Source organism: Euleptes europaea, chromosome 17 (genome assembly GCF_029931775.1).
Source record: "Euleptes europaea isolate rEulEur1 chromosome 17, rEulEur1.hap1, whole genome shotgun sequence".
In the NCBI taxonomy this organism is placed as follows: domain Eukaryota; kingdom Metazoa; phylum Chordata; class Lepidosauria; order Squamata; family Sphaerodactylidae; genus Euleptes; species Euleptes europaea.
In genome coordinates, this window is record NC_079328.1 from 50848992 (window position 1) to 50900577 (window position 51586).

The window sequence follows — 51586 nt, forward strand, 5'->3', positions numbered from 1 at the left end:
CCCTTCTCGGGCCGGGGGGGGGGGCGGGCGGGCGGCCGGTCTGCCGAAGGACTGCTGCCTGACGCCCCCCCCCCCCGGTCCTTTCTCCGCCTCAGGTGGCTGCGGCGAGCGGGGTCTCGCCGCTCCCGTGTGGCGCCGGCTTCGCCGAGGGCTGCTGTACCTTCGAGGTGTCGCGCGACGCCCTGCCTCGAGGCCACGTCTTGGGCCAAGGTAAGCGGCGCCGGGGCCGGGGGGGGTCGTGGCGATCCGAAGCGCGCCCCTCGCCACGAGGGGGCTCTGCCCTTTCTCCGTGGGGGCCCTCGCAACGCGAAGGGTCCGTCTGCGGCTTCTGCCCGGCGCCCCCCGGCTTCGGCCTCGGAGGGAGGGAGGGAGGGGGCGCTCGGCTTCCCTTCGGCCCGCCTTCCCCGGGGGCCCCTCCCCCGACGGGGGCTTCGGCAGGCCTGCTTGCCGCTGGGCCTGGAGTACAGCGGGGGGGGGGGCTGGGGCTGGCCGCAGCGCAGGGCCCGGGCGGCTCCGGCATTCCTGCGGCCCCCCCCCCCGTCCGAATGGCCCTTTCTTGCCCGGGGAAAGGGGAGGAGGGGCTGCCCCGGCACCTGCCTGGTGAGCTCCCTGGCCCCTGAGCTGAGGGGGCTGTGTGGTGGGCTGTGCTGGGGGGGGGGGGGGCTGGCCTGGCATCCCCTTTGCCCTTTGCAAACAGTGGCATTGTGCACAGAAGGGAGGGGGCTCTGTCTCCCTTCTGGGGCACCCCTGCCAGGAGCTGGAATCCCCTGAACTCTGTGTGCCAGATATAAAACTCACCCACCCAACACAGGAGACCCCAGACTGCCCCCTTTGATAGGAATGCCCCACTCTCATTCTCCCCCCCCCCCCCGCAATTCTCTCCACCTGCCCCAGGCTGCAGCTGGAGTATCCCACTGTGCCAGGGCAGGGCCTCTGCTGTTGTTTGGCCAGGCTGCCTGCGTCCGAAAGTGCCCTGCTCACCCAGCCGTGGCCCAGGCCTGCCCGCGCCCGGCTCCTCTTCTGTGGCGAGGGGCCAAGGCCCATTAAAATCCTGGCGTCCTTAGTCAGAATCTGGACTTCCTGTCCCATGAGGGGGGGGAGGTGAGTGGCGGCCTGGCAGGCATCTTCTGGCACTCCCACTTCCCAGGTGTGTCAGCAGTGGAGCGGCCCCCAGGGGCAATTACTGGATGACAGGATCCTTCTCCGTCTGCTCAGCACCCTGCAAGATCAAAGGGAGAGAGGGCTGGTTTGGGCCCGGAGGGGGGTGGGCAGGGCCCCGGCTCTTTGCCCCGTGATCTCCTGCCGTGAAGGGATTTCTGGAGTTTTGACTCCTCTTCTCAGGACTGGCTGGGGGGGTGTGCACAAAATCACACAAGGTTGGAAGAGACCACGAGGGCCATCCAGTCCAACCCCCTGCCATGCAGGATCCCACAATCAAAGCGCTCCCGACAGATGGCCATCCAGCCTCTGCATGCTGCAGACCAGGCAATGTTGCGGTTCTGGACTAGCCACTGGGAATACTTAGGCATCCTTTTGGGGTGGGGCAGTCCCCATGTTCAGTTGGCCTATGGTTGCATGGCAAGCGGCTGGTGCCAGCTGGCTGCCCACGGTGGGAGGGAGGCTGGAGGGGGGGCTCCTGCAGCCACAGTTTCTCTGGTGTCTGCTGTGCTGCTTGAAGGTAGCTGCAGGCTCCTGCTCTCCTCCTCACCTCGTGCCCTGCTGGACTCTGGAGTGGAGGGGCCTCTGAGATAAGAGCCCCCCAGCCCACAGAGGAGCTGCTGAATTTCAGACAGGCAGGAGAAAGGGGGGGCAGGCTTCTCCACTGGGCCAGAAACGGCTTGGTCCCCCTTTGGGGCAGGAGTGGGGAGTAGAGGAGATGGCACCCCAGAGGGGTGTCCTTTTGCTCTGTGAGCAGGCCCCGGCCAGGAGATGGAGGATCTGCCCTTCTAGCAACCCCTCTGGCATTCATTAGGGCTGGAGTGCCACTCTGGGGCCCAGTTGCAGTGGGGAGTTACTGGCTGGTCTTCTGGTTGAGGAAGAATGGCTGCAGTGGCTGTGTGCTCACACCTGGACAAAAGCGGAGTCCTTGTCCAGGGGCAAAGGGCCCCTGTTGAGACACGATGGAGCGGCTGGGGGGGTGCGCTCTTCAGAAGTTGCTGGCACCAACTCACCCCACGCAGTGCCAGGAGGGGTTACCTTGGCCCCACCCCCGCTCTGGGATGGGAGGAAGCTTTTTCCAGTAATGGCTGCCGCACAGAGCTCTGCTAATGGCCGTGGCACTTAGGAGATCCCATTAAGTGATGAGCAATTGGAGTCGGCTTTGACCTCAGAACCTTTCTTGCTCGATGTGGGGGCAGTTGGAGGCTTCTGCTCTTGTTGGAAGGAAGCCTGGGTGATGGGGGTGGGAACTGGGCAGGTACAGGGCTTTCCAGCTGGGGGAGGGGGCAGATGAAGCTGCTTTTTGTGTTTGGGAGGTGTGCCTGGATCCCGCAGCAGAACTCCTGAACCCTCAACAGGGAAGTTCTCTTCTGGTATCTCAACTGCTGTCTGGTCCTATAAAAGTCTTGCTTGAAGCTCCCCCTTTCTCTTTGAGCCCCTCTTCTGCTTATGACTTATCATGGTTATGCTGGGCTCTTTCTTTTCTGCTCTCCCTGCAGGGCTGTTTCCAAGAGTCAAATTCTGTGCCTTTACTGATGGAATACCATGGGGTATTTGTATGTCAGTCATTCTAGTGGATAGCTGCATTAGTCATTGTGCTGAAATCAGCAGAGGGGTTTTGGGGTGGTTGTTTCAGATTTGTCCAGTCAAATTGTACCTCGCTTGCACACCTGTGACCTTGTGGCTAGGTCCTATGGATGGTGGCGCAAAGGCCGAGCATTCCCGTCTGGTGCAGAGGGGGAGGCGTATATGGCCCAGGTCAGGGCCTGAAAGGAGCCCCCTTGCAGCTGTCCCACATTGGTGGCCTCGGTTGAGACTGAAGCGGCTACATGCCAAGGGTTTCCTGTGCACAGTGGAACCAGGAAACCGGCTCCTTCTCTGGCATAGCAAAGCTTGCCAGAGAACTGGCCCTTCTTCTGGGGACAGGCCCGCCTCTTCAGCCGGCTGCCTGGCATGCTGCTGACCTGTGAAGCATTCCTCTCCCCACCCCCACCCCTTTTGGATGCAAGCCTCTGCTGTGTGAGAAGTGGAGCGTGCCTGATGCTCCGAAGGGACTTTCCTGCCACTGGCTGGGATGCTTCTAGAACTCGGAAGCAACGGCCCCGAGGACAGGGAGTGGAAGCTGCCACGCCACTTTTCCGGAACCCTGCAGGAAAGGCAGTTTCTGAGCAGGGATCGTGTAAAGGCCTTGTGGGGAGGGGGTGTGTGCAACCCTTTCTGGGGGCTCCCGGGCCAACTGGGAGGAGCACCACCTCTTGTCTTGACTTTGGGTAGTTGGGAAGAAATAAGCCACACTGGATCCTTGTAATGCCCTCTCCATGCGGTTGCCTCTACAAAGCCGCCGGAAACGATTTAGCAGGTTGCCCAATTGGCTGTCTTTGACCAAGTCCTGCAGTTGGGTCCCCGGCCCAGTTCCAGATGCTGGTTGCAACCTCTAAAGCATTGCAGGGGCTGGGCCCAGGATTCCTGAAAGGCCCCCTTCTGTCTGCCCCTTAGCTTTGGGGCATCTGGAATGGCTTTGCGCAGAGATGGCTGCCCAGGGTGGGATAAAGCTGTGTGTGTGGGGGGGGGGTGGCAGCATGAAATCCACACCCCCAGCCTCTCTTGCTACATTCCTTTCTAATTGGAGGTTGGTGAAAACAAGTCTTGAGGAGGGGGTTTAGATGAAATGGAGAAAAGGAGCGGAGCTTCAGGCTCGGGCTGCTCTTTCCACCGATCATCGACTGGCCTTTTAGTTGCGTTGATTTGGCTTGAGTGAGGACGTTGCTGGTTTTTCAGTGACCTTTCTTTCGGTCGTGGGCTGCTGTGTGGGCTGTATGTGGTCCCAGAAGCAGGTTGTGTGTGTGTGTTAAGTGCCGTCAAGTCGCTTCCGACTCATGGTGACCCTATGAATGAAAGTCCTCCAAAATGTCCTATCTTTGACAGCCTTGCTCAGATCTTGCAAACTGAAGGCTGTGGCTTCCTTTATTGAGTCAGTCCATCTCTTGTTGGGTCTTCCTCTTTTCCTGCCGCCCTCAACTTTTCCTAGCATGATTGTCTTTTCCAGTGACTCTTGTCGTCTCATGATGTGACCAAAATACGATAGCCTCAGTTTAGTCATTTTAGCTTCTAGGGTCAGTTCAGGCTTGATTTGATCTATAACCCACTGGTTGTTTTTTGGGGGGCCATCCACGGAATCCGTAACACTCTCCTCCAACACCACATTTCAAAGGAATCTATTTTCTTCCTATCAGCTTTCTTCACTGTCCAGCTTTCACACCCATACATAGTAATAGGGAATACGATGGCATGAATTAACCTAGTCTTGGCGGCCAGTGACACATCCTTACACTTCAAAAGAGCAGGCTACCAAAGGGCTAAACAGAGCTAGAGGGGTTTGCCTTTGTAGGCTGCAGGTTGAAGCCCCCAAGATTGAACGCTCTCAATGTGTGCGTGTTTGGGGCATTTATACCTGTTTTCGTGTAGTTCTGGGAGAGCTTCTGCAGAGCGTTCAGACAGACACTGCCAGACACTTCCTCTTTTTATTTCCAGCCGTGGTTTCCGTGGCCCGGGTCTTCGTTTGCCAGGCAGCTGCCATCCTCAGCCTGCTCTTGGCTGAAACATGTTTGCTTCATTTATTCCCTGCCTTTCTCCCCAACATGGGCCCAAAGCCACTTACATTCTCCTGTCTTCTATTTTAGCCTCACAACAGCCCTGTGAGGGACGCTGGGCTGAGATGGTGGGGTAGCCCCAAGGTCACTCAGCAAGCTTCCTCGGCAGGGAGGGGATTTGAACCTGGGTCTCCCAGATCTTAGTCTGATGTTCTCCCTGCTCCATGATGCTTGGTCTCAGCTGCCTGCCTGTATTCCTCCACCTGGGGCAAGGCAGCCTCTGTGCTACAGGCAGCAACATCCCGAAGAAGGTCGAGGGAGGGGCTGCAGTTTGTTTCTGGCTTTGGGGAAGTAGAGGCTCCAATAGAGGCAGCAGGGACCCCAACATAGCTGGGGGGGTCTAAGGGGGGAGGAAATGCCCAGAGTGTTGTTTAAGTGATGCTGGGCTTAGAGGGCCGGGCTGGGCCCCTCCAGAGGGCTGGGGTGCCCTCGCGGAAGGAACAGAGATGCCTGAGCCAGGATTTCTTCCTGCTCCTCTCCCCCCACCCCATGTAAGCAGTTCAAGGGCTCACTTACTGAGTGCCCGCTGAGCCCCCCTCCCCATTAAAAACAAACAAAACCCCTCCCCTTGCAAGATGCTATCAGCAATTGCAAGTCAAGGGCTAAGGTTTCCTGGGGGATTCCTTATCAGAGGTGCATTCCAATCTCCCTTCTCCAAACCCCGGGCCCTCAATTAGGGAACTTGTTCACACACGAGCGGAGACAGGTCGGAGGATGGCTTGTCCAGATAATAATTGCTTAGGCTCAGGAGGGCTTAAATAAAATGGACTTTGAGCTACAGACGGCTCCCAGCAAAACTAAGCGCTGTCTAGTTAAGGGGCAAGGAGGACTCCTCTCCCTCCTTCGGGATAAGACGTAAGTGGTTGTTTGGAGCCGTTCCCTGGCAGGCTGAGCTCCAGGCCTGGCGTTAATAACCATGCTGCCTCTTCCCCCTCCCCCAGTTCAGTTTGAAGACTGCATGGGATGGAAGCTGGCACAGTACAGCGCCGAGGATGCCAACTTCAGGGTGCTGGCGGATGGCACGGTCCTGGTGAGGCACCACACAAAGCTGCGTGGGGGAGAGAGGACTTTCCTGGTGCATGCCTGGGATTCCACAGGAACCAAATCCTCGGCCTGGGTGACCGTGAGGAACAAAGGCCCTCATTCTCCACAGGTAATGTGCAGAGAGCACCTGCCAGGCCTCCAGGGAGCGCGGGTGCCATGGCAACCTTTGTGCCTCGGTAGGCTGTTGTGGTGGAAACCATGCTAATGGGGCGGGCTGTTCCTCCGCAGGTAGGAAACACCTCTCTGCGGAGGGGCTCCCTCTGCCCAAAGCCAGGCGGAGAGTTCTTCCTGTGGCAGAAATAGCTCTGGCTTCCCCAGCCTTTGGAGAGCAGGCCGGTGCACAGCGGCTGGGACTTCCTTCAGGGATACCCAGCGAGGGACTGGCAGCACAGCACAGGGTTTCCAGTCCCAGGGCAGCAGCCTGGCTCCTGAGCCAGTGTCAGGCGTCCCCCAGAGAATCTTTGTTGTGCAGATTTCCCCTTTAGTTCCAGCCTTGTGTGAGTTGGCCTTGCATTTGACTGCCCTTGCCAACTGCTAGAGGCCTCTGGGCCGTCAACTTAGAATGCATTACAATGCCAGTTTTAGGGGGTGAATAGAGAAAAGAAGTCACTCCAGAGTCTTCCTGAATATCACTTCTCACACAGCCGAGAATCCATCACTGTAACAGCTGCCTTTTGGGGGGGCGGTTCAAGACGTACTTGAAGTTTTTCATCCCAAATCTCCCAGTGGGCTCTGCTTCCTCACCATGAGTGGATTTTCAATTTCTGCCTTTGCCCCTCTGTGACGCCGGGGCCTGTCTTCGTCCCTAAATACAGCCTCTGTCTAATGTTGGAAGCCCCCTCTCGGCGTTCCTGGTATCCAGATATGCTTGCCTTGTGCAAACCTGCCAATTTCTGCAGCTTGGGGATGGCTTGAAGGGAAAGGTGGGTGTGAGGCAGTGGGAATTCGGGCCCTGGGGAAGCTTTCCTGGGTCTGGAAGCTTCAAACAAACCTCTTCTAATCTAAGTCTGTAGCAGGGGGTAATTCCTGGGCTGTGGAGTAACCAGCTCTCTCTGCAGGCTGGCTTAGCAACGTTTTGGCTAAAGTTGCTGCATCTGCTGCTTGTGGCTTTATCATGAGAACCGGGAATTCCAGACCCCTTTGTTATGGGGTCAGCAGCAGTTTGGCTGAGAACTGTTTGTGCCCGGGGCAGGAGGGGCCTGTTGCCAAAACTGGCTCTTGATGTTTTGTAGCGAATTGGCTTTTGGGGGGGGGGGGGGGCTGGATATGGAATGTCTCGACAGGCAGCCGCTAAGGAGAGGGACCCCTGTGCGGGATGCTAGGGCCCACCCATAACGACCTGTGCGCCCTGGGGGTCCCTCCAGTGGTGCTTTAGGGTTTCATGCTGTCCTCTTTCCCTGTTTCAAGCAGCTGTGCACAGCGGGACTCGGGTGCCGGCACAGAAATGGGAGCAGCGCCATTAGGTTCTTGTCTCCATGGAAAACTCTGGCCTTTTGCAGGGGGGGCTTGATCCTGCCAACCAGATGGAGGTGCGAAGGTTCCCAGTGGCCGGGTCTGCCCTGAAGCGGCAGAAGAGGGACTGGGTCATCCCACCCATCAGAGTCCCTGAGAACGAGAGGGGGCCCTTCCCCAAGAAACTGGTCCAGGTACAGTAGTGTCTTTAGAGCCCAATCTGTGGGGGGGGGGGAAAGGAACAGGAGGGGGTGCTGCTTCCATGCTACCTGCAGATCTTCATGGGTGTGTGTGTGTGCAAAGAGCAGCCCCTCTTTCTCTGCTGAAGGAGCGGCCAAAGGGGTGGGTCTGGCAGAGGCGGCTTCTTGGCATTCTGCAACCGGCCCACCCTTTTGCCAAGGGCAGGGCTGTCGTGGCTTAGTGGTGGAGCCCCTGCGTGGCTTGCCGACTAGTCCTGGTTGAGCTTGTCCCATTGGCAGGGAGGTGGGGTAGCAGGTGCCAGGAAAGGCCTCTTCCTACCAGAGCCCCTGGGGAGAGGAGAGAGGGGTACGTGGGCCGCGTGTGCTGGGAGAGAAGGCAGCTTCATGAGCCCAAAGGGGACCTCTGCCTGGTTTGCAGCAGCTCCTGTTTTTGTTTCCCGGCTTCAGATCAAATCCAACAGGGACAAAGACACCAAGATCTTCTACAGCATCACTGGGCAGGGGGCGGACATGCCTCCCGAGGGGGTCTTCATCATTGAGAAAGAGTCGGGTTGGATGAAAGTGACCCAGCCGTTGGACAGAGAAGCGATTGACAAATACCATGTAAGTGTCAGGTTCAGGTGTCTGTCCCTAGCATCCCCGAATCAAACTCATCCAGGCAGATGGCTCTGAAGTAGTTAAGACTTTATTAGGAGCAAATAGACAGATCAAAGGGACTGACTGCTAAAAGCAGAAGAAGGCTAGTAATGGCGATACATGGTTCAGGTACAGTATAAAAGCATGGCAGGCTTGAGAAAGTAAACATGACTAGCAATTCCAAGATAACGCTTCCCCGGCAAGGGAGACATAACAGGAGGACAGCTGTGGAAACGAAACTGTACACATGAAAATCTGGGAACCAAGGTCTTGAAGCAGAGCCAGCCCGGGGCCTTCCTAGGGTAAGAGCTTGCACTTGGGTTAGGGACTGACAACAACTAGGTTACCTTAGCAGGCCTGACAGTAGCAAAGACGTGACAGTAAGCGGCTGCTCCCCATTTGGGCTCCCTTGGGGCGATCTCTGCCGCTTTTGCTTGGGGCCCAGTGGGGGAGGAGCTCTTTTCTGAGCCGGGGTGGTGGAGGAAGAAGGTCTTCCGGGCTGCACGAGCTCTTTCTACGTTGACCGTTCTCCCCTGCAGCTTCTCTCGCACGCTGTGTCTGAAAACGGAAAGCCGGTGGAGGAACCGATGGATATAATAGTCACAGTTACGGACCAAAATGACAACAGGCCCCAGTTCACCCAGGAGGTCTTCAGAGGGTCTGTCTTGGAAGGAGCAACACCTGGTAAGGGGATTAGAGTTGGGTATGGGGACACTAGAAAGACCCCCCCCTCCATTCTGTGTCTCTGCAAAGTATTAGGATTTAATTCCTGATGTGCTGTGGAGGATGTTACTGAAAAGTGCGCCATACTGAGAGTGGGGTTGCTAAGAGGTGGGTTTTTCTACCCTTTCAATCCATGCTTCCAGGTAAGTGAAGATGCTCCTCCATCTCAGTGAGGTGGCAGTGTGTGCACATTGGCAGGCGGTCTGTCCCTAGGGATGGCCCATGGCGAGAGGCCTTCTAGCTCCTGTTTCCCTTACGGTAGCTGAGGAGCTTTCCTCAAGTCTTTCTTCAGAGTCCCACAGCAAAGGAATTGCTGAAGGTTTCTTCAGCCACGCACTGGCAGGTCAGGCCCAACCCCCCTGAAAGCACACGGTCTCTGCCTGGGCTGCTAAGCATGGGGGCGGGGGGGGGGGCGGCGGCCCAGAGAAGGCTGAAGAAATTCCCTGTGCCTCTTGGTCAGGGACGTAATCCCACAGCAATGTGAGGGGCTGTGGCTCGGGGGTAGAGCCTCTGCTTGGTATGCAGAAGGTCCCAGGTTCAATCCCCGGCATCTCCAGTTAAAGGGACCAGGCAAGTAGGTGATGTGAAAGACCCCTGCCTGAGACCCTGGAGAGCCGCTGCTGGTCTGAATAGACAATACGGACTTTGATGGACCAAGGGCCTGATTCAGTTGAAGGCAGCTTCATGTGTTCAATCCAGCGCTTGAAGCGGGAGCCGAAGAGGTTAAAGAGACCAGCAAGAACATTGTTTCTACTTCTCTGTGCTTGGGAGATGTTGTCTCTCTGGGCAGAGCGCACATTTTGCTTGCTGAATATCCCTGGTTCAGTCCCTGGCATTGCCAGCAGGGCTGGGGCCACCTGCAGTTTCTGGCAAGAGCCACTGCCGGTCACTTTTAACATTCTCTAAAAGTTAAGGCACTTTCCATCTGTTTGCTTTGCTAGACTAAAGTTATATTTATCTTGTCTTAGTTCCTCTTAATGATTACCTCTCTATCAACATTTCAGCTGTTCTGCTTTCTCTAAACTTATATTTAGGAGTTTTTTCTCAATTCTTTAATTTAACCCATTAATTTCCTCTTCAGTGGGCTGGGTGGACCAGGGGTCAGCCTGGGCCTGCTTCACACATTGCCTTTGCCTCTCCACCCCCAGGGACCTCTGTGATGCAAGTCACGGCCACGGATGCTGACGACGCCGTGGAGACCTTCAACGGGGTTGTTGCCTACTCCATCCTGAGCCAAGTGCCAGGCGAACCCGAGAAGCAGATGTTTGCCATCAACCGGGAGACGGGCGCCATCAGTGTGATTGCCAGCGGCCTGGACAGAGAGGTGAGATGCCCGGGGAAAGGAGGCTCTCTTCTGTGTGGATGGACACTGGCGCACAGCCTGCTCCTAGGTGGCCCTCTCCCGATAGGCACCCGCTTGCCAACTTGGATCAGCTGGCGAATGCTTCCCGTGCCCAAAGTACCACTGACTTCTCCTGGGGCAGCTGCCTCCTGAGCAGTCTGCTGCCCTCTCCTGGTTGCCTTTGCCAGGAGGCTCACTGAAGGGTTGTTGGGCTCAAAAAGGGCGTGAGTCTGTTGAGAGATGTCTTGTGCCAAAGGGCCATGAATCTTGTCGTGTGCGTGTGTAAAAACTGCTGATTTATCACACGCTGCTCCAAACCACAGGGAGAGGCAGGATATAGGTGTTTAAACAGCTGACCCAGTTGTAGCTGGGAAGCGTCCAGGCGGTGCTACTTGGCTCCCGAATCCTGGGTATTGCTTCTCTGTGGTGGCTTCAGAGCCGCAAGGGCAGGGCTGTGGCTCCGTCCTAGAGCCTCTGCTTGGCATGCAGAAGGTCCTGAGTTCAATTCCCAGCATCTCTAATTAAAAGGATTATGCAACAGATGGTGGGAAGGACCTCCACCAGGGCTCCTGGAGAGCCACTGCCCATGAGAGGAGGCAAGACCGAGAGTTGATAGAAAGCTCCCTCGGGTGTATGAACACATGAAGCTGCTTATTGGTTCTTGTGGGTTATCCGGGCTGTGTGACCGTGGTCTTGGTATTTTCTTTCCTGACGTTTCGCCAGCAGCTGTGGCAGGCATCTGAAGATGCCTGCCACAGAAAAGAAGAAAAGAAGAGAGTTTAAGAATGAATAAGGCTTGGCTTCCTGTCCTGAAAACCTCCAGACCAACAAAGACTACAGTCAACAATAGCCATGCAGATTAGCTTTGGATTGCACACATTATCAGATCACTTCAGGATACAATGGTTCCATATTAACATACCACACCCTCATTAGCACATTATCTTGATACTTACAGGACAATGATTAGCACATTACCTTGGATACTTTTTGCAGGACAGTGATTCAGCTCAACCCATCCCCTTTCTGACTATATATTACTCTTCCTACACACTTGACACGGAGAGACACTGTCCTTCAGTGTTACTCCTCTGAAGATGCCTGCCACAGCTGCTGGCGAAACGTCAGGAGAGAAAATACCAAGACCACGGTTACACAGCCCGGATAACCCACAAGAACCAATGAACTCTGACCGTGAAAGCCTTCGACAATATAACATGAAGCTGCCTTCTACTGAATCAGACCCTCGGTCCATCAGTCAGTATTGTCTACTCAGAATGGCAGCGTCTCTCCAGGGTCTTAGGCAGAGGTCTTTCACATCACCTACTTGCCTGGTTCCTTTAACTGGAGATGCCAGGGATTGAACCTGGGACCTTCTGCATGCCAAGCAGAGGCTCTACCACTGAGCCACAGCCCCTGCGTTCAGGCAACCAAGCCATTTTCTGAGCCCCATCTGTGTTCGTGTCTTCACATTAAATAGGCCGGCTAGTCTGCTTTGGGTTGGAGGGCAGAGGGGAGGTCTCTTGTGCTGACGAGAGCCCTGGGATCGGTGGATACCGTGGGAAAACCTAGTTCTTGTCTTCACTGGATCCTCTGCCTGCCCATCAGAAGCGCTAACTGGCATCTCTCCCTCTTCCAGAGAGTCAGGGAATATACGCTCGTCTTGCAAGCTGCCGACTTGGATGGCGAAGGGCTGACCACCACGGCCTCTGCGGTGATCGAGATCGGTGATGCCAATGACAACGCCCCCCAGTTCAGCCCCTCAGTGGTAATGGGTCCTTTGGTGTGCCCAAGTGCATCTGCTTCTAAAGATGACGTCCCAGGGCTGCCTTGACAAAACTGGTGGGGGGATCAGTAACTTTGGGTGTGGATGTTTCTTTAGTGTAGAAAGTTGAAGTCCGACGGTTGACTTCCTCCTTCTGGCTTCCTCCCCGTGTTCTCCTCTGCCATTTCCAGCCCGGGTAGGCTGAGGCTCTTGGCGGCCTGGGGCTGGATAGCCAAGACATTACACAGGGCTGTGCTTGCCAAGCCGAGGGGGGGGTTGGGTGTGTGCAAGGGCCCCTCCAAGGGGCATGGGTAGATCAGGAGCAGGAAAGTAAGAGGTGATTCTCCCCAAAAGGGATGATAGCACAGGGTATGGTATATAAATATTAAAACAAATGTGCTCTTTGCAGTACACGGCAGAGGTGGCGGAGAACGAAGCTGACCTGGAGGTCGTACGGCTGTCTGTGACCGACATGGATGAAGCCGGCTCAGCTGCTTGGCTCGCCGTGTACAAAATTGTCCGTGGCGATGAAGGGGGCTTCTTCCGAGTGTCCACCGATCCAGAGAGCAACGAAGGTGTCTTGGAAACAGCCAAAGTAAGCACTGCACTTGCCTTTGCTGTGGTGGGAGGGCCGAGTGAGGCGCTGGCGTTGAACTGGCAAACTCTGCAACTAGGAAACATTTCTCCCACGTACAAGCTGCAAGACGGCAGTCCAGGGGAGCTTTTGCTGGAGGCACCAGATGGTAAATGCCAAAATAACTCACAGTGAGGGACTGGTGAGGAGATGCCACGCTTCCTTTTCAGCTTAGCATTTCTTGCTCATGAATAGCATCCTATCTGGCACTTGAGAGCTTACACCTCAAATATCTTCTTGGTCTCGAAGGTGCTACTGGACTCAGATCTGGTTCTTCTACTGCAGACCGATACGGCTACCCTCCTGAAACGGTCTTATACTTAAGTTGCAAATATAGGGGTGGCAGGACATTGAGGTTATTCTTCCTATAGAAGCAGTTCTTGCTGCACACCCGCTTCTTAAAATCACAGCATGCTCCGCTGAACCAGAATTTGAGCTAGAATACCAGTTGGGTTAGTGTTCCATTAACTTCGTGGGCCGGTGGTGGTTTTCTAGCCTAGTGTAATGGAGCGGCTCCACTTTTGGCAAAGGTTCCCGGCTATTCAGCCAATGACCTCGCTGCCCTCGTTGGGGGAAAACAAACCCAATTACTGAAAGAGCAGCTCTCAGATTTTAGTGTCATAATTGAGGCTGGATCCTGGACTTTGAGCGTATTCTATTAGCCAGAGAGGTACAAATAATATATGTTTTAATGACTGCATTACTGAAAGAGGTCTGCCTGCGGTAACTAGAAAAGGATGGTCTGTGTTGAGAAGGGGACGGGTGGGGCTGCTACAAGCACATTGCGGCAACAAAGCCATTTCCTGAGCCCCATCTCAGGCAGTTCCCTGAGAGGCTGAGAGATCTTTTCCTCTGACCCACAAAGGATGCTGCCACAGCCCTGGCATGGCTTTTCCCGTTAATGCTTCGGAGTGCAGCAGCAACCAAGTCAGACCTTGGGTCTGACGTTTGCATCTTCCCTTCCTCCCCAGGGCTTGGACTTTGAAGCAAAGAGGCAGTTTGTGCTGCAGGTCGCAGTCACCAACCAAGTCCCCTTTGTAGTGAAGCTCCCAACGTCCACGGCAACGGTGACCATCAACGTGAGGGACGTGAATGAGGCTCCCGTCTTTGATCCTCCGGTCAAGACGGCAGAAGTCTCGGAGGACGTCCCTCCAGGACACAAAGTCACGGTGTACACAGCACGGGACCCAGACAGAATGCAGTCCCAGAAAATCAGGTAAGTCAGTCTGCTACTGTTAGGCAGGCTAATGCAACAGGACTGAGACAGGGCCTAGGGATGCTCTGCGGTTTCCTTCTGGGCATGAGCCCATTTTGGTGCCTCCATGGAGAGACACCATTGGTCTGCCACAGCAGGAGTAAACTGTCTGGTGGCACCCTTAAGACTAACAGGGCTTTATTCCAGCATGGACTAGAACTCACTTCCTTAGATGCCTCTCATGGGCAGCCATATGTGTGAAGCTGTGAAGAGAAATTATGAACAGCAGGGTCAAAGGGGCAGGAAATGCAGGGTGGAACATAATTATATGAAGTTCACATACAATCTCCCAGTTTTGCTTAGTTAGTTAACGCTTGAGGCGACTGGAGAAATCCTGGGTCCTCGTTAATTAAGGCTTCAGGAGATGTTATCAGACATCTTGATGGGTTCTAATTAGCTGGCTTCAGGATGGAGCTTCCTTGGGAAGTTCTCTTGTAAGATGGAGAATGGTGGTTTGTAGGTCAGCAGCGGAGTGTCCTGAGAGATTTACACTGTGCATTCTTGGGATTAAAATAGCCAAGCGGCAGACCAGACAGCCGAGTTCAAAGTGGTTCTGAGAAATGGCCAAGTACCAGCCATGCCCAGAGGACCAGAATGGCAGCTCCCAGCTCAGACTGCTCCAACCCATCATGGGTGATCTAGTGCATGTCCCGTGAACTGATTTTTCTCTTTTGGGGGTGGGGGCGGCTCAGAGGTAGCGCGTCCGCTTCATGCACAGAAGGCCCCCCAGGTCAGTCTTGTAGTGGGTGCTGTGAAAGACCCTTTTCTGCCTGAGCCCCTGGCCAACTGCTGCCAATCTGGGTAGACAAGACTGACCTTGAGAGGCCAAGGGTCTGAGTCAGTATAAGGCAGTGTCATGTGCTTTGGGTGGGTGGGCCTTTCTCAGCTTACAGACAGTCTCCCCCCCAGCACAAAATGTCTGTAATAATGGGCTGCCTGACAGACGGGACCAGAGCAGATGCTAACTCCCTTCCTGAAACCATTTGGCCCTCGCTCTTTCGGAGTCTAATTTTGGCCGCTCCTCATGGGCTCCTCCTCCCTCCATCTTGACATCTAATGAGATGCAGTCCACCTATCAACAGCTGGAGGAGGGGCATCGTTCACCTGGGGCAGGTGCGTCAGTCTCTGCACAAAAGGATCAACCCAAATCTGACCAAAGACAAAATTCCGAAACAGCTGGGAGGATTTCTCTGCCTCCTAGTCTAGGGGTCCCTAACCTTGTTTCTGAAATGTGAGGACTCTTGAGTGGGGCCCACCACAAGATGGCTGCCATGGGGTGCTGGGGCCAGTCACAAGACCGTGGGAGGTTTCAAGCCCTGTTGGAGGGAGCTGTTGCTAAACAGATGCTCTTCACAGACACCTGGGCGATGCCTCCTCAGCTCTTCTGAGGCACCTCTCCAGTGTGTGTGGGGGGGAGGCTCCCTGCTTCAGGGGGACACAAGGTGGGCACCATGGGGCCTGGGAACACCACCACACTGGGCATCCCCCCCCCACATCCATGGAAGTTTACGCTAACTATTTTAACAGGATGCCTGTTCAGCTTACAGCTAAACGGCTGAGTGGCTGTTCAGGCTGACCAAGTCTTTCAAGTGCAGCCCCGGGGCTCAGCTGTGGTTTCGCTCAACGTCCGCCTTCTGGGGCGCCCTTCATCACTGGGGGTGCTCATGGACGGGGGCCTGGACACTGTCAAGGCAGGGCTGCAAAGGTGCTGAGGGGGTGGGAAAACAATCACTCAACGGCCTGGCTTAGAAAATGCGAAGGCAGCAGGACTGAAGAGCATCGCGGGGTTGAGTGTCATGGCAGGCGGCACCCCCTTCCCCCCGCAGCGGGTCCAGGAGCGGGTTAAATACAAGTGGCGTCTCGGCCACTTCTGATTCTCCCCCCACCTCCCCACCACCTTCTGGTCGCTTCAGCAAGCGGCTCCTCCAGCAGCGAAAGGAATGTGGTCCTGGCCTTCAGGGGAGATAAAGGGAAGGCTGCGCCGTGCCCTCAAAGGCTGAAGATGGTGATAATTTATTTTATTCTGTTGGATTTCTAGGCCGCTCTTCCAGACTAGGTCTGGCTCAGAGCAGCTTACAACCATTTAGGACAATTAAGACAGCCATAATACCAAATTTCAACATTGATAAACACTTCACACCTTCCGTTTTAGCAGCAAGGTAACCTACTACCAAATGGTAGAATAATAACAAGACAATAGAAGAAAGTACAGCAGAGGCAGGGAGGAGGAGAAGGAGGAGGGGAGACCAGCCAGATGTAAACCGTCACTGTCCTCAACCACAGGCCTGGTGGAAGAGCTCAGTTTTACAGGCCCTGCAGAACTGCACCAAGTCCCGCAGGCCTGAACCTCACTGGGCACAGCATTCCACCAGGCTGGGGCCAGAGCCGAGAAGGCCCTGGCCGAGGACAGATGGATAAGAGGGGAGGGCGAGATTACCTTAGCAGATGCTGAGGAGTAGACCAAAAACAATGGTTGTGAAATGGGGGGGGCTGACCTGAACCGAGCCCCCCCCAGATGAGCTGCCTAAGGCGGTAAGGGACCTCCGCCGTCCTCTGCATCCCCCTCCCCATACAGACCTTGAGATGCCCTTGCTGTCTGCCGGAGCTTCGTAACTGTGGCAGACAGTTTGCCTGAAGCCCTTGTGAAACAGCCTGTCCTAGAAACACGGGGTTGCCGCCCCACAGAGCTTTCTACACCACTTGCCAAGTTCCACGTGCCACAATTCTGGGGAAACATTTTTGTTTTGTTAAAACGCTTACATCCTGCCTTTCCTCAAGGTTCAAACCAGCAAATGGGTGCACACGCAGGGGAGTTGGGTGGTGGGAAAGATGGAGCTGGCCTCCCTGGCTTTCCACAAGCAATCTTCCCCCCCCCTCCCCGCATTTTGGAAGGGGGGGTACAAGCCCAGGTGGGCTGTGCCCTTGTCTCTTCGGGATGTGCAAGTCACCCCTGGATTTGTGTGCTGGTGGGGGCATCCCTGTGGGCTTCTGGCTGCAGGGGGCCGGTGCCCCTCTCCCTCTTGTGCTCTTCTCTCGGGCTTAAGTGTCTCGCTTCCTTCCAGGTACTTCATGGAGAATGACCGGGCGGGCTGGCTCGCAATCCACCCCGAGAGTGGCACCGTCACCACCAGGGCCGCCTTGGACCGGGAGTCCTACTTTGTGAGGAACAACACCTACGAGGCCGTTGTGCTGGCCGTGGATGACGGTAGTGGCTGAGATGGGGACGGGGACGGGGGATGTTGTCCTTCGCAAGGGTGGGAATCAAAAGCCTCATTGTTGGGCAGAGCAGCGGCCCGATCGTCACCACCCGTGTGAGGGGCACATGGCTTCCGAGCCGCGCTCCCTTGCGGGCGGTCACGAGAAGCCGCATTCCAGTCTGATTAAGGAGGGGGAGATAAACTTCCTTCCATCCTTCCTTCCTCTCGGAGTCTCTTAAAGACAACGCTCGGGAAGGGGGGGCGCTTCGGTCGGCCCTTGCTGAGGAAAGGGCTGAAGGGTCCTCCACCTTTCTGTAGCTGGAGGGGTAGTGAAAGGGCTGTCTGGTAGAACCCCACAACCATTAGACCGCTGGTGGGAAGAATGGGGTAGAGATGAGAAGTGGGTCAGCCGTTCGCATTGTGGGTGCCACTGATGGAAGTCTGGCTGGCTTCACAGCACTGGGCCTATTCTGAGCACATCATGCCCTTAAACAACCAAAGCCAAAAGCGCATCTAAGCCATGGTAGTCTGAGCATTAATTTTCACAACCCTTTGTGCCCTGGAGTCTCGGCAGAAGCCATGAGGACTAGAAGCCTTTCCATCTCTTTTCTCCAAATCAGGCAGCCCCACAGCCACTGGGACAGGCACCCTCCTGCTGACTCTGCAGGATGTGAACGACAACGGTCCCGAACTCGACCGCCAAACGATCACGGTCTGCAACAGCGAACCGGAGACGCAATACCTGCGCATCCTGGACAAGGACCAGGCCCCCAACACCTCCCCCTTCCGCGCAAAGCTCACAAACAACTCTGATGAAAACTGGGCTGTAGAGATGGATGCCAAAGGTGAGCGCCGCCTGGAGGCTGCCTTCTGGGGCCCGGCCCCGGCCAGGAGTGGCTTCTCCCCCTCTGCCGGTGGGCGAGGTGCTGCTGCTCCTTTGCCTCTGGCTGCCGCCTGCCCTCCGGAAGCACAGCTGTACAGGAGGCCGGCCCCTGCCTGAGTGCGCGTGCCCCCCCTTGGCTCCCTCAGAGGAGCTGCCCCACCTTCTGGTGCTTCCCCCTCCTTTGTGCTGCCAGACTCCCCCTCCCCACGATGGCCTTGCCCACCTGCAACCTTGAACTTTGCATGTCCTTCTCCTGAGGCCCGGAGCGCAGCTAGTTGCAGCGTCTAACACATACGCTGCCACTTGAGGCAGTGCAGCATTTAGCTGCAGTGCTGCACCATCTCATGATGCCCTTTGCAGAGCAGTTAGGGTTGCCAACCTCCAGGTACTAGCTGGAGATCTCCTGCTATTACAACTGATCTCCAGCTGATAGAGATCAGTTCCCCTGGAGGAAAATGGCTGCTTTGGCAATTGGACTCTATGGTATTGAAGTCCCTCCCCTCCCTAAACCCTGCCCTCCTCAGGCTCCACCCCAAAAACCTCCCGCCGGTGGAGAGGGGGGACCTTGCAACCCTAAGGGCAGTTCTTGGCTGCAGCTCAGTGTGGTGACCGGCAAGCCTTCCCCAGGGCGTGGGGGGGGATAGTTGGAGGGAGTTGGTAGGTCCAGCCTGATCAGTCTCCGCACTCGAGTGTTGTGGAGGGCAGAGGGGTCTGCCAGTCCCTGCGGCGCTTCTCTCCCTGACACGGAGGCCTCGGCTGTGTTTGCAGGGGAAGTGGCGCTGCTGAAGCTGCGGCAGCCCTTGAAGCAGGACACCTACAGCGTTTACCTCCAGCTCTTTGACAACCAGGACAAGGGCCAGCCAGCGGTCCTCACAGCCACTGTGTGTGAATGCCAGGGGGCGGCGGATCGGTGCCCGGAGATGCGGATGGCTGCCATGGGGGCTCCTGCAATCCTGGCGATCCTGGGGGCCATTTTGTCTCTGCTGAGTGAGTGTCCTGGGGGGGGGGACACAAGAAAGGGACAGTGAATCGCTTGGCATAACCCCTGGCTGCGAGGGGAAGGGTTATGGGCCAGTCACTGACACATTCAGTGTACTTCAAGCACGAACGCCAAGCTACACACTAACAGGACTGGCGGGGATTATGGGTGGATTAGTGCCTCTTCCAACAGACTGTCCCCTCCTTTCCTGCTCAGCAGTAAGGACTAGAAATGTGCTTCCTCGTTAATCTTCTGTGCTGTCAGGATACCTGCTAGATTCTCCACTCCTTACTGCACGGTGCAGTGGAGACTCCAAGCGCTGGAGCAGAGACTTTCCTTTCCAAGAAAGGAAAAGCCAGCGCCATCAGCAGATGTGGAGAGTCTCGCTGAGGCATAGGGGGCTGCCCCAGTCCACAGTCCAGATCTCTCCCCCACCCCCATGCCTGCCCGGCTGCCCCCTGACTCTTGCTTGTCTCTCCCAGTCCTGTTGCTGCTGCTGCTTCTCTTTGTGCGGAGGAGGAAGGCAGTGAAGGAGCCGCTGCTGCTTCCAGAAGAAGACACCCGGGACAACATCTTCTACTACGGCGAAGAGGGAGGAGGGGAAGAGGACCAGGTGGGTGCCGCCTGGCATGAGGGCCGAGGGCACTGTTGGCTCTCTGGTGGGGAGGAGGGGCAGCCCTCCACCGCTCCCTGCAGAACGGGCCTGGGAGGGGGCACTTCTCCACCATCCCTTCTTTCCCCTCCCTCCGTGGCATCGACCTGGCCGGGGGAGGTGCCCCATGCCATTTCCAATCCAGAAGGAGTTCTGTCTCCAGCACATTCTGCGTCCCCCCGCAACAGTCTCTGGATTCCTTTCCCCAGTCTGCTCAGAGCTTGTTCCACGCCGCAGCTTCTTCCGCTGGTGCCGTATTGAGCTCTGGGCCGCATTGGTGGGCGGACTGCCCTGCCACAGAGCAGCTCGGCTCGCTGTTTGGCGCCAGCTGTTTGGCACATGTTGCCCCCGATTGGCTCGGCCAGCCTCGCTGGCCCAGAGAGGGCATGGCATGTTCGAGCCACGGCTGTCCTCTCTCCCAAAGGATTATGACCTCAGCCAGCTGCACAGAGGCCTGGATGCCCGTCCAGAAGTCGTCCTCCGGAATGATGTTGTGCCCACCCTCCTGCCAGCTCCACAGTACCACCCACGCCCCACAAACCCAGACGAAATTGGCAATTTCATCCATGAGGTAAGATTTCGGGGGGGGGGGCAGCGCTGGCCAGGTAACTCATTGGCCCGAGGAAGGTGCTCCTGCCTCCTCTGCAGGGGCTTGGCCCACGTGGGAATGCCAGCTGCTTCTCTCACCGCTGACAGGCGACATCCGGCTGCACCCTTGAAGGGGGCATTGGCACCCTTTTCGCTTTGCCCCCGACAGCATTTGCTTGGGGAGCTCAGCCGGAGAATCTGTACCCTTCTAGAGAAATGGGGGTCCAGGTTTCCGGGGCTCTGGGAGTTGAAACGTCTCACTGCTTGAGTGGGGAACCACCACACACAGGGCACAGGCCCCGGCTGTGCAGGCTGGCCTTTGTGCCCAGGCTTGAAGATCTCCGGCAAGCAGCACCGGCTGAGCTGCCATCCTCTTCACCTGCTGCTGCTGCCCCCCCTCTTCTGCCCCCTCCCGGCTCAATGAAAAAGAAAGCTGACCCCCAGCGCTCCTTGCTCCTACAGAACTTGAAGGCAGCGGACACAGACCCCACGGCACCCCCCTATGACTCGCTGCTGGTGTTTGACTACGAGGGTGACGGCTCCGAGGCCGCCTCCCTCAGCTCCATCGAATCCTCCAGTTCGGATCGGGACCAAGATTATGACTACTTGAACGAGTGGGGCGGCCGGTTCAGGAAGCTGGCCGACATGTATGGGGGAGGAGTGGACGACTGAGGGCGCTTGGAGCCTGTGCGGAAGAGGCCGAAGGGTCCCAGCCGTTTCCACCCCACCTCCTCCAGACAGGCCCCCCCTCTGCATCCATCCTCGCACTGGCTGCTCTATGCCAAACCAACTGCCGCTCAGCCTGGCATGGCTGGGCCCCTCGTGGCTTTCAGAGACTGCTGAGCCTGCCTCCTCCTCCTCCTCAGGGTGGCTCACTCCCTCTGAGCTGCCTTCAGGGAGTTGCCCTGGGGGGCCTTCTAGCACAATGACCTTGCCCAAGTGCCTCTGGAGAGACCCCACCCCTTGCTAAGGAACCCGTTGGCCGGGAGGCAGGCCCCCAAGAGACTGCCTGGTTCTTGCCCCCTCTTGATCCAGCAGCTCTGTGCAAGACTCAAAGATGAAATTGCAGGGGGGTGGGTGGGAAGTATGGGGCCTGTCCTGCCAAGACTGCTCTAGCCCTCCCCCCATTTGGTCAGCCCCACAAGTGCTGGCAGCACTCCTGGAAATGGTTTGCCTCTTTTCTAGGAGTCTCTTAACCGTTCATATGTCTCTTTTTTTGTACCATGCGGGAAATAGACTGGGTGATAAGCTAAAGAACGGGAGAATCAGGGTTGTAAAAGGTTTAATAAAGGGTTTTCTTTTTTTACTTTTGGCACGCTGTTTGTGTTTATTCTGCGCAGGCCTAGGTGAAGGGTTTGGGGGTCAGCCAGTGGTTATGGGGGAGAGGCTGTTCTGAAGCTGGGCAGGAGCCCCCCGGCTGGGGGTCCTGCTTCTTGTTCTGGCCCGTTCCTAGTTCCAGCTGCCATGGAAGGCAGGCAGGTGGGTCTCCGGTGGGCAACTGGCGCTGTGACCCTGCAAAAGGGTATGTAACTCTGAATACTACAGAAAACAAACAGCAACACTGCTGCATTGTGCTGTGTCAGAAAGGAGGTGCTGGTCTAGGGTTGCCAACATCCTGCTGGGGCCCTGGAGACCTCTGGAATTACAACTGATCTCCAGACAAGAGAGGATAATTTTCCCTGGAGAAATTGGCTGCTTTGGAGGGTGGACTTTATGGCATTATACCCTGCTGAGGTCCCGCCCCTCCCCAAACCTCCACGAATCTCTTGACCCTCAGCTGGCAAAACCCCATGAGCTGATCATAGTGTTGTGCCTGCAAAGAAGGCCTGAGTCCTTCAACGCCCGCCCCCGCCCCCCGTCTCTGAGGAGCTTGCAATGGGGGGGGGGGAGATTTGTTAGTTCTTATAGAGCGGCATAAGACTGGCATTAGGACCACGCTGCTGGGCAGCAGCAAGAGAGCATTTCTGCAAGCGCCACCCCCATCAGCCTCTCTGAAGCAAACCGCAGGCGAGGGTGCTGGCTTTTTCCAAAACAAACCGGCCAAGGGCAGAGCTTTCCCATGCCTGGCCAAAGGTAAGCAAGGGAAATGCTCCCCCTCCCACGCACACACTCCCCTGAAAAGCCACAGGCTGCTGCACCCGGGCAGGTAGCAGCTGCTCCGTAATCCTTTGGCACCAGCTGGGCCTGACCTGTGATTATGTCACCTACTGAAACTTCTGCAGGGAGGTGGGGGTGCAGAAAGAGGACTTCGCACAGGCATTTTCCAGATCCGTGCTTTGGCCAGGGCATGCTTGTGGGCCTAGCATCCATTTGGTGCCATGCGTTTTCTGCAGTACCAAACGGCTTTGGGTCGCAGGGCCGAGCGAGACGTTTGCTGGAGCCCCTGTCTGTCAGAGGCAATGGCAGTGGTGAACGAGGTGGTCCAAGAGACTGACTCTCCCCCTTCACATAAGTTCCACGTTCAGGCCATTTGTATTCAGCCCCTGCCCTGGGGAGATGCAACCCAGGAAGCCAGCGGGGTGTAGTGGTTAAGAGCGGTGGACTCGAATCTGGAGAACTGGGTTGGATTCCTCACTCCTCCTGGACGCTAATCTGGTGAACTGGGTTTGATTCCCCACATCTCCATATGCAGCCAGCTGGGTGACTCATTGGGCTAGTCACAGCTCTGTTAGAGCTCTCTCAGCCCCACCTACCTTACAGGTTGTCTGTTGTGGGGAGTGAAAAGGAAGGTGATTGTAAATTGGCTTGATTCTTAAGTGGTAGAGAAACCAACTCCTCTTCGTCTTGAATGGCAGCTGGATGGCTCACTCCCCTCCATTGCGAGAACTGGCCGTTTATTCTCTCCGTTTCCTGTCACTTAATCCATAAAATTACGTTATCTTGTCCCGTGATTGCTAAATTTATAGAGTCTTGGTCACCTTGTCACAAGCCTTTTGGAAGTCGATTGGATCACCCCCTTTATCCACATGCTTATTATCCAGCTCTCAACTCCAAGAGGCGGATGAGACATAATTCTCAACACCCTTCCCAAAACGTGCCCCGCATTTTCCCAAATGAAAGCAGCCCCCCCCCCCAAAATATTTCCTTTTCTGGGCCATCTCCCCGTCTTCCTTCAGCCGTCCTGTCAGTTCTGCTACCTGCAGTGCTTCCGGGTTAGCGGCGCTGGACTCTTTCCCCATCCGTTTGGATCCTGATCTACATGATGGCTGGAACAAGCAGATGGGGGCCGTGACTTGGCCGTGGAGCCAGAGCTGGGCCTCTTCTCCCAACTGGGCCATGCAAAAGTTGGAGCAACGGAAAGGAAGGCAGCCCCTGTTCCGTTGCCTTGGTGCTGGCCCAGCCCCACTCCCCTGACCACCATCCTAATGCAAGGAAGGGTGCTGATTGTGTCCTGGCTCGCTAGACTGTTCTGGACCAGCACGGCTGCCAACCACTTGTTTTCCCTTGGGAGACAGCAGCTTCCCTCCTGGCGGGCCTCACTGGGGCTCTTCCCCTTTCTGCCTGGTGATAACCCACCTGCCTGGAGCACATTCCAGGGCGTGTGGAGGGGGGAGAGTTTCTCATGTGAGCGGGGAGTGAAACTTGAGCCTCTTTTCAGGCAGCATTCTTGCAGGCCGGCCCGGCCCCCTCCTCCTGGCTCACTGGCTCCAGGACCTCTTGGCTGCTCTCCAGCCCTAACGCCGCTCACCTGACTGGTTTTTCCTGCAGCAGCCCCTGCTTAAAGCGGCTGCTGGATGAAGGCCCCGAGGGCCGGCAGGAGCAGGAATGAGTTTTGGGGAAGAGGGAATGCACAAGCGTGGGCACGTCTGGATGGGGCTGCTGGCACACTCCGGCCTCCCCTCTCGTGGTGCTTTCAACGGCAGCCGCTTGGCCATGCGCCAAAACCATGCGCTAGGCTCAAAGAGCCGCTGGAGCGGTTTGTGTCGATGGGCCAGTCTGAGGAAGCTCCCCTTTCCCGCTGGCATTGCCTCCCTGGCATCTGGGTCCAGCCAGAGGGCCATTGCTTCCAGGAGAGTGAAACTTTGCCCTGAGGAAGAGCGGGGAGAGAGAAAAGCGAAGCCTGGGCCTGGCATACCCAAGGGCGGCTGATCGGGCCCTTCGCCCACAGAGGGCAGCAGCAGCTCTCTTTGCGTGCTGGGCGTCTAAAGCCTCCCCTCCCACGGGCGGAAGCAAAATGAAACAGACACAGCACTGAGTGACAAATAAAGCGTTTGTTTACGTGTAGGTTTAGCCCCTTTTTATTTTGTGTCCCCCACCCCACCCCAGGAGCCTCAAGGTTGCATACGTGGTTGCCCCTCTGTCTTTATATTCACAACAGCCTTGTGACAGACGTTCGGCTGAGAGAAAAATGGCTGATTCAAGGTCACCCAGTAAGTCCCACAGAAAGATGGGATTGGAGCTTGGTTCTCCCCAGGCTTAACTCACCCCTTTACCCAGTCTCTCCATGTTAAGGGGTCTTAAGGTTTGACTGCCCTGACCTGGATGGCCCAGGCTAGCCTGATCTCGTCAGATCTCAGAAGCGAAGCAGGGTCAGCCCTGGTTAGTATTTGGATGGGGGACCACCAAGGAAGTCCAGGGTTGCTGTGCAGAGGAAGGAACTGGCAAACCACCTCTGATAGTCTCTTGCCATGAAAAACCCAAAAGGGGTCGCCATAAGTCGGCTGCGACTTGAAGGAACTTTACACACACACAGGTTGACTAAGGAAAATGTTGGTTCCTGGTGTGACAGCGGTGGGAAAAGGCAGATTGTGTTATTAGGCAAGCTGCCTTCTACTGAAGCAGACCATCAAGGTCAGTCTTGTCTTCTCAGACTGGCAGCGGTTCTCCAGGGTCTCAGGCACCTGTTGCCTGGTCCTTTTAACTGGAGATGCCGTGGATTGAACCAGGGACCTTCTGCAGGCCAAGCAGATGCTCTACCACTGAGCCAGGCAAAATCATGACGAATAGGAGCATTGGTGGCTATTAGACCTGGCGGATAAATGAAATCTCCATGTCCAGAGGCAGCGTGTGTCTTCTCTTAAAGGGTCTGGAATGACCCTTCTCCTCAAGGACTGCTGCATGTGCCCTTGCAGCCCCCTGGTACCAGAGGTGGTCACATCCTACCAGTCGTTTTCAGCAACGGCACCAAAATTGTGCAGCTCCCTTCCTGGGGAGGCTTGCTTGGTCCCTCCCCTGATGGCCTTCACAGGACAGGCAAAGACAAGCCCAGTCTGGAGAGCATCTGGGGTGGGCTCTCCGCTGGTGCCTGTTTGAGTGCTCACATCATACACCGTTGCGCCTGTGTCGGTTTCCCTTCCCTGTAGCATCCCTTGCTCGACGGGCTCTTCATTGTTCATTGCTTTGTTCTTTCATTCTGTTATGACTGCAGCAGCTTTTAAATGTTCTGGTGCAGCAGAATATAAATATGGTAATAAATAAATAAAAAAAACCAGTTCAAGCTTTACCTGATTCTTCAGTGTGTGTGTGTGGAGGGGGTGATTTTGAAGTGTGGCTCTGGAAATGAAGGGGCCTGACGTCTGGTTCCTGAAGGATGTTTTGGTTCTAGTGTTAAAGTCACAGGGAATGGAAATTAGACGTTACAGACATCCTTTCCCTCTCACCGTGACTTATTTAATTCATTTATATCCCACCTTTCTCCCCAATGGGGACCCAAAGCGACTTATATCATTTTCCTCTCCTCCGGTTTATCCTCACTACAACCTGGTGAAGCAGGTGAGGCTGAGAGGGAGTGGCTGGCCCAGGGTCACCCAGCTAGCTTCCACAGCAAGAACGGGGATCGAACCCGGGCTTTGTCAGATCTCAGACCCTGGTCTGACACTTTAACCACCTCACCCCACTTGCTGTGCTTGTTATTATTTTTCTTCATTCTTTTACATTGCATTTTAAAAAATATAATGTGTATGTGTCGAGTCATAAGCACATAAAATACACAGAGAGACGCACAATCACGCCTTCCTGTGCAATAATAAGTTATGGCAGACTCCCGTGATGCCTCTGTGAAGTGGCAATGTTGTGGATTGGACAACGTACACCTTCTTCCTGGCAACTGGTGCTTTCCAGGGGGAGACGCCAGCCTCCTGCCGCCTGCATGATTCATGGCAGCCCAAACTCCTGGTGCTTCCTGGCTGCCGAAGAGGCGGCCCCGGCCCCACCTGAGCTGCAAAGGAAGGGCCAGAGGGAGGCTGAGTCACACACCGTCCGGGGCTCATGCTTGGGCCGGGAAGCTGCTCACTTTCTGATTCACCTGGGGAGGGCGGCCAGCCAAAGCCACCGGCCAGGCAGATGACACAATGTGGGGGGGGGGGGGCTCTAGGCCAGCTCCACGTTCACAAAAGCTCCTGTCAGCCTTTCCTCTGCAAGTCCCAAAGGGGCCTCGCTGGGGTGGCTTTTGCAACCCCCCAGCCCAACTGGGGGTCAAAAGCCATTCTGGCCCAGGAGGGAAATTCCTCCCTGACCAGACACTCTAACTGGAAACAGCAGGCCCACCCAGCAGAGCCCAAAGCCCTTCCCTACAGCCCCAGCACTGAAAGCCGTAGGGCCCAACTCTGGCGCACCCCAGCACAAATTAAGCCTTGTGGCTCAGTGGTAGAGCATCTGCTTGGCATGCAGAAGGACCCAGGTTCAATTCCCAGCATCTCCAGTTATGGGGACCAGGGAAGTAGGGGATGTGAAAGACCCCTGCCTGAGACCCTGGAGCACCATAGGGAGGGGCCATGGCTCAGTGGTAGAGCATCTGCTTGGCATGCAAAAGGTCCCAGGTTCAATCCCTGGCATCTCCAGGGACTAGGCAAGTAGGTGATGTGAAAGAATGCTGCCTGAGACCCTGGAGAGATGCTGCCGGTCTGAGTAGACAATACTGACTTTGATGGACCAAGGGTCTCATTCAGTATAAGGCAGCTTCATGTGTTCATGTGACCCCCTCCATGCAGACCCTCTCCATACTGACTTGTCGGGGACTTTACAGCTGTAGCTCTGGTGTTGGCAGGGGGTTGGACTAGATGACCCTGGTGGTCCCTTCTGACTGAGACTGAATTAACGAAGTAGCAATAAGTAGCTTTGAGAATGGAGGAAAACACATCTGGGTAGTGGAATGGAACTGTCTTCATGACAGGCAATGCTATCTAATTTGGATCCCTCCCGTAACCCTGTGTCACTACGTTTTTGAGCGCTCACCAACCCCACGCAACCCCGCCCCCTCCCAAGGCCCCCGCAATAGGCACGCTAGCCCTCTGGGGAATCCTAGAGTTGGAAGGGACCACCAGGGCCATCTAGTCCAACCCCCTGCCCAATGCAGGACATTCACCACTCCCTCCCCCAGCTTCCAGCTCAGCCCTCTCTCGACTCCGCTAGCCTTCTCCTTGCAGGGAGCTTCCCCACGTCACGGGAGGGAGGGAGGCAAGCTTTTGCAAAGTGACTCCCGAGAACCCGCCCCGCCCCGGATCCCGTAGGAGGGGGCGGGGCCGCCGCGCCTTCCTCACCTGTGGGCGGGGCCTCCCACCTGCCAAGCCCGACGGCCGCCTGGCCGCGCAGAAAGTCCCGGGCGGCTGCAGCTCCCGCCTCGTCTCGCCCGCGCTGCGCTGCGCTCCGCTCGCCTGGCTCGGATGGGGACGCCGCGAGGACCGCTGGGGCCGCTCTGCCGCCTGCTGCTGCTGCTGCTGCTGCTGCAGGTAAGGGAGGCGGCGTGGTCCGCGAGCGGCGCTCCGTACGCGCTCAGAGGCCCCCTTCTGGGCTGCCGCCCCGCAGCCTCCTCCAGCTCCCTGCCTTCTGCGGGTGGGGGGAGGTCTCCCCTTCCCCTTCCCCGCTTTCTGCCCCAGGAGGCTCTCTCCCCTGGCCCAGAGGCGCCTTTCTTCTTTGCCCCACCCCAGGTGTGCTCTTTGCCTCGGTTCCCCCTTGGGGGGCTTTGGGGGTGGGAAGGGCCCTCAAGTTGCAGCCGGCTTATGACGGCACCTTGTGGCCTTCCAGGCAGGAGAGGGACAGAGGTGGTTTGCCATCCGCTGGGTGGTCTCCCAGCCAAGTAGTCCCTAGGGCTTAGGTAGTCGCCCCCCAATTGCCCCCCCCCACACACACACATGCTGGCTGTCAGTGGAATAAAGCCTGTCCTTACTGGAGGCTGGAATTTGTTTGGGAGGGGGTCTCACACCCAGCATCTGTGTTGATGTAGAGCTGGATTCACCAGTTGCCCCGTTTGTGGGGTGGGGGGCTGGAGCCAGAAGCAGCCCAAATGATCCCAGTTGCTGGTGGGGGCCGTGCCCTTGACTCTTGCTCTGCTTCCTGCTGCCCCTTGAGAATGACACCCCCCCCCAGAGGCCCCTCGCCTGAGTGACACACGCAGCTTGGAACAGGCCCATGCCAGTACACCCTGGGTGGAATACCTACCCATCTTGGGGAGGGAGACTTTTTAACACTGATAAAATCTTTTTGGCTCGAAAAGACTTTCTATCTAATATCAAGACTTTGACTCAAAAGGGAGGCTAGAGCCATGAATGCTTGTTGGCCACAACAGAACTGCCATGTTCAGAGGCAGTAGACCTGACCCCCCGCAGGTGGCGAGGCTGTCCCTGTGCCCTGATTGTAGGCCTTCTGGGGGCACCTCAGCGGTCGCTGCATGAAACAGGATGCTCCATTAGATGGACCGCCGGTCTGATCTGGAGGGCAGCTCTTAAAGTCCACGCATCTCTTCCTTTTTGGCTTGTCAGGCTGGAAGTTGGCTGTGTGAGGAGACGGCGCCATGCCGGCCAGGCTTCGGCCGGGAGACCTATGTGTTCCCTGTGTTCAAGCAGCACTTGAGAAGGGGCCAAAGGCTGGGTGAAGGTAAGAGGTGTTCCATCCCCGCTCCTCCTGCTTCCTCTGGGTGCGCTTGTGTGTGGCAACGCGTTACTTAGGCTGTGCTTGTTGATTTGCCCGTCCTCCTGCCTGAGACCAGGACGAAGCGTACCTGGGCCAGATTCTGCTAAATAGGTAGGAGAGCAGAATCCCTGCCCGGCTGGCATTTTGCCTGGGACAACAAAACACTCTGTGCTCTGCCGTCTCCTAATATTCCTCTAGCCCGAGAAGAGAGACCTTGGCTTCAGCTGGGTCTGCAGGGCACCCACTTCCTCCTTCCGGCAGAGGGAAAGTGACAGGGCCTTCTGGGGATCGGTTCCCTCTTCTGAAAAATGGGGGCAGCAGCCACTTGCCTGTCAGGGTGACAGTGAGCAGACAGAAGAAGATTGCAAGTGATTCTTCAGCAGGGGTCTGCAAGTGTGTATCCGAAACCGTGGGGATTCCTGGTTGGTGGTTTCCCCCAGTCCCCCCAAGGCAAGAGTTGGGAAGATGCCACACTGATTATTTTGGGTTGTAGAAATGGATGTGCTTTAGGTACATGGATGGACTTTTTGAGATGGGCTTTGACTTTGGGGGCCTGTTCCATTACCAGGAGATGCCACAACCTGGAAGGCCAAATAAAAACCTCTCCCGCTTGGGAGAAATGGGACCTTCTGAGAGGAAAGTTGATTGCCTGAAGCTTAAAGGGTCGAGGGGGGGTTCTCCAGCCCCCTGGAAAGCAAGGGTGGCAGTTCCTAGTTCTTCCAGGCACGGCTCCTCGACTTCTCCTGCCAGACTATGGAAACCAGAAGTCAGAATCCTTCCAAAGCTGCCCTCCCCACACACCCCTCACAGCTACATGAGGTGGAGCCTGGTAGGGACAGCGATGCGGACTTGCTCCAACTCGCAGCTGTTGGTCGGGCGTGTTGTTTGCACTGGGTGCGTTTGTGACCTTTGTCAAGCCTCCTGAGTGGCTACCTGCTTCCCAAGGGCTGGCTCCTGTTCTGCCGGCTTATCTCAGTTTCGTTGGTGTGACGGGGGTGGCCGCAGCCACCTGGTGAATCATTGACTTGGTTTTACCCAGGCTTAGTCTGGTCTCTTGCTTTCCGTTCTGCTCTGAGTCAAGCTGGGTCTTGGCCGCTGCCCCCATGTCACGGAGTCGTCCTGGAGGAACGCTGGCCTTGCAGTCCTGATCTCCCGGCCAGGCCAGAGACACAAGTGTAGCCGCCCTCTCTCCTTGTGCTGATCCAGTTGTTGCCATGACTCTTACGGGAAATAAAAATGCAAAGAGCCACATTTTATTACTAAATCAGGAATAGTAGGGAAACTTTATAAAATAGTGTCCCTTGTCCCTGAGCCGAGTCTTCCCTTCCCCCATCATAGGCGGAGGGCACCCTGGCATCTCTTTAGGATGATGTCAGGGTGGGGCAGACATTGTGGGGAGTGGCTGTGGCTCAGTAGGCAGAGCATCTGCTTTATAGTCAGAAAGTCCCGGGTTCAATCCCCTGCATCTCCAGTTAAAAGGACTGGGCAGCAGGTGACGTGAAAGACCCCTGCCTGAGGCCCTGGGGAGCCGCTGCTGGGCAGAGTGGATCGTGCTGACCTGGATGGTCTGATTCGGTATAAGGCAGCTTTGTGAGTGTTTATGTGCCTTGTGGCAAGGCTGGATTATAGATTGGTTTGGAAAATGGATCCCAGATCCTGCTGGAGTTATTATTTTGTTGTAGATTACAAAGGAATTAATTTTAGGAGCGGTTCCCCCCCAATGTAAACATTTTTATCTTACTTTTAATTTTTTAAACAATTGCCAAAATAGCTAACAACATCTTATTAGGACACAGCAGTCTACACAAGACACAGTTAATACATTAATTTGACTGCTGTGCTTTTAATTTAAGTTGCAATAGATTTTAAAATGATGGAAGGAGAAGTACAAACCGACACCAGCCAGCTCACACACATTTCCCGGAAGGCCCCAACCCTGCCTAAACAGCCAGGTCTTTGCTGCTCAGTCGTGGTGACAAGCCAGTTTCCCCAGGGAGTGCCTTCCACATGCATGGTGCCACCACCAAGAAGGTGCTGGTGCACATTCCATCTTGCTCTGCCTCAGAGCAGGGCCCCAGGTGTCAACTGAGGGGTTCTCCACTGCAGGTTCTAGGCGCCTGGAGAACTTTCATGGTATGAGTTCTGTTGTTTGCAAAGAGAACAGAATTGCAGGCCTGGAGGGACACTCCAGAAGTTTAACGTGTGTAGATTGTGGAGCTGGCTGGCAAAAAATGAATTAGTAGTTAACGAAACAAGGAATGATAAGCTGCCTTGTACAGATTGTATGTTGTGATATGAATGTTCTGTTTTGATTATTATGTGTTGGGTGAGACTTTTTTGGAATTAGGTGAACATGCTATCAGAGGTACCAAAAAAGAGCAAGAAAGAGAGCAATAACCACTGACATGTTTAGCATTTACCCAGCATGAAACCCCGAAACTATCTCTCGCATGTCTGTCTATGTACCTTGGGATCAAAGGGCTGTCAAGATTGCAACCTCGGTTCTCAAAGTCCAGGTGAGTGCTGGGGACCTGCTCCAGAGCAGCCAGTGTTGAAACGGCAGCTGCCTTTACGCCTCTGTCTTGCAAAGAGAGCAGGAAAAGTCTTCAGTGGCTATGAAAGCAGGTGAAAGAGATGCATTCACCCCTGTGGTTAAAATTGACTCAGCCGTTTGGCAAGAATTTTACATACAGCCAACATGGCTGATCTTAACTCACCAAGTAACGCTTGCTGATCACCTTGAAGATTTCCACTGGAGGCTAAAAGGCACACCTGCCCGTTCCCAGTGCAGACACTCTGGGGTGGGGATGCTGAGTGCTAAGAAGAAGCAAACCTGGCTTAAGTCCTGCCCATGCCTCTCCAGCTGGTTCTAGTGGGCAACCCCAAGCACTCAGATCCCTTAAGGCCTTGCAGGGCTCTTGGGAAGATAAAATGGGATCGTCCCACCTGTGCCACACTGATAGTAGTCTGGACTCATCTGTGGTGTGAGTAGAGATGAGAAGGCCTGGGGAAAAGCCAGAAAAATTGGGGGGAAAAACAGGGTTTTTTTCCATTTCCCCCCCCAAAAATTGGGGAAATGTGTGTGGAATATGTTCTTTTCCAATGATAAATAATATATCTATGACATGGTATTCAAACTATATAACATGAAGACTTTAATGAAAGATTTCTGAGACTTTTTGTAAAGTCTTAAATTATTACAAGTTCTCTCAGCTGACAATTCTGAGCCAAAAGCATATATTGCTCTTGCAAGGGCATGATCGATTTTCTCCTGATTTTCAGGTGTCATTTTATCTATAAATGAAGGTATGGTGCATTTTTGTGAGGCAGTGGTTTGCAACACTTCTTTACTTGAAGATGCTGCTGGTGAAGAAACACTTTGTAATGATCCAGAAGCAGCAGAAATAGTGTTTCTGAAATTAGAACTCTGGAAGGAAACGCTACTTGCACTTTCATTCTGGTCCTCATCATTTCATCCCATAAAGTATTTTTTAATGTCTTTAGGGCACCTCTGGCATGCAAGAATGTGTTTTGCCATCCTTGTAGCATTTGGAAAAGAATATGTCTATGGAGCTTCAATATTGAGGTGGACCCCTAAACTTTATTTGCCCTTTGGTGCTAAGGGGCAAATCTGATTATTTCTTATGTTGATGGTTTCTTGCTTTTTTTGTTGCTTTTGAGGGAAAGGGGGGTGGTTACCTGTTTATTGCAAGCATAATACTTTTATATACTCTGCGTTTCATGCAATTTGTAAAACCGCACTGAACTTTTTTTTCAGTTTTTCCAAATTTTCCTTTTTTCCCGGAAAAAAACAAGGAAAAAAGTTTTTTTCTCATGGCTTCAAAATTTTCGGAAATTTTACATCTCTAAGTGTGAGGCGACATGCCAGCCCAATCCAGTGCCAGGCCAGGGGGAGGGGGCAGGAATAGCCAATGCTTATACATTTCTGGAGTGGACAAAAAGCCCCCCGCCCCGGTTGCTTCAGAGCCACAGAGGGAGTGAAACGAAGTGTGATGGGCCCAGCTGGGGGGGCGGGGTTTGGTGGCTTCTGCTGCTGCTGCTGCTCTGGGCTCAGAGAGATTCAACCAGGAGGGAGGCAGCCATCTTCCGGCAGGTTGCCAGCGGGTGCTTCTCAGGCTTGTGTCTGTATCATACTTAGCAGGTCAGAAATCACAACAGGGTGTTTTCTATTTGGGCCCCAGAGCCAGGCTGCCAACTTTGTTCTGGCACTGCTTCTGTGATTAGAGGCACGGCTCTGTCCCTCCCCCACTCCACCCCCCAAAAACCGCTTGTCAGTTGTTGTCAGGTTGCAAACAGAAATCCCAACAGTTGAAGATTTTCCTGCCAGTAGATGAAGTAACAGGAAAATCTTCATCTCCTGAATTGCTTCCAACCATGCTGCTGTAAAAGGCACAGGAGCCCTTGAGGAAGAAAAGCTGGCGAACCTCACCTAGGATGCAGAGCATTAACATTGTTTTGTGTCCCTGAAACCATTTTCTGTGGTTACAGGAGTTGTGATTCTTCAGTGTGGAACTCGGGTTAACCGTCGAGTCGTTGCTCTGTTTTGTCCCAAGGACCAACAGAGCCACATGCTTTGAGTATATAGAAGGGCCATCTTTGGCATGACCATTGGTAGGAAGGCCTTGAGAAACCACTGCCAGCCAGAGTCCTACGAGGGCTGCTTATTCGTAGGGGGCTGGCTGCAGGAGGCAGAGGATTGTGCAAGGTTTTGAATGACACAGAACTCTTTGTCAGGCCCACAAAAGCTGCGGTTCTATCTATTGCAACTTTTTGATGTGCATCAGATGCTCTTTCCAATGTTGTTCACCCAAAGGGGTCAGATGGGATCATACCTGTGGTGACACAACCCCCCCCCCCGCCCGTGCATGCAATGCTTCTTGCTCATTCTTGCGTTGCAAAACTAGAGGGAAGCTGAGTCAGGGAAGCCTTGAAGTGACAAGAGCATCCCACACGCTCGTGCCTCCTATGGGTGCATCCAGGGCCACGTCTGCAACTCCTCTGAGGGGCCTTGCGGCTGAGTCAGAGTGGCCGGTTTCCCATCGCAGGCCCTGGCTGATAGCAGCAATCTGATTGTGAATTCCTGCTTTGGACCGCACAATATTCAACGCTGTGTGGATGCCTGGATCCAGCGTTGTGGTGTCAGCTCCCCCTCCGAGCCTTAAGGTACACCACGGAGCTGCTTGGCCTGTCTTGTCTGGGTGGCCTTCCCATGTGGCCCCAAGAGCCCAGGCCAGAGCCTGGTGGCCCCACAAAGCTGGGCAGTGGCTCAATGGGGTGGACCTGAAGGCCCCCAAGCAGAGCCTCCCGGGACCCCTTCAGGTGGGGCAGCCAAGGCAGGGAGTGAAGAAGGGGTGGAGCCCCCAGGTCTGCTCACCTGCAGAGGAAGTGCACTTCAAAAGCATTCTGCTGCTGGAGGGGGGTGTCCAGTGGCCCAGCAGCCTGGTCTGTAATTAAGGCAGTGATGGGGTGTGTGTGTTTCCCAGCGGATAACATAAAGGGGATGCCTGCTTCTGTCACCCAGTCAGTGCTGCATCTGTGCCTCGAAAAACAGCTCTGTGTGGTGTGAAAATCCATTCTGCAGGTGGCACCAGCTAGATTGTAACCCTGTATCCCCTTAGGGGGGTTTCAGGGCGTGAGCTTTTGTGAATCAAAGCTCCCTCGGTCAGATATGTGGCAAGTTTCCTTTTGAAAGCGAGTCCGAGGATTTCAAGCCATTTCCCAGATTGTGGCTCTATGGGGCTGTGCTGTTTGCTGAGTCTTAGAACCCAACAGGTGGCCCAAGTCGCTGGCTGCAGCTCCTTCCCCACTGGTCAGCTCCTGCAGGCTGGAGTGCGTCATCCAGGCCGGTTCAGAGAGGCTCCAGCAGAGACGAGCCATTCTGGGCACTGCGCCCTGAGCCGGCCGGCCCGAGTCCTTGGGGCACAGCTGCCTTCTGCTAGAGACAGCAAAATGGCGGTGCTTTCTTGACCTGTGGCCCAGGACTCAGTAGCATGTATAAGGAGCAAGGCCTGGATCCAGCCTCATTGCTCTGAGCTTGAGGGCAGCACAGTAGCACGGACCGGCATCCTGCCTGGGACTGCAGGTCTGGGATTTCAGGGTCTTTGTTTGTCCACAGCCCAGCTAGGTGTTTCCCTGTGTTTTCTAGCAGGGAATATTTTGTGGCTTGAGCAGGGAGGGCCTTGACTTATTGACTCCAAAATAGTGCTGGGAGTGCCCCATGCATGGTGCACAACTTTCCTGGAGTGGTTCATCTAAGATGGCACCATGTGGATCAGGATGGTGTCACCCTAGAGCTTGGGACCTCCTCTAGAATGTGTGCCATCTATGCGTGTGTCCAGTGCTGATTGGGAAATGCTTCTGGTCTGGTTCATTAGTCCAGAGAGCCCTGCATTCCGGCCCCCGGCGGCTGAGTGGCTGAAGTGAATTACTCCCTGTGTGCAACTGTGTGACTGCCATCTGAATCAGCTTTCAGGTGAAACTCTTGTTCTGCGAGCTTTTAAGTCATGTTGAAACTCCCAGGTGATGTCACTGCTCAAACACACAACCTGCGTGAGATGCCCGAGGCCAGCTCCGCAGCACAGTTGGCCTGATGCTTCCGGGTGGGGGAGGGAGGTGACGCATCCCGCTCTGCTTTCCCCTTCTTTGTGTGCTTTGGCCAATGGCCCGTGTGTTTGTGCCCCAGCAGGGTGTAGCATTTCGTCCCAAGCTACACATGGTTCCGAGACAGACCCCCGGAGGCGGTGTCTGAAGGGTCCAGCTCATGCCGCGTTTGATCCGCTTCTGTTGGTGTTGTGCTCATGTGCTTTGCACTCAAACATGCTTTGACAAGCATGGAAGAAAGGAAGAGGCAAAAGCTCCTGTCCTCCGGGCTTTTTGCCTGTTTAGCAAGTACTTAGTTTGGGTTTCTGAGCTCCAGGGAGGAGGTGTTGGATTGCTGGCTAGAACTGCTCCCCCTCCACCCGTGCCAGGCCTGTTGGGGTCTCTGCGTGCGGACGTTGAATCTGGTTGGGTGTTGTCACTTTCTGGTGCCCCACCCAGACTGAAATGTGGGAGGATGCCTCTCTGGGAAAGGCCCAGGAGAGCGAGAAGTGTGATGCTCAAGGACGGTGCTGCCCATATTGGGTGTTGCGTGAAAGGTTGTTGGGTTTCTCTTGCTTCTCAGCAGCCGGAAGCTGAGATAAAGGCGTCTTGGGAACTTTGCTGCTGAAATCACCACAGACAGCCATATCATCTGTGTTTCCCCGGAACTCTGCTCTCCATACCATAAAAGTGAAGCTTAATTTCAGTTGCTTCATTCTCCCTTCCCCTCTGCTCAGTTATTCACGGCATGATGCGTCACGTCAGTCCTCAGTGACCCAAGATAAGATCTTATTTCCATGAGCAGGCGCAGTCCAAAGACTGTCCCGAGGTGTGTCTTGCACAGTCTCTGCCTTTCCCCTACCCCAAAAGAGGTAGAAACAGGGTGGCCCACCTGCATGAACAAACCCAGGAGTCATTTGGGACACTCACACGGGAGAAGCGCTGCCCAGTGGCCCCAGCAAACATCTCTGTGATATGGCAAAGGATCATGGGGCACACCTCTTGAATCAAATGATGCAGCCAGCTGGGGTGGAAAGGCAGAGCTGGTCAGTCCTGGCTGTGTTTTGTGGTGGTGTGTACCCTTCGAATTTTGAGGGGAAATAGGCCCGCGTGTCTTTGATGAAGCAGCTATGCAGTTTGGGTATTAAGTGAGCCTATGCAGGGAGTCACTTGCGCACACCCTGGGCTCCTGAGAGCTGCACAAATGTGGCACAGAAAATTCTGCATTACGAAGTGGAGTCCTGTGACTTTATGATTGCTGTGTTTGCTTAATTCTGCTTCTGCTAGTCCAGGAGAGGCTTTCATAGCCATGAGGACTAGAAACTTTGCTTTAAGAAATCAGGAAACTTTACATTCCTAGACTGCTGAATTGTATGATATCATGGGAAAACCTAAGCCCCAAATATGACCCACTGCTCTCAGTATAATCCCTTCTGAATGGTTCCATTTTTAAAAGTAGGAAAGTAAATTTTCACAATTGTCATATATCCAGATAACCTTCTTCATTACACATCTACTTTTTCACATGTCAGACTTTTGAAACCTTTAAAACCTAGTGTTTGGCAAGGCAGAATTGTCGGTAAAGATTTTTCATTTATGGGCTCTTAAGAATGTTCCTGGCCTGTGGGAATTTGATAGTTCTGAAGTTTTCATGGTTACCAGACTCTCCTTCCCCCATGGCGTTTATTTTTTCTGCAAATACTCCGTTGATGCACACGTCTTTTTAAACTGAAGCAATTTTCCTCGTCAAACATAGACGGGTGCGGTGTCATCTCCAGGAAAACTCTGCAAGTGATTGATTCAAATACTTGCACTCTGCCTTTGTTTTTTTGCCCTAGCTGGATTACATGGGGGGGGGGGGAGTGCTTGACACAGTCTCTGCCCCAAGGAGCTTGCCTCCTCCAGGTTGAGAGGAGAGAGGTAACAGGGGGCGGGCAGGCAGGCGGCAGAGAAGGGGACAGGAGGTGTGAGCAGAAGCAGAATCTGTATTTGTTCCTGTCCCAGGAGTTTGGATTAGTTTTGGGGGAGGCCAAGCCCCCGAGCCCCCCCTGGGAGGTTCCTGTGGCCAGCCAAAGGACAGCTGGTGTTCGCAGGGCAGTCAGGGGCCCTTTGGAAAGCCCGGTTGGGCTGGGAAGGCAGGGTCTCGGCCTGAGTTGGGGGGGTGCTGGTTCATCAATCCCACTGAGGTCTGTTTTGGCTGGGAGTGGCTCTTCAGGGGTTCAGGCAGAGAAGGGCTCCCCCAGCTGTGCTCCGTGCAATCCTTTCTTTGCACTGGGGGTTGAATGTGGGACCTTCTGCGTGTGAAGCCGGGCTGCTGCCTCTGAGCTGCTGCCCCTCCCTGCCTGCCTGCGACTGGAGAGTCAGGCAAAGGTGGGGACTGCGGAGAGCTGTTCCTGCCCAGGCTGGTTGCTGCCAAGCTGGTTGTGCCTGATTTGCTGGTGTTATATATATGTGTGTGTGTGTGAGAGAGAGAGAGAGAGAGAGAGAGACAGCCAGGGCTTCCAGAGAACCTCCTCGGAGGCCCTGGGTGGGGACTGTGGGACAGGTGGGGACTGTGGATTTGCTGGGCCCTGCCTCCACCTGGCTGAGTGGGAGCGCGCATGCCACGCCCTCCCAAGTGGGCCAGCGGGAGGAACAGGCTTGGTGCGGCTGCGCTCCCTCCCCTCCGGCAGGTGGAGGCCCGTGCTCCGCTGCTGCCTGCGTTCTGGGGCCGGGGCTGCCTGGCTCTGGGGCTGGGCCAAGTGGGGGGAGGGCTCCCGGCCCAGGTTGCCACCTGGGGCAGCGGTGCCTTCTCCGGACTGTCGCCTCCCCAGCTGGCAGGGGCCAGAGCTTGTCTGGGGTGCCGGGGCAGGAACAGGCATGTTGTGTGTGGCTGTTCCGGGGACACACCTTTGAAATGGAAATGCTTTGTGGTAGTGCTGAGAAGTTAGAGAGGCTGGGGCATGCACACGCGCGCGCACGTCCAGGCAGGTCACATGGCTCAGAATCCCTTCAAAAAAAACCAATGTCCTGAAAGCAAACAGAGGAGAGATCGGCCTCCTCCCTCGCACGAGCGCCTGCCCTTTCCTGGGTGCCTTTGTGCAGGGAAACGTCCTGCCGGATTGTGCCCAAAGCCTCCTTGCAAGGAAAGGGAAGTGCCAGGAGAAGATCTCTGGGAGGGCCCTGGGCAAGGAGGAGGCCCACAAGAGGAGCTGCATGCTCTTCCAGGAGATTTCCCACTCCAGCCTGGGCCAAGGCAGAACCTGGTGAACATCCCCCCCCCCAACACTCATTTCAGTGAGGATTTATCGGGACGACTTCCGTAGATCAGATCAGCCTTCCGCACTCCTAACAGTTCTGGAAACCTGCCTCTGCCTCGTTGCTCTGGAGGCCCAGCCCGTCAGCTTTTCCTTCCCATTCCCAAGGTGCGCCATTCCAGCAGTTTGCAGAAGCAAAACTTATGCCATGTTTGGCTTTCTTGCATTTCCCCCAGAACACTGGTGACCGCAAACAAGCGTGTGTGTGTGTGTGTGGGGGTGCACGTGTGCAGAAATGCATAGAGGCAATTTCATGGAAGCTTTCTGCAGTTGGCTGTGTTCATTTGAAGGCATGTTGTTGATGGCACTTTTTAGGAGACAGCGTTAAATGCCTACAATGAGGACTCAAGGAAAACAGCGTGGTGTAGTGGTAAAGCTGTCAGGCTAGGACCCGGGAGACCTGGGTTCCGATCTTGGCTCAGCCACGAAATTCACCAGGTGACTTTGGGCCAGTGACTGTTCCCCCTCCCAAATAAATAAGGAGTCTTCTGTGGCACTTTAGCAGAGGGGCCTGCACCTGACAAAGTGGGCTGCTGGAAAGAAAACGCTCAGTCTTCCAGGTGCCAGAAGACTCCTGTTTGTTTTTGCCACACCCGGCTCCGACACTGGGGCTGTGGTGAAGGCAGAGAGAAGAGGGGAGCCCTGTGGGGTGAGCTCCATGGAGGAAGGGCAGCGTAAGAATGCAATGGAGAGGTTAGTTCTACAAATCTACGCTGGTTTGGCCCTCATTACTCCCCCTCCCCGCCCCAGGACAGTTTGGTCAACGCCAGGACTGCTCGCAGCTTTCCCTGGATCAGGCCTTGGTGCTGGCCTGTTGTGATGTTTCTGTGGCAACTCCCCCCCCCCAGTGACAGCCAGCCTCTCAGTCCTAGTGCTGCAGACCAGGTAAAGCCTCAGCTGAGTCAGCAGAGTGGAGCAAGAGTACACTGGCCGTACCCTGGACAGAGACTTTGTGGCTGCAGCTCTCAAGTGGAAGGGCTGGAGTGCTCTCCTGCAGATCCTCACGCCGGCTTCCCCGGAGCCTTCTTCTGCAACTGCCCACACTCCAGCACCTGGCCAGCTGTCTTCTTCCTGCTTGCCTGCAGGGGACGATGCAAAGCAGGTCCCTGGTGACTTGCAGGCCAGGTTCTGACCACTAACTGCAGGCAGACGATGGGCAGCCAGTCCGAGTGCATTTCCCCACTGGGCAAATCAGACTCCCCTTTGGGTCAGGACTGTGACAGCAGGGCTTGGGAAGGGGGGAGGCTTGAAAGCTCCTTCTCTGTGTCCTGTGGTCCCAGTCCAAATCAGGTCCCAAAAGCCTGTCAAGGGAGTTTAAAATAATGCAGGGAGATTCACTCATCGAATTCCAGCGCATTGTGCAGGCAAGCCCTGCGTGCTTTTGGATCTGATGATGCCCTGGGAGACTGCAGCAAAAATGGAACTGGTGGAAGCTCCTTCACTCCCTGACCTGGATGGGCCAGGCTAGCCTGATCTCATCAGATCTTGGAAGCTAAGCAGGGTCGTCCCTGGTTAATACTAGGATGGTAGACCACTGAGGAAGTCCAGGGTTGCTCCGTGGAGGCAGGCAATGGCAAACCTCCTTTGAACACCTCTTGCCTTGAGAACCCCTTGAGGGGGTCACCATGTCAGCTGCCACCTGGTGACACTTTCCGCTTCCTGGCTCTTTCTCATGCTTGGCCAGGCTCATACAGGCACAACAATACTCTAGTCAATGTGTCGTGTGCTTAATAGCCCATAGATGGTGGGAACAACTTCCTCAAGAGGAAGTGAAAGCCCAGCGGCTGCTGATTGCGCAATTCAAGCTTGCTGGCTGTGGTTTGCTCATCCAACCTCCGCCTTATTTCCTTGAACTGATCTGGGTGCATCTGTGTTGTGGCCGAGCTGGCTCTCGCTAGGCAAAGTGTGGGCTGTGGTGGTTTTGTTGCCCAACAGCCTGAACAAGATTTCTCTTCCTCTGTACCCCCCCCCCAAATATTGTGTCACCTTCTGAAGATGCTGCTGCTTGTGCAAACGCATCAATTAGAAGGGCCAAGTGGCGACGTGTGGGCCTCTCGCTCAGCCTCCCCATCGCACTGTTGCCCTGATGTCTGTTCTGTTTCCAGTGGCCGTGTGTGTGCTGGGGTGGGCATGCTCCTACTTCGAGATGTAGGTGTGTTGAATCTTTTGAGTCTCACCTTTCAGGATTGAGACCTGGGCTCCCTTTGAGTCTGGCCTTGGCTGCTTGGACAGCCAGAAGCCCTGAGCTCTGTTCTCCTTCTCCAGCACTGGGCAGATTGGCCAAGTGCCCTCTAGAACACCTTCTGGGGCAGGGTCAACTGCTCTGATGGCTGCCCCCTTCTTGGTCAGTTTTTTGACCTGCCTCACTGATGCTTCCACAGATGGGATTTTCCCCTTCCCTTTTCACTCCTAATAGGCTCCTGATAGGTCTGCTTTCCAGGAGTCAGGAGAGCGCATACCTGCCCGCTGGCCTAAAATCGGTGCTTTGATGCAGGCTACAGCAGCTTGGGGACTGGGGGGGGGGCATCAGCACTCTCTGTGATGCAGAGACCCTCATGCCATGGCAGCTGATAGCTGAGCCTCCATGTTCAGAGGCAGCAAAAATTGGGCTTGGCTGATGTCAGAAGCAGGAATGCTACAGGAGAGAACAGTCTGATCCGCAAGGCAATTCTGCAGTGTTCGTTTCTGTTCTGCTCAGTGAGGAGGGAAATGCAGGTCCTCCGGGGTACTTGTGCCAGCATCTGCCCATGCAAGAGCTGAGGATGCCCCAGAGGCGCGTGGCTTCCCAGTCTGCTTGCAGAAACGCCAAAGGTTTCTCCACAAACAGGGCTTAAATGCCTCTCAAGGCCCCCAGCTGTTATAAATAGATTGGCTGCTGCTGATATTGGATAATTGACTGCTCAGGATCTCATTTGCTGCTGGGCTGGTCTGGAGCACTTTGTCCACCTTTCGAGAGAGCGTGATGCTGCCTTCGACCCCTTTACCTTCCCTCCTGATGCGCGCTTTGTTCAAAGGACCTTCCCCATTCCTGCTGCCTGCCAAGTTAATTGCAACAGAGACCCTCGGTGACCACATAAGGCAAGAGGCTGCGGAGCTGGCTGGACGCAGGGCAGGCGAGGAGATCTTGAAAGCAAGCGTTGCTCGGTCTGATGCAGAGAGCTTCAGTTGTGGCAAAAAAAGGTTCTCCTCTGACTGTCCCGTAGCTGCAAAGGGTGTTGAGGGGAGGGCTGGCCCTGCGGCGCTGAAGAGGGACCAGAGAGATAACAGTCAAGGGCAGAGGAGTGGTTTTCTAATGGTATTTTCATGGCTCAGAATGGAGGCTGGCTGTGCTGCTGATCTGCTCTGCAGGCAAGGGTAGCAGCCATAGAAGAGGTTAAAGTCTGCAGCATGGAAAAGGGTAGGGCTGGGAGAGAAAAGCTTGCTGCTTGCGGGGCCTGGGGTTGCCAGCCTCCAGGTGGTGGCTGGAGATCTCCCAGAATTACAACTAATCTCCAAACTACAGAGATCAATTCCCCTGGAGAAAAATGTTGCTTTGGAGGGTGGACTCCATGGCATTATACTCCACAGAGGACCCTCCCTCCCCCAACCTGACCCTCCCCAGGCTCCACCCCCAGATCTCCAGGAATTTCCCAGCCTGGAGCTGGCAAATCTAAGTTCAGCCACCACTTATTTGCAAAGGGGATGTGGGTGGCACAGCTGAGCATTTGCCATGGGGTCCACTGAGTTCAAAGGTGCAATTTGTGGACCCCCTGCCCCTCAGCTGCCCCCCCCCCCATGCTCGCTATCTGTGCCTTGTGAAAAGCAAAGACGCTTCAAAGATGGGGGTCCTGCGGCTGGGGAGTCTGGGCGGAAAGGCGCCTGTTTGCATCCAAGGGGTGCTTTGGGTGGAGTGCTGGCGCCCCCTGGTGGCGGCACCAGCAGTGGTGAGTCCCCCCCCCTTTGAAATCTCCGTCGGCACTTCTTTCCTTGGCTCCTGTCCGCTGACCTTTGCTCTCTCCCCTTCCTCCCCTTCTGCAGTGAGCTTTGAGAGCTGCACGGGAAGGCCCCACGTACCCTATGCTCCAGACGACAGCCACTTCGAGGTGCGTGGCGGCGTGGTCTCGGTCAAGCGGTCTCTGAGCCTCCGCGACCACGAAAGGAGCTTTGGCATCTTTGCCACGGACTCTGCTGGCAAGGAGCACTCGGCCAGAGTGGTCCTGAGAAGGCGGCACCACCAGCACCACCCCCATGCGGTACGTGAGCCGGCTCCTGCCTTGTTTGCTGGGCAGGGAGCTGCAGGGCCCCACCAAGCCGGGCGCCGGGGACTCCTCCGGCTTGCTGAGCCAGCTGTCTGCATCTTTCTCTCTCTAGGAGCCCTACGAGCTGGGTCCAGGACAGGTGCTGACCTTCCCGGAGTCTCGCCCTGGCCTGAAGCGGCAGAAGAGGGACTGGGTCATTCCCCCAATTAATTGTCCGGAGAATGAGAAGGGTTCCTTCCCCAAGCAGCTGGTGCAGGTAAGCTCCGTGGCTTCTCTTCGGCCTGTCTCTTCCATGAAGGGAAGGATCCCCCCCACCCCGGCTGAGGGGTAGCTATGTGGAGGTGAAGCTTCCATGGCAAAGTGGGGATTCAGACCCGAGTTTCCTGGCTCCCACACTCTAACCACTACACCACCCTGGCTTTGGGGGCCTCTCTCCAAATCCCTGTGGCCATCACAAACAAGGGGGCATCGAGTGTCATCTGTGTTCTAGCCTAGAAAAGGCCCTCTGGGTTCCATTCACTTTGTGCGGAGCTTCCTTAGGGTCAGCATGCAGCACCTTCCAGTGGTTCAGCAGGCACCCCTTCCAGCCCTTTCTTGGGGGTTCAGTAGGGCAGCAAGCTCTGCCTGGTGCTCCCATCACAGCCGGGGGAGACTGGGGCCCCTCTGTTCCTCTGAAGCTCTGCTTTCCCCGCCTTGACTGACTCACCGTTTACCACCAGATCAAATCCAACAAGGACAAGAATAACACCGTTTTCTACAGCATCACTGGGCAAGGAGCAGACGCCCCCCCTATGGGCACCTTTACTGTGGAAAGAGAGACTGGCTGGCTGGAGGTGACCCGCCCTCTGGACAGAGAGGCCATCAGCCGATACACTGTGAGTCCTCTTGGCCCAGGGTCAGTGGCTGGGGCCCATGGCCGATGAGCAGTACGTGCTTGAAGGGGAACCGGGACCCTTGGCAGGACTCCAAGTCGGGGTCTTTAGGTGCCCCCCAGAGCCCCTGAAGTGAGCTCTGTCCCTTCCCTTAGCATTGGCTGGAACTGGTAGGCTTCCCCCGAGCAGAGCAGGCGAGAATCTGGTGGCATCATCAGGTATTGCTCGGGGGGTTGGTTTTTATCCTGCCCTTGCTCAAGGAACAAAGTGTAGCAGAAGTTGTTCCTTCCCCCCCTATTTTATCTTCACAACAACCCTGTGAAGTTGGTGAGCGAGCGGTCACCCAGTGAGCATCGTGGGCAAGTGGGGATTTGAACCCATAGCCACACTCAGATAGCCACGGCACCTCACTGGCTGCCCACCCCGGCTCCTTTCAAATGTTTCTTGGGTGCCAACTGGTGAATCACGACAGTAACCGGCTTTCCTCCTCCTCAGCTCTTCTCCCATGCAGTGAATGAGAACGGACAGCCTGTGGAGGACCCCATGGAGTTGATCATCAAGGTGATCGATCAGAATGACAACCGGCCCGTGTTCACCGATGGCGTCTTCCGCGGAGCAGTGCCAGAAGGAGCCAAGCCAGGTAGGCAGGGTTGGGCCGGCTGGCCTGTGTTGGGGGAACAGAGGCAGGCGGCAGCAGAGACTTTTGGAGTCGTTCTTCAGGAGGGTGTTCCTGACTTGGGTCCGGTCACAGACTGGGAGCCCCTGTAAGAGAGGCAAGGTGGGGGGAAGAAGGTTCTGGCAGTGAATTCATTTGGTACCGGTTTAAGTTTCCCAGCCAGATGGGTGGCGTTTCATGGTACTCTAACCACAATGTTACCAAGGCGTGTGGATCGGAAGTTGGGTCCCTACAGCTGCCTGGCAAGAGCAAGGTGCAGACTGTGCCCAGATGCCACCTGGCTTGCATTCACCCAAGAGTGGAAGCATCTCTTCCCACTGTCTTCATTATCCTTGCACGGGTGATCTACCCCGTGCAGAGAAAAGATATGTTTTCTCTGCTGCTCCTTTTGAAACTGAGCGTTGACCCTTTGGCTTTGACATACCCAGGGACCACCGTGATGAAGGTCTCGGCCACTGATGCAGACGACGCTGTGAACACCTACAACGGGGTGGTCGCCTATTCCATCATCAGCCAAGACCCTCCCCACCCCCACCCCCAAATGTTCGCCATCAACAGGGATACAGGCATGATCAGTGTGGTCGTATCAGGGCTGGACAGAGAGGTGACTGCCTGGGCACCGGTGTATGTGTGTTTGTGATGGAGGGGAGCAAGGACTATGCTGAGCAAGACGCAGCCCTTCCGTCTCAATAGCTTTAATTAAGGGGAGGGGCCGTGGCTCAGTGGCAGAGCAGCTGCTTGGCATGTTTGTTGTGGTGTTTGGCTGTTAGCAATAAAGCCCGTCTGTACATCTAAAATTGTGTGCCCTTTGAATCCTGTAGGGATGCCAAGACAGGCCTGTGTTTTGCTTTTCCTAGAGGTCATAAATTCAAGCAATTCTATTTATGTTCTTTGCCTGCAGAAAGTCCCCAATTACACGCTGACCCTCCAAGCTGCAGACATGCAGGGAGACGGCTTAACCACTACAGGGAAAGCCGTGATCACTGTTGCTGACACCAACGACAACCCGCCGATTTTTGACCCATCCACGGTAATGTGCCTCCTCCTTCTCCCCTCTCCGCTTGCAGGGCATGTTGCCAACTCCCTATTGACACTCTTTACCCCCAGAATATTACCAGCCTTGTCTTTTAACTTGTTGGTGCCTCCAGCAGAGGTGAGACTTATTACGGGCTGTACAGCTCATCAAAGGGATTCTATTTAACATGTTCCCTTTGCATTTCAGTATGTTAAAGTCGTGCCAGAGAATGTGGCAGGGTTTCTGGTTGCCAACCTGAAGGTGAAAGACGCAGATGAACAAGACACTGATGCATGGAAAGCCAGATACACCATCGTCTCCGGGAATGAGGGAGATAATTTTGTCGTCACTGCTGATCCCAAAAGCAACGACGGCCTTTTGAAAACAGCAAAGGTGAACCAGGGGTCCCTTTTCCTGCTTCCTTGGGCAGGAGGCTTGCTAGTCTCTGGTGTCTGCGGCTGCTGGGCCTTCTGGCTGGCACTTGCTGGCACCCCCTAATTGTCCTGATCTCTTCTTGCATCCTTTCCAGGGCCTGGACTACGAGCAAACAAATCAGTTTGTCCTCAAAGTCACTGTGGCAAACGTCGCCGACTTCTCAGTGTCTCTCCAGACGTCCACAGCCACCGTGACCATCAATGTGGCGGATGTGAATGAGGCCCCTATCTTTGTGCCGCCTGAAAAGCTTGTGAAGCACTCCGAAGATTTCACTGTTGGACAAGTGGTGACCACCTACACTGCTCGGGACCCAGATAAGGATATGAAGCAGACCATTTGGTACGGAGCGGAGTGGAGCGATAGGCCTGGATCAAGTCTCTGCCAGTAGGGAAGCTGGTGGGTGGAGGGGCAGAGAAGGCAGAGCCCACTCCCTTCCTCCACCACATTCCTAGTGGGCTGGGGCTTGCTGGCCAAGGCGGGCACACTCCCTGCTCTGCGGGAGAGCTGGCCGGGAAGTGGCCTGGGTATGATGGGCACACCAGGGATGTGTCATCATGCAAGCAAGGCTATTCACTGTAGTTCCAAGAGGCCACTGAAGAGCTCTGGCTCTGGAAACCTCACCACTGGTGCCTCAGGGATGGTAGAGCGACACACGGCCTGTGCTTCTCACCGGTGCAGGATGGAGAAGCCAAGGATGGAACCTCACAGCACCAGGATCCCCAGGACGGGGCCTGCCTAAGTGAAGTGGCCGTCTCCTCCCCTCTCCCCTCTGGTGCATCAGCCAAGTGGGCAAAGCTGGTGCTCCCTTCCCCTCCACGCCCCACATGGAGTGCCACAGCCACGTATCTTACACTGAATCAGCGCTGCTCAGTGGACAACTGGAAGCTGTTTGTCGGGGTCTACTTTGTAGAGAATGTCGAGGGTTTGATGCTCATGCTAGTTTGACAGGGAAAGCTAGAAGGCCTGTAGCAATGGCTCACATTTCTCTTCCAGGTATTCCATCGGGAAAGATGTGGCCAAGTGGCTGACGATTGACCCTGAAAGTGGCGTCATAGTGACTAGATCTGCTCTAGACAGGGAGTCGGTGCACGTGAAGAACAACACGTACGAGGCCCTCATCTACGCAACGGACAATGGTAAATGTGGCCCGTGTTAGCTTTCCGCTTGGACTCTGCACCCAGACGGGAAGAGGCCAATGCTATGGGTGTTTGGCTGGCTGCTGGGGCCTTGACGGTGGGGCAAACTATTGGGCATTCCCCACAGCGACCGAGAAAACTGAGCCTCTCCAACAGAAGCAGTTCCTCAGTGGAACAGGCTTCCTTGGGATGTGGTATGCTCTCCTGGAGGTTTTTAAGAAGAGGCTAGATGGCCATCTGTTAGCAGTGCTGATTCTATGACCTTAAGCAGATGATGAGAGGGAAGGCATCTTGGTCATCTTCTGGGCATGGAGTAGGGGTCACTGGGGGTGTGGGGGGAGGTAGTTCAGAATTTCCTTCATTGTGCAGGGGGTTGGACTAGATGACCCTGGTGATACCTTCCAGCTCTATGATTCTATTATTCTAGAATTTAGTTGAGAGGGAGGGCACCTTGTTTGTGTGTGGGGGGGAACATGGCACATGCTTATTTCACTAAACTGTGTTGCTCTTCTTGTCCAGGGGAGCCATCGGCCACTGGCACGGGAACCCTGCTTTTGTACCTCTATGATGTGAATGACAACGCACCGGAGCCGGACCCACGGAGCTTTGAAATCTGCAACCGAAATCCGGTGCCTCAAAAGCTGAACATTGTGGACAAGGATCTTCCTCCACACACCTTCTCGGCAGACCTGACGTTGGGCGCAAAGGCCAATTGGTCCATCCAGATGGATCAGGGTAAGCTGATGTGTCTCCCATATTCCGGGGAGCGCCAGGAAAAATGGGCTATCCTGTCCTGCAGGCAGACGTGGGATGCTTGCCGGTTCCTTTCCGTCTTGCCTTGAAGCCCTCCTTCTTGCCAGTGGCAGCGGAGACAGCTGACCTGGAATCTGATTTTCAAGGGGAGCATTTCTCTGCATTGTCATGGGGCGCACACGCCCTGGAGTGGTACAGTCAAAGCACACAGGTTGCTCACTTCTGCTGCTGTTTGCAAGAACAAGACTGACCGATATTGCTAAGACGTGTGTGTGTGTGTGTGTGTTCAGTCCCAAACTGTTTGTTTGGTGTCTGCTTTCCTTTCCCTGAATTCTGGAGAAATTATGCAGGTGTTCATATTGAAGCTCCTTTAGAAAAAGGGAAGACGAGGTTTCGAGAGTCAGAGCTTCCGTTGTCAGATGCAAATTTAAGAGTGTCTTTCCAATCTAGACTCTCTAAACCTCTTACCCTGAAAACCTTGCTGGTCTCTAAGGTGCTCCCGGACTCGAATCCAGCTCTTCCACTGCAAATCAGCAACTTTAAACGCTGTTCTCCTTTCCCCCCAAAATGTGTGTTAACATGATGGCAAAATGCATCTCGGTGTGAAATCTTGCATCAGCTGCTTCAGAAGAGTGAACGCGCGTGCCCTTTTTGAAGGTCAAGGCAAATGCTGGGATTCCCCATCCTTGCCTCGCCAGGGGAAGTGTGAGCCCTTCCCTGCCCGCAATTTCAGTGTGCTTTTATTTCTCCATCTTCCTCCTGCAGGCGGTGACAGCCTGACCCTGAGGCTGACAAAGGTGCTGGAGCCCGGCGAGTACAGCATTGCTCTGGTGCTGGACGACGGCCAGGGGCAGAAGCAGACAACGACAGTCAAGGCCCAAGTGTGCAACTGTGAAGGGGAAACCAAGAACTGTGAGAGGAAGGCCTACATAGCAGGCGGCTTGGAGGTCCCGGCCATCCTGGGAATCCTTGGCGGGATCCTGGCCTTGCTGAGTGAGTAGCACGTCAGGCAGCTCTGTGGCCGGGTTTCCTCCCATGTCCCAGGCTCTCCTTTGCGGTCATGGGTGCTAGAGACTTGAGTCCCGTTCCTAAAGCTAGGCTTCTCAGTTGAGCTTCCACTTGCCGGCCGCAGGCAGAGACAGAGGAGCCCATGAGAGGGGGCAAAGGTGCTGACCCCTCTAAGCACAATCCACCTTATTTGGAAGCATGCGTTAGACCTTTGCGATCATTATGATCCAATGAGACCACCCCCACCCACATGGCAGCGCCAGCCCAAAGATTACTGGTGGATCCCCCACTGAGGCCCGTAAGAACGGTCAGTGCTTGTCTTGTGGTTTTTCTGTGGCCATCCCTGCCCTGTGCAATGGGCTTTTCAAGGATGTGAGGAAGACCCTGACCCTGTAAAGCAGGGTGCCTGAGCTAGCCCGAGTGACGGTTGTGGATGGCTCCCTTTTATCTGTACGTTCTGCCTGTGTCCTGTTGCAGGGTGTCTTAAAACTGACATGAGCAGGCTATGAACCCTTGAAATCAAGCTGAGTTTTAGTTCTGACATCCAGCGAACATTGCTGTAGCTCATGCCCACCCCCTTCTCTGACACGTACCTTTTTGGGTCTCTAGTCTTGCTTCTGTTGCTGCTGCTGTTTGTAAGGAGGAGGAGGGTGGTGAAGGAGCCGCTGCTCCCCCCAGAGGACGACACTCGAGACAACGTCTACTACTACGATGAAGAAGGCGGTGGAGAAGAGGATCAGGTGGGTGGTCTTGAGCTCCTGGCCCTCTGTGGATGGGGCTTCGTCTTCCTTGAAGCCTTCGGTTCCCCCATCCCAAGTTGAGTCATCCTTCCCAGGTTGTTTTCTTTTGTCAGTGTGGTGCCTCATCTTGCCATTGGACTCCCCCTGGAGTGGCAAGCGGGCACGCCTCCTTCAGGCCTGGCACAGACCAGTGTGGGCCCAGCCATTTGCCTCCTTGCTATGCTGGCTCTCTAGCACACTCAGACCCAGGAAACAAAATAGCACAGCAAGCAGTGGAAAATGAATGTTTTCGAACCACTGCTAAGGCATGGGGTTCCAAGCCATCGCCCCTGCAAGGATGTTCATTCTTCCCTGGAAATTGTCTCCTGCCAGCCTTTCCCCACCCACCCCCCACCCCTGGTCCTGCCAGCTCTGAGTCTTCTACTCTCTAAATCTCGGCACATGAAAACCAAGCTTCAGGGAAACCGCCTTGTTCCTGCGATGGGGCCCATGCCTCTGCCTTGACTCTTCACAGGACTACGACCTGAGCCAGCTGCACCGTGGCATAGACGCTCGTCCTGAGATCACCCGCAATGACGTTGTGCCGACACTCATGCCAGCCCCGCAGTACCGCCCGCGCCCTGCCAATCCTGACGAGATAGGCAATTTCATTGATGAGGTGAGTGGCACAGATGGCCCGGAGTCCACCAGCTCGTAGCAGGAATGACTCTTCTCCAGGCTTCCTCAGGCCTGTTGACAGCCGGCGACGCTTTTAGCTGGACGATGGATGATCTTACTATTTTCCTGAGTAGCCACTAGTTTTCTTTACCAATATTTCTGTCTGCCAGGTCTGCTGAGGTGGGGGTGGGGGCAACATTCCAGAGGCCCTGGCCATGCTGGGGCCTGTGGAGTTGGGAGGGGGGTTGTGTGACTTGCTTTCATATAAGGTGTTGAGGTTGGGTGTGCGGGGTCCCCAGAGGGAATCGATCTGAGTACCCGCAGTAGCAGAGAGCAGGGCTGCCACAAGCCATCGGCAGGGAAGGGATGGCTAAGAGGGGAGACCACATCTTCCCGGAAGAGTCTGGAAACTCTGCAAGTGCCCACGTTGAAGTTACCCCCGAGCAGCCCTGTGACGACTTCTGCAGCACTCTTCAGGCTGTCTACTGTTGGACTGGTGCAGAGCCAGGATTGGAAACTTCATCGCAACGATTTCTGCCTTGAGTTCTCCTTTCCGTAGCAAAGGAGATCGCTCTGGTCCTCATCAACTTGCTCCTGCATTGTGTAAACTGAGTCAGTGTTTCCTTTTCCATTCCACAGAACCTGAAGGCGGCAGACACCGACCCCACGGCACCCCCCTACGACTCGCTGCTGGTGTTCGACTACGAGGGCAGCGGCTCCGAGGCCGCCTCCCTCAGCTCCATCAACTCCTCCACTGGAGACCAGGACCAAGACTACGACTACCTCAACGACTGGGGTGGCCGCTTCCGGAAGCTCGCGGACATGTACGGAGGGGGCGAAGAGGAGGACTAGGCCTGGCTGGGATTCGGTGAGACGGAGCTCAGCGTGCAGACATTGGGGAGAGAGAAGAAGGGTGCAAGATGCACGGACAGAGACCCAGATGCCCTCCACTGTCCAACAGCTGATTGATAATCAAACGTCTGCCCGTTCTGTAAATTGCCAAAACCCTGCAGACTTGTCTGCCTTACTGCGCTGGTCCCTCTTGGGGTGGATTCAGACAACGGTCATTTTTGACATGGTATTTAGACATGGTATTCATGTTCTTTTTAAATCTCTAACTTGTGCTGTCTCGTTGCCAGGCAGTCTCTTCCATCC

At 55.2% G+C, this 51586-nt stretch overlaps 1 protein-coding gene across 1 annotated transcript; it reads left to right on the forward strand.

The window, feature by feature from the left end:
* The first annotated feature begins 203 nt into the window (after nucleotides 1-203).
* On the forward strand, nucleotides 204-51291 carry LOC130488817 (B-cadherin-like). Its single transcript, XM_056862484.1, has 15 exons — nucleotides 204-210; nucleotides 5750-5961; nucleotides 7352-7498; nucleotides 7952-8107; nucleotides 8680-8824; nucleotides 10012-10187; nucleotides 11845-11973; nucleotides 12380-12565; nucleotides 13576-13820; nucleotides 16922-17064; nucleotides 17677-17901; nucleotides 18708-18926; nucleotides 19401-19531; nucleotides 19995-20141; nucleotides 51071-51291. Exons 2-15 carry the CDS (start codon nucleotides 5767-5769, stop codon nucleotides 51281-51283), a joined length of 2457 nt encoding a protein of 818 aa, XP_056718462.1. The 5' UTR covers nucleotides 204-210; nucleotides 5750-5766; the 3' UTR covers nucleotides 51284-51291.
* The last annotated feature ends 295 nt before the right edge of the window (nucleotides 51292-51586 follow it).

Coding starts and splice junctions, on each gene's coding strand:
- LOC130488817 (XM_056862484.1), top strand. CDS start 5,767: ATGGGATGGAAGCTGGCACAGTACAGCGCCGAGGATGCCAACTTCAGG. Junction 10,188..11,844: donor CCAGCGGCCTGGACAGAGAG/GTGAGATGCCCG, acceptor TCCCTCTTCCAG/AGAGTCAGGGAATATACGCT. Junction 20,142..51,070: donor TTGGCAATTTCATCCATGAG/GTAAGATTTCGG, acceptor TCCATTCCACAG/AACCTGAAGGCGGCAGACAC.